Source organism: Anoplopoma fimbria, chromosome 21, assembly GCF_027596085.1.
Source record: "Anoplopoma fimbria isolate UVic2021 breed Golden Eagle Sablefish chromosome 21, Afim_UVic_2022, whole genome shotgun sequence".
In the NCBI taxonomy this organism is placed as follows: domain Eukaryota; kingdom Metazoa; phylum Chordata; class Actinopteri; order Perciformes; family Anoplopomatidae; genus Anoplopoma; species Anoplopoma fimbria.
In genome coordinates, this window is record NC_072469.1 from 17,377,646 (window position 1) to 17,438,593 (window position 60,948).

Below are 60,948 nucleotides of genomic sequence, written 5' to 3' on the forward strand. Positions count from 1 at the left end.
GGCCATTCAAGAATTTGGGGGAGATTCACAAGGAGTGACTGAGGCTGGAGTCAGTGCATCAAGAGCCACCACGCACAGACGTATCCAGGACTCGGGCTACAACTGTCGCATTCCTCGTGTCAAGCCACTCCTAAACCAGAGACAACGTCAGAAGTGTCTTACCTGGGCTAAGGAGAAAAAGGACTGGACTGTTACTCAGTGGTCCAAAGTGGTCCTCTTTTCAGATGAAAGTAAATTTTGCATTTCATTTGGAAATCAAGGTCCCAGAGTCTGGAGGAAGAGTGGAGAGGCACAGAATCCAAGATGCTTGAAGTCCAGTGTGAAGTTTCCACAGTCAGTGATGATTTGTGGAGCCATGTCATCTGCTGGTGTTGGTCCAAAGTCAACGCAGCCGTCTACCAGGAAATTTTAGAGCACTTCATGCTTCCTTCCGCTGACAAGCTTTATGGAGATGCTGATTTCATTTTCCAGCAGGACTTGGCACCTGCCCACACTGCCAAAAGTACCAATACCTGGTTTAATGACCATGGTATCACTGTGCTTGATTGGCCAGCAAACTCGCCTGACCTGATCCCCATAGAGAATCTGTTGGGTATTGTCAAGAGGAAGATGAGAGACACCAGACCCAACAATGCAGACGAGCTGAAGGCCGCTATCAAAGCAACCTGGGCTTCCATAACACCTCAGCAGTGCCTCAGGCTGATCGCCTCCATGCCACGCCGCATTGATGCAGTAATTCATGCAAAAGGAGCCCCGACCAAGTATTGAGTGCATATATATATGAACATACTTTTCAGTAGGCTGACATTTCTGTTTTAAAAATCCTTTGTATTATTGGTCTTATGTAATATTCTAATTTTCTGAGATTTTGGGTTTTCATTAGCTGTAAGCCATAATCATCAAAATTAAAAGAAATAAACGCTTGAAATATTTCACTCTGTGTGTAATGAATCTATATAATATATGAGTTTCACTTTTTGAATTGAATTATCGAAATAAACGAACTTTTCCATGATATTCAAATTTATTGAGATGCACCTGTAGTGGTCTTGATCGTGACTCTGAGATCGATTGCTTTGGTCTCCGCCCACTTACCTGCTCAGTTACCCTACATAACTGAGGAAACAGCGTCGCGTCACTCTTGTATTCTTTATCCCCATCTTTCAGGTATGTTGTGGATTGTGAACAGAGTTAACATGTCGGTAGGAATTTGATAACATGTCATAAGATTTAAGTGAATGTTGTTATTACATTTTGGGCACTTTAGAGCTGAGTTTTGCCGAGTTTCTGAAGTGTGAGTGTGTACGTGAGTTCCCGCGCTTTAGCTCTGTCTCAATGTTGGCCGCCATTTTTTAATTCACATGTACAGATAGTAATATTTAGTAGTAATACCTTATTTATTTTGTCTGTATAATACTTTTTTTGCACTTTAAATGTGTCCTGAAGAGTTTCATGTGAAAGTAATGAGATGAAGTTATTCTGTGCTTGATGATATAATGAGAAAAGCGAGAACTATCTCAGCTAATACTTTGAATACTGTTTTTACGTACATAAGGTATGCACTCTCTACTCTGCTGTGGATCTCTGTTGTATATTTATGTAAACATTATTACAGTAAAGTTCTTACTGAGGAAACAGCATCGCGTCACTCGTAATTATGTATCCCCATTTTTCAGGGGCCTAACACAGGCAACTTTCTCATGCAAAAAATAAATGCACTAATATCAAGGAAGTGTAAACATTTGATTCTCTGGTGACAGGCTGATGTCTCAAGCATTAAACCACCCCTGATACTGTTGATTATCCTGTAGCAGATATTTACATTCACATTGAAAGTTAGGTTTAACAGATAAATATAAAAACTCTTACCGTTAACTGTTATTCGAAGAGGATGACAAAAAGCTGTTGCCACAAATGGCCTGTTCTCCACCCTGAAGTAGTATGTGTCTGTGTATGTTGTGATTAAACTGGAAAACAAAGTGGTGCAGTTTTGCTGACTCAGGTCTCCAGTTAGATTCATTGGATAAGTATTATCCACCCTGCTACTGTTGAAAATCACATTATTTGGATTGTTGGCAAAGTCAACGGTATCTTTGATCCACACTCCGTAGGTTGTTCTTGTGCTGTTGAATCTATTTTCTGGTTTAGCACTGAAGTTACAGGGGATTTGCAAACAAGATCCACTCAGTGCTTCCATCTCTTGAGGTGCAGTAATTAATAGTTCTGTGTTCATCAGACAATCAGCCAACGCACCTGTGAAACAGACTCATGATTAACAGTCGTGCACACAGGTTTAAAAAAAACAACAAGAAAAACATGAGGAGAAATATACTTCACCAGTAATATTTAGCTTTTTTTCCCCTGAACAGTTTTTGTAATGATTCATTTTTCTAGATTTACAACAATTATCCCCCACGGGGCCGAACACTGGTGACTAAACTCGTCTATATCTCCAAATAACTAAGTCAGTCTTGTCTCAGTGAAAAATGATGTGCTTTGTGTCCAAGTTCAAATTGTAAAGGATTCAAGTGAAATACAAGTGACTGAACAAAAAGCTCACCTGAGAAGAAGAAGACACTCAGTAACATGTTGGCAGTCACCATTCTCACAGACTGGACTGCCATGACACTCGTCACCTGGATTCACTAACACAATGATGCAGTGGATTTTACAAAGCAGTCAACATGCTCTGTTCAACCACAAGTTACTGTGTGTTAAGAGATCACTGCTCACTCGTCTGCAAATGCGTCGACTCCAATAACAACCCTGGATGTTGTCTTACCAAAGAAGCCCACAATCAAGGAGAAGTGACAATTTGATCCTTTCGTTGGTGGTTTATAGTGAAATTAATGCAATTCATGAATTTCAACAGTTCAACAAACCGACTTCCCTTTTTAAGCTGTCGTAATTTAAAACCAACTGGATTTCCTTTGAATTAAAACTACAGTGCAGGTGCAGTCTTTTTTTTTCTCAGAGTTCTCTGTTTAACTGATTATATCCTGTGAGTCTAAATCTTTTATAATCTTACTTGATGTATCTTACAATTATCTTACATATATCCCAATATGTATTATAATAAGGACATTTAACAGCCAGTGACTTGAGTAAAGTGACTGTGTCACACTGAGCAGGACTGATGAAATATCCTCACAAACTTTTATTTGTGTTATTACAATTGTGTAATTAATCAAATGAAGATAACATTTTGTTGCAAAATGTATTACCTGTCTAGCTAAAACATTTCGTCATTCATACTGTCTGCTTCCTCTTCATCTTAAATATCTATTAAAATGTTAATGTACTTTAAAAAGTACATTAGATAAACACCAGCAGACAAAAGGTAAGGATTATCCTGTTTTATATTTAAAAAACATGAAAATGACCCATAAAGGAGCCCAGTGCGATTTACTGGAATCCATGGGAAGCAGTGTAAAATGATTTGCCAAGCAGTCAGGAAAACTATAAGTCACTAAACAGCATTACTAATACGGAAAAGGCTCAGATGGGCAGCTACTCTTGACAACTTATTGATATATGATCCACCCATGAGTCCTGACACACAGTGTTGATCTGTATCCCTGTGCCATTAAATATGAACACAGATATTCAAAAAGTAAAACACTAGTCAGTCCTCTTGATGCGTCTGCATTCATGATACAAGTATTCAATCAATTTGTTGGTGAATAATTCTATTTAAATCTATCATAATTGGATTAAATATGAATATTAAAATATAGAAAAATAAGTTTTTCTGCCATTTGATATTAAAATAATGGATTGTAGTAGACATCAACTTACATTGGAGTGAATGTTGTTTCTCTCAGTGTAGCCGTGCTGTCTGATCAGGTCAATGCAGAAGTTACAGGTCTGAGAACAAAGCAGGACTGTGAAAGGAAGGAGGAGTTAATGGAAGGTGGAACAAATGATCAATGCTGGTGTTCCTGTAAATGGCAAATAAAGCTTGATTCACACGCTTGTATTGTACTACAACCACTACTGTAATCTGAAAAAACAACAACGTCCATTCATTTACCAGTCAATGATTAAATGAAAGCATTTAGAGTCATGACAATGCATTTTATGAGATGGAACTGATTATTCAAAATGTTCAGAGCTTGCATGTAGCACAGTGTGGAGAAAAACTTTACATGCAAAGATTATTACATGCAAAAATTACTTTATGGGGATATTGTGGATGCATTATTGAATAGAGGTGAAATGTGATTATTAGAATTTGTTCTGTTATTGAAAAAGGTATTTAATAACAGTACACTGAATAGGCTAAATAGTGTCCCAATGTCTTTTTTCATTAGTATTGTTTTCAGTTTTCATTCACATATAGATACTTCACTTCCTGTCCTCATGTGTTTCCCGCCAGTGTGATTACCTACCCGCCCTGATCAGTTTCTCCTTTTCCAAAAAACAGCGAGAACCAACAAAAATGAATGTGAAATGATAAAAAGGTGTCAACTGTTTGTAAAATGAAGGTTATTCATAAGTCAATGCAACATTTTTTAAATCCTTAAAAGGAAGCTAAGAAACAGAATACAAGTTAAATCAGGAAATGGCACAACTGCAAATTTTAATTTATTCAATGCAACACATCAAACATGTACTGACTGTACAGTGTGAAACCAAAGTGACAAGGTTTATCATTTGTCTACCACAGAAGAGCCATGTGAAGAAAAAGGAAGTTAATTGGTTTGGCTTGCATCATGACACTATAAACACAATAATGAGACTTGTTTGGCTTGCACTACAGTGATAGTTTTGTAATGTGCACAATCAGTGATACTGTTTTTTGTAACTGCCAAGATATAGAAACTGGTATTTGTGGCATTGAAGCAAATAGCTCATGTAGCCCGTTTATTAAAGTCAAAAATTAAAAACCTTCACATCCAGAAACAATTACTGTATTTCATCTTTGGTTTAGCTGTAATAATAATATTACTCATAATATGTGAACAAATCACAAATCAGCAGCCACTTTTAACAGACCACATACTGATTAAATTTTCTTTTTTTTTTAATTTTCCACTTTAAATATATTGTAAAGAATGGAAGAACAGATTTTCTTGTAAGAATAACAATAACAGAATATTTGTTTATAAATTTGTGAGGCACCTTCATCTATTTCCTTCAGTTTATCTAATTTGTCTCTCACTCAACTCTAACTGCTGTAAGACAGTGATAATCATCCAAATAATCAGCTTTTAGTGGACACGGCAATGGAAAACCTAAATGCTACAGCAGTGGATTATTAGTGTGTTTCTAACAGGAATGCACTAATGAGGAATCTGTTCAGTCCAGATCTCAAGTGTACAGACAGTATGACTAGTTAACAAACTCATAATTATCTAAAGTACATTAAAGTCGTTTCCTACCTGTGTCCGTTGTAAAGTTGAACGTTTTGACTTCAACCACCTGAAAGGCATAAGAGGGCTGTCAGCTTCATTTTTCTGTGTAATAATAAAGTTCTTATAGTGCAATTTAGAAATCATCATTAAAATAAAGAAACAGGCAATCAATAATTTTACAATACAAAAAGGGTAAAAAGCTTAAAGCAAGTAATTTCACTGCTGAGATGATTTCACCCATTGTGTGAGACAACCACAATATTCCTGCTTGTAAAAGACACATTTCATGCTTTAAAAGTAATAAAAGAGTTTTGAGTCTGAGAATTGAAACTAAATGTGCTTCACTCATTCTGGACACCTGGCTGCCACTTCTTCTACTCACTGAAGGTCTAGTTCAGACAGGTTTTACATTTAATGACAGTAATCTTTTTTCTGTTTCTTTCACTGATTTTTAAACAACATTTTCTAAAATCTTTAATGACAACCAGAGGTGGAAAGTAACGAATTACATTACTCGCGTTACTGTAATTGAGTAGCTTTTTTGTGTACTTGTACTTTTTTAACTACTTTTTAAAATGTGTAATTTTACTTTTACTTAAGTACATTTTCTTTGGAGTAATGTACTTCGGTACATTTTACAGCACAAGCGTTACTGAGTAAAAAAAAAAATCTTTATTAGAAAGAATAACAATAATCCATAATAAACCGTTGGAACACGCAAGACCGGTAACCCTAGCAACGCCTGTAAACAAACCTCGCAAAGCCCAATCCAGGGCTGAATCCGAATACTCGTACTTATAGTATGCATTTTGTAGTACGCCACAAATATAGCGCGTCCGAATGCTCAGTGTGCATTGTGTAGTACGGAAAACGTTTCGAATGCTCAGTGTGCATTGTGTAGTTTCTGGAGGAAAACGTTTCCGAATGCGAATACTACCGCCACAGTATACAACGGTAGGTCACTACGTTACCGAACGAAGAAGAGATGGCTGACCCGACTCTACCAACAGCGGCTTAGAAAGACGTCATAGAAAGCGGCGAAAAAAAGAGACATTAAAAAGAGTGAAAAAGTAAAGTAAGTAATTAAGTAAAAAGAGACATTTTTAATTTAATAGCAACGATGACAAGACGGAAAACAATTTTGTTGTGTGCAGTGAGCACTGTGTGCTGTGTCACAATGACAATGGGAATTTGCCAGGTGGGCTTTCGATTTCCCAGGTGGGCTTTTGCACATCACAGTAGAGGCAGAAAACACTGATTGTAAAAAAGTAACTTTTTACTTTTACTCAAAGTACATTTTAAATTATTTACTTTTTACTTTTACTTGAGTAGATTTTTTGACCGGTAAATTTACTCGTACTTGAGTACAATTTCAACAGAGTAACAGTACTTGTACTTGAGTAAAATATTTTAGTACTCTTTCCACCTCTGATGACAACTAACATTTACATAACTTAGAAACCCAATTAGGCAATCAGGTTCGGTGATATTGACAGACTCTCAAAATAAAAATAGTGTCATCTGCATAAAAATGAATATCTGTTTTCTGTATATGTATATATTGTGATCTGGAGGCACCATGTATATACAACAGTATGGCCCAGGTATAGAACCATGAGGAAAGCCTCAAATACACAGTACATCAGTTTAATAAAAAAATTAAGACTATGAGATTTCAAAAGTTAAAGAAAATTATTCTAAATAGAATAATACAGTATTAAATGCAAGAGCAAAAAAAACCCCAGCTAAAACTGAGAAATCACCTGAGTGATTCACAAGATAATCACAGCTTAAAATGAGAAGAATATATGTACAGAAATACGATCATTTTGAGTGGATAAATCTGGATGTAAAAATTGATTTAAGGAACTTACCAAATGGCAAAACCTGCACAGATGAGTACAATGATCCCTCCAACAACAGCGATCCATGGTGTAAAACTTTCAAGCTGTTTTACTCCTAAAGAAACAAAACATTATAAGTGACCAAGTCAACTTAAGAATACTCATCTTGACTTAATACAGTATCTTGCAAACGTATATGCAAAAATGCTGCGGCACTAATGTATGCAGATGTGATGTTAGCCAACAACAACTGCTCCTAATTCACACGATGCAATACAGTTCCATGTTTACCTTCTTCATCAAGATGGACCTCTGATGATGTTTCATCACCAAGCTCATTGATGGAAGTCGTTGCATTGAAACAAAATGTTTGTCCCTTGTTGCCATAAGATGTGTATTTTCAACTTCCCTTTAAAACTTTCAAAGTTTTTCAATGGCAATAATTCAATCTGAATAATGAATTAGAGTTGCTCCGATACCAGTAACGGAAATGCCTCCGATACAACCTAAAAAGAACGATTGCTGCATCCGAAATCGATGATGGAAGAAGCTAACGCGTGAGCCATCTCGCTTTTGGAGCAAGTTCTAGCAGAGAGTCTAACGTTAGCCAGAGCTAGCAACATTTTGCCCACCCCAATTCCCGCTTCTGTGCCCCGGCGGCTCAGTGTCCCATCATTGACCCCCAGTGGGAGAGTGAGGAGGGCGTCCCCATTGACGCCATCATCTTCGGTGGCAGGAGACCAGAAGGTTGGTGCTGCTCTCATTGAACTTCCAGAGTTTTCTCTCTCAATAGTCGCAGACTTTATTTGAAGGGCATTTCCATGTATGTTTTACCTTTCACATTAAGTTGTTAGTCTTCTGTGGTTTGACTGTCACAGAGGGAAGTCAGCCAAATTATTTTAAGTTCATCTGCAAGTCTCATTTACATTGTAACCACAAAAAGAAGCCTAGAAACACCCAAAATAAAACAGTGCTTGTGTTGTCTTCTTCTTTAACATATTACATGTTTGAGTCGTTACAGCTACACTTTATATTGCATATCAGCGTGAGAAGTCAAGCAACACACAAAAAGCTGTGCATTAAACGTGATACAATGTTGATGTTGTAGGAGTCCCTCTGGTGTACGAGTCTTTCAATTGGCAACACGGAGTCTTTATCGGAGCCTCCATGAGGTCTGAGGCCACGGCAGCTGCTGAACATAAAGGTACTGAAGCACACACCTGAGCTTCATGTGGTCTACATTTCTGTAAAATACATTTGTACTGATTTAAAGTTCTGATCTGGTTCACAATTTTTTTATAGTGACTGTTTTTTAGATATTATGTCATCACCTATGATATATCAGCCATTACAGGATTTTCCTACTGATGAGGTGTTTTAGGATGATAGCATAATAAGGATGTAACTAGTACTATCACTCAAGCCAATTCTTTATTCTTCAGGCAAGACGATCATGCACGACCCCTTCGCCATGCGGCCCTTCTTCGGTTACAACTTTGGCGACTACCTGGCTCGCATGCAGAGCCGAAAGGCGCCCACTCACCTGCCCAAGATCTTCCACGTCAACTGGATCTTTTTTTGTACAGAGTTCTGACAAAATAAGTTTTAACATATTTTTCTCATAAAAAGTTTAGGTTCATTTTAGCCCCATATCCTTAAATACACTGTTGACTGGGTCTCAGGAAATGCCCTTTTTATTTTGAATTGAACTTTATATGCAATTGAATTTATATCAGAAGTCCATTAAGTGCTCAGAACATTGTAGAAGTCTTTTCAGAGGGGTTACCTATGCATAATTCATTTTGTGGCTTTTGTAATGTTTGTGATTAAGTTGTATGATTTCAGTTGATGTTTACACACAATATGTCTCGAAGTGGATGGCGACACACCACCTGAAGCTGACACACCACCTGAAGCTGAACCTGGACAAAACCGAGCTACTCTTCCTCCCGGGGAAGGGTTGCCCGCACCGAGACCTGTCCATCACCATTGATGATGCCGTGGTGACGCCAACTCGGACTGTGAGGAATCTGGGTGTGACCCTGGACGACCAACTGTCGTTCTCAGCAAACATTGCATCGGTCACACGCTCCTGCAGATTCCTCCTCTACAACATCAGGAGGATTCGCCCCTTCCTCACTGAGGAGACGGCGCAGGTGCTCATCCAGGCTCTGGTCATCTCCCGCCTGGACTACTGCAACTCACTACTTGCTGGAGCCCCGGCGTCGGCCATCAGACCTCTGGAGCTTGTCCAGAAAGCTGCAGCACGTCTGGTGTTCAATCGCCCCAAGTTCTCGCACACAACTTCCCTTCTCCGTTCCCTACACTGGCTCCCTGTAAGAGCTCGCATCCAGTTTAAGACTCTGGTGCTAGCCTACAGGGCAGTGAAAGGAACACCTCCTTCCTATCTCCAGGCCTTGGTCAAGCCCTACACCCCTGCCCGACCACTTCGCTCTGCTGCCTCGGGCGATTGGTTGCCCCGTCGCTCAGAGGTCGATCCACCCGGTCACATTTTTCTGTCCTGGCCCCTCAGTGGTGGAATGAACTCCCCACTGACGTCAGGACAGCAGAGTCCCTGCCCATCCTTAGGCGCAGGCTGAAAACTCACCTCTTCAAGAAGTACTACCCGGAGCCTTCCTCGTAGCACTTATTGCACTCGTATTAGTTGCTGCACTTACTGTATTCGTATCAGTTCGCTGCACTTATTGAATTTGTATTTATTTACTGCACTTATCCTATTCGTAGTAGTTTGTAGCACTTACTATATTCGGATTAGTCTGTTGCAATTATTGTTTTCATAGTAATCTGCCTCTGCACTATACTTTTGCTCTGGCTTATGCTTTGAGATGCTTGTTTAAGAAAGGAGATGCACTTATGACTTCTGGTGACTAGTAGTTCTCTTGAATACCTATGTTGAATACACTTCCTGTAAGTCGCTTTGGATAAAAGCGTCTGCTAAATGACTGTAATGTAATGTAATGTAATGTAATATGTGAAATGTTGGACCAATAAATACGACTGAGATTAATAGGTATGTTTAGAAGTTGTATGCTATGGTTTTTATTTCAGTGCAATGATTAAATATCTACAAATGGGGAGAATGTGTCTCATGTTCATTTATGAAGCAATACAAATACAATTTGAATACAAAAGGGTATGCAAAAGATGTAAGAAATAGAATAGATCAGTAAATGAGATGAAACACACCTTGTAGAAAATGTAAAGAAAGAAACTAAATTACAGACATTTTAAAAGTAAATATAATATTATAGTACATTGTTAGGTGTGTACAGAGCTGTCTTTTAGAATAGTTCCATATTCAGAGCCTAAGGACCTATATTTCTCATCTCACAGGTGGCATCATATGTCGGGTCTAAAAAAAAGAATTTCATCATGATTACTGGCTAAACTTTCAGAGCTGCAGTGTGTGGAGGTTTTGAGTTCCCCTTTAAATAACTGAAGATTGCATTTTCTCCTGTCTCTTTCAAACCGACTGATGAAACTTCTTGAAAAAGTAAACAGACATCACTCATTATTTCTTCACTTTAGCGTAGAGATCCTCGGGGACGTCATCAGTCTGTGTTGCGTTTTTCGCGGTCTTGGACACTTTGACCTGTGTATACAGCGTGTCCTGATGCTCTCCACTGTCCTGCACCGAGGCTAAGGAGAGTTCAGGTCCACGCCTCGAGAAGTTAATCTCTCCGTAATGGATGTCCTCTTCTGGTACACTTGCTGTCTCTTCAACAGTCAGATTCTGCAAAAAGTAAATAAAGCGAACAGGAAGTGTTTTTAACCTTCAGCCGGAGCCTTCCAAGTACTTACAGAACTACACCAAGTTTTGTTTGTTCTCACCTGACTCTGTTGTGCAGTTTGATGTGTCGACTTTAAACGCCTTGAAGACATAAGGGTAGGTTTAATATGCAGTGTGCCAAATGGTATTTAAGACACCTTTAATAAGTGATACTTACCAAACACAGACAACCAGGCCGATGAGTACGATGAGCCCAATGGTTCCTCCAACAACAGCAGCCAATTCTTGAGGGTTATCTTTGCCTCCTGACAAGACAAAAAAAACAACAAATAAAAGTGACTAAATGTAGACAATGTGGACATGTTACAATAAAGATGGAAGAAGTCCCTTTAATAGTTACCTTCAATAGTAATATGGACCTCTGATGATCTTTCATTACCAAGCCCATTGATGGCCACACAGTAATAAACTCCTCCATCAGTGACATTAAAGCTGTAAACGTCTCCTTCAGATACATTGACGGGTCCATCTTTGCTGTTCTTGAACCAGGTGAAGCTGCTGATGGGAGGATTGGCTCTGCTGGAGCAGGTCAGGTTCACCCAGCTACCTGCTGACACCTGACCTAATGGACTGATGGACGCAGAGGTGTCCTTGGGAGCGTCTGAGGAAAATGTGAGATTAACGTTACTCATCCAAAGCAGCTCACATCCTGTGAATAGTCGTGTTCTGACTGGATCCAATAACAAACACTTACATGAAACATTGAGAGTCTTATTCTGCTCTGCCGTCAAGAAATCTTTTCCTCCATTCACAGGATAACTGGCAGAACAGTTGATGTTTAATCCATCATGTTTGTCTGACAGAGTGAAGTTCTTCTGGATTTTAGTTGTGAAGGTTCGATCTGTGTTTTCCTCTATAATGTTATGAGGGTCTAGGAGATTCCAGGTGAGTTTAGGAGGAGAGTGTGGACAGGGAGTGAGAGCTGAGCAGCTTATAGAGACAGACTCCTTCTCCTTCAGAACACCTGAAATCTCAATACTGGGACTTGGAGGAGAATCTGTGGTTTAAAAGCAAATACCCATTGTAAACTTAAAAACACAGCAACAATACTAAGAGTCTACAGCCATGCTAGCAGTAAACCTCTAGATTGACAGCAAAATATTGTACTTATTCTCCACTAACAGCATTTGGCTTGTGTATAAAAACAAACGTGTTTGTTCAGGGCTTCTTGTCATTTTTCTGATGTTTCTGAGTTGTTAGCATTTCCATCAAAGAGACATTTCCCCTCTTTACTTCTCACATGGTTTCATTTCAATAATTGTTTCAGACTCAAAAGGCAAAAAGTCTCCACTATTTCACAATAATGCAAAGATTAGAAAGAAATTCAAGATATGAACACAGATATGTGTAGCAGAAATTACTTTTTTCCTCCTTTCCTCTCCCATTAATCACCTCACGACCCCTCAGATTCATCTTGTGACCCTCTATAGAGTTAACATAAAATGTAAACTTTGACTAAGTAATGTAGATTTTGTCCATCACTGATGGTAAATGGTAAAACTAACTAAACTAAAGGGACTTCCCCTTTTTCAAGCGTTAAATGGAAAGGTCTGCATGTACAGGCAACTTTCTCATGAACACAAAATTGCACTAATATCAAGGAAGTGTAAACATTTCTTTCTCTGGTGACAGGCTGATGTCTCAAGCATTAAACCACCCCTGATACTGTTGATTATCCTGTAGCAGATATTTACATTCACATTGAAAGTTAGGTTTAACAGATAAATATAAAAACTCTTACCGTTAACTGTTATTTTAAGAGGATCACGATCAGCTGTTGCTACAAATGGACCGTTCTCCATCCTGAAGTAGTATGTGGCTGTGTATGTTGTGATTAAACTGGAAAACAAAGTGGTGCAGTCTTGCTGACTCAGGTCTCCAGTTAGATTCATTGGATAAGTATTATCCACCCTGCTACTGTTGAAAATCACATCATTTGGATTGTTGGCAAAGTCAACGGTATCTTTGATCCACACTCCGTAGGTTGTTCTTGTGCTGTTGAATCTATTTTCTGATTTAGCACTGAAGTTACAGGGGATTTGCAAACAAGATCCACTCAGTGCTTCCATCTCTTGAGGTGCAGTCATGAATAGTTCCGTAACCGACGGATCAGCATCCAAAGCACCTGTGAAACAGAATAATGATTAACAGTGGTGCACACATGTGTAAAAAAACAACAACAAAAACATGAGGAGAAATATACTTCATCAGGAATATCTAGCATTTGTGGACCTTTTTTTTCCCTGAACAGTTTTTGTAATGATTCATTTTTCTAGATTTACAACAATTATCATCCACGAGGCCGAACACTGGTGACTAAACTCGTCTATATCTCCAAATAACTAAGTCAGTCTTGTCTCAGTGACAAAAGAGCTCAGACAGAAAATACAGATTACAATATTCACATAAATTAATGGGGAAAATGATGTGCTTTGTGTCCAAGTTCAAATTGTAAAGGATTCAAGTGAAATACAAGTAACTGAAGAAAAAGCTCACCTGAGAGGAAGAAGACACTCAGTAACATGTTGGCAGTCACCATTCTCACAGACTGGACTGCCATGACACTCGTCACCTGGATTCACTAACACAATGATGCAGTGGATTTTACAAAGCAGTCAACATGCTCTGTTCAACCACAAGTTACTGTGTGTTAAGAGATCACTGCTCACTAGTCTGCAAATGCGTCGACTCCAATAACAACCCTGGATGTTGTCTTACCAAAGAAGCCCACAATCAAGGAGAAGTGACAATTTGATCCTTTCGTTGGTGGTTTATAGTGAAATTAATGCAATTCATGAATTTCAACAGTTCAACAAACCGACTTCCCTTTTTAAGCTGTCGTAATTTAAAACCAACTGGATTTCCTTTGAATTAAAACTACAGTGCAGGTGCAGTCTTTTTTTTCTCAGAGTTCTCTGTTTAACTGATTATATCCTGTGAGTCTAAATCTTTTATAATCTTTCATGATGTATCTTACAATTATCTTACATATATCCTAATATGTATTATAATAAGGACATTTAAAAGCCAGTGACTGGAGTAAAGTGACTGTGAGTCACACTGAGCAGGACTGATGAAATATCCTCACAAACTTTTATTTGTGTTATTACAATTGTGTAATTAATTAAATGAAGATAACATTTTGTTGCAAAATGTATTACCTGTCTAGCTAAAACATTTCGTCATTCATACTTTCTGCTTCCTCTTTAATCTCTTTAAAAAGTACATTAGATAAACACCAGCAGACAAAAGGTAAGGATTATCCTGTTTTATATTTAAACATGCAAATGACCCATAAAGGAGCCCAGTTTCACACAGATTATTGCTGAAACTTGATCTGTTATTGTTTCCCTTCATTTAGGAATAAAGAGGAGGCGATTTACTGGAATCCATGGGAAGCAGTGTAAAATTACTTGCCAAGCAGTCAGAAAACTATAAGTCACTAAACAGCATTACTAATACGGAAAAGGCTCAGATGGGCAGCTACTCTTGACAACTTATTGATATATGATCCACCCATGAGTCCTGACACACAGTGTTGATCTGTATCCCTGTGCCATTAAATATGAACACAGATATTCAAAAAGTGTAATGCTAGTCAGTCCTCTTGATGCTTCTGCATTTATGATACAAGTATTCAGTCAATTTGTTGGTGAATAATTCTACTTAAATCTATTATAACTGGATGAAATAGAAATATTAAAAGATAAGGAAAGAGGTTGTTCTACCATTTGCCATTTGATATTAAAATAATGGATTGTAGTAGACATCAACTTACATTGGAGTGAATGTTGTTTCTCTCAGTGTAGCCGTGCTGTCTGATAAGCTCAATGCAGAAGTTACAGGTCTGAGAACAAAGCAGGACTGTGAAAGGAAGGAGGAGTTAATGGAAGGTGGAACAAATGATCAATGCTGGTGTTCCTGTAAATGGCAAATAAAGCTTGATTCACATGCTTGTATTGTACTACAACCACTACTGTAATCTGAAAAAACAACAACGTCCATTCATTTACCAGTCAATGATTAAATGAAAGCATTTAAAGTCATGACAATGCATTTTATGAGATGGAACTGATTATTCAAAATGTTCAGAGCTTGCATGTAGCACAGTGTGGAGAAAAACTTTACATGCAAAGATTATTACATGCAAAAATTACTTTATGGGGATATTGTGGATGTATTATTGAATAGAGGTGAAATGTGATTATTAGAATTTGTTCTGTTATTGAAAAAGGTATTTAATAACAGTACACTGAATAGGCTAAATAGTGTCCCAATGTCTTTTTTCATTAGTATTGTTTTCAGTTTTCATTCACATATAGATACTTCACTTCCTGTCCTCATGTGTTTCCCGCCAGTGTGATTACCTACCCGCCCTGATCAGTTTCACCTGTGCCTACTTACCCTTCCTCGCTTGTGTCTTTACCGGTTGGGTGATACTTTCTGGGTAATTCTATTGTATCCATATTATCTTATTTATGGATTTTGACTTTGACTCTACATTGTGTTTTTGTACAGTTGTCTTACTTCATTGAACAGTCTCCCGTGAACTTTTACATGCACTTGCACTTTTTGTCCAAGTCGTGTGTTTTGGGTCCACGTCTGGCTGGTTGCCAGTGTAGCTGATAGATAAGCACACACATGCCAGTCTTTTCAGTGAATACTAATAAAAAACAAATGCATGGGGTTCATAATACTGGGATTCATTTCGACAATGCCTTGTCAAAAATAAAATATGTGTTGTTCGGATAGACTCAATTGCAATGAGCCTTGGACAGCAATGCCTCATCATCAGCCATTTTAATCTCAGGATGAACGACAGATTACTCTCCGGCATATTTAAGTTGCGTTCACAGTGATGCATGCCAGTAGGGTTCGTTTTGCTGGAGCCAGTGAGTGATGGCCCATCAGCGGAGAAAGGACTACTTGTCCTGGTGTTTTCACTCCTCGACAGATCGGACCGGGTTGAGAGGCCCGTACAACCGGCGTGTTGGATCCACCAAGAAGGTGACAGGGAGGAGCCACTGGACTAGACTGAGCTTAGACGTTTTAATAGGCTTTCAAAATGTGATTTAGTAAAAAAAAAATGTATTTATTTGTATTTATTCAGTCATTTAGCACTGTATCTCAGGTGTTGTATCTTTTGTTATTTAATAAATGACGATTCAAATTTAGTTATTACACTCTGTGGAATTCACGTTGTATTTCAATTTAACTGGTGTTTTAAGATGCAACCCGGCTATTTGCTGTTTTGTCAGTCACAACATTTGTGCTGTATTCATGTTTTTGTCTATTTACAATTGATAGTCATTTTATTGTTTCATACTAACCATTTCTGTAGTTTTTTTTCAGTGAAATTTCCTATTTAGTTGCTATCTGGGCTGCAACTCAATTACCAAATTTAAAGCCCCTGAAAGCTTGGCAATCAACCTTAATAATTTCTCCATATAACAGGCTACATATTTGTGAGGAGAAACAATCATCAATTAGCTTTAATCAAGAGTTTTGAACCTAAAACAGTTCATCAATCCAGTCATTTGGCTTCAGATTGTGATTCAAATGTTGCTCCTGATTGGTGACATCTCTTTTTCCAAAAAACAGCGAGAACCAACAAAAATGAATGTGAAATGATAAAAAGGTGTCAACTGTTTGTAAAATAAAGAGTATTCATAAGCCAATGCAACATTATTTTAATCCTTAAAAGGAAGCTAAGAAACCGAATAAAAGATAAATCAGAAAATGCCACAACTGCAACTTTTAATTTATTCAATGCAACACATCAAACATGTACTGACTGTACAGTGTGAAACCAAAGTGACAAGGTTTATCATTTGTCTACCACAGAAGAGCCATGTGAAGAAAAAGGAAGTCATTTGGTTTGGCTTGCATTATGACACTATAAAAACAATAATGAGACTTGTTTGGCTTGCTTGTACCAACCACAGTGATAGTTTTGTAATGTGCACAATCATTGTGTTACTGTTTTTTGTAACTGCCAAGACTTAAAAAATGGTATATGTGGCATTGAAACATACTCACTCGCCCATTTATTTTAACTCAAACATTTAATACACATACAGAAACAATTACTGTATTTCATCTTTGGTTTAGCTGTAATAATAATATTACTCATAATATGTGAACAAATCACAAATCAGCAGCCACTTTTTACAGACCACATACTGATTTTTTTTTTTAAATGTTCCACTTTAAATATATTGCAAAGAATGGAAGAACAGATTTTCTTGTAAGAATAACAATAACAGAATATTTGTTTATAAAAGTCATGTTCATACACTAATTTTCACAACATTTGAGCGTAGAGATCCTCTGGGCTGTCAGCAGTCTGTGTTAAGCTCTTTACTGTCTTGGACACTTTTACCTGTGCATACAGTGTGTCCTGCTCCTGTCCACTGTCATGCACCGAGGTCGAGGACTTTCCCGGTCTCAACTTGGAGAAGTCAATCTCTCCGTAATGGATGTCTCCTGCTTCTGTTTCTGTCGCTCTGGCTCGCTCTTGAGCAGCTGGCTCCTCAGCTGTTAGGCTCTGTGATAAATGGACCAAACAAGAAATGTTGTGAGGCACCTTCATCTATTTCCTTCAGTTTACCTCATTTGTCTCTCACTCAACTCTTACTGCTATAAGACAGTGATAATCATCCAAATAACCAGCTTTTAGTGGACACAGCAATGGAAAACCTAAATGCTACGGCAGTGGATTATTAGTGTGTTTCTAACAGGAATGCACTAATGAGGAATCTGTTCAGTCCAGATCTCAAGTGTACAGACAGTATGACTAGTTAACAAACTCATAACACATAATTATCTAAAGTACATTAAAGTTGTTTCCTACCTGTGTCCGTTGTAAAGTTGAACGTTTTGACTTCAACCACCTGAAAGACATAAGAGGGCTGTCAGCTTCATTTTTCTGTGTAATAATAAAGTTCTTATAGTGCAATTTAGAAATCATCATTAAAATAAAGAAACAGGCAATCAATAATTTTACAATACAAAAAGGGTAAAATGCTTAAAGCAAGTCATTTCACTGCTTAGATGATTTCAGACATTGTCTGACACAACCACAATATTCCTGCTTGTAAAACACATTTCATGCTTTAAAAGTAAATTAAAAGTGTGGTCTGAGTATTGAAACTAAATGTGCTTCACTCATTCTGGACACCTGGCTGCCACTTCTTGTACTAACTGAAGGTTTAGTTCAGACAGGTTTCACTTTAATGACACCTAACATTTACATAATTTAGAAACCCAATTCGTCAATCAGGTTCGGTGATATTGACAGACTCTCAAAATAAAAATAGTGTCATCTGCATAAAAATGAATATCTGTTTTCTGTATTGTGATCTTGAGGCACCATGTAGAAACAACAGTATGGCCCAGGTATAGAACCATGAGGAACGCCTCAAATACACCTTCGACTTTAGAAAATCAGTTTAATAAAAAAAATTATGAAAGCAAGACTATAAGATTTCAAAAGTTTAAGAAAATTATTCTAAATAAAATAATACAGTATTAAATGCAAGAGCAGTAAAAAACAGCTAATACTGACAAATCACCAGAGTGATTCACAAGATAATCACAGATTAAAATGAGAAGAATATATGTACAGAAATACGATCATTTTGAGTGGATAAATCTGGATGTAAAAATTGATTTAAGGAACTTACCAAATGGCAAAACCTGCACAGATGAGTACAATGATCCCTCCAACAACAGCGATCCATGGTGTAAAACTTTCAAGCTGTTTTACTCCTAAAGAAACAAAACATTATAAGTGACCAAGTCAAGTCAAGAATGCTCAGCTTGACTTCTTATGGTATTTTGCAAACGTATATCCAAAAATGCTGCGGCACTAATGTTTGCAGACGTGATGTTATCCAACAACAACTGCTCCTAATTCACACGATGCAATACAGTTCCATGTTTACCTTCTTTATTCAGATGGACCTCTGATGATTTTTCATCACCAAGCTCATTAATGGCCACACAGTAATATACTCCTCCATCAGTGACATTAAAGCTGTAAACGTCTCCTTCAGATACTTTGACGGGTCCATCTTTGCTGTTCTTGAACCAGGTGAAGCTGCTGACGGGAGGATTGGCTCTGCTGGAGCAGGTCAGGTTCACCCAGCTACCTGCTGACACCTGACCTGATGGACTGATGGACGCAGAGGTGTCCTTGGGAGCGTCTGAGGAAAATGTGAGATTAACGTTACTCATCCAAAGCAGCTGACATCCTGTGAATCGTCGTGTTCTGACTGGATCCAATAACAAACACTTACATGAAACACTGAGAGTCTTTCTCTGCTCTGCTGTCTTGACATCTTTTCCTTCATTCACAGGATAACTGGCAGAACAGGTGATGTTTAATCCATCATGTTTGTCTGACAGAGTGAAGTTCTTCTGGATTTTAGTTGTGAAGGTTCGATCTTTGTTTTCCTCTATAATGTTGTGAGGGTCTAGGAGATTCCAGGTGAGTTCAGGAGGAGAGTGTGGACAGGGAGTGAGAGCTGAGCAGCTTATAGAGACAGACTCCTTCTCCTTCAGAACACCTGAGATCTCAATTCTGGGACTTGGAGGAGAATCTGTGGTTTCAATACAAACATTTAACACTAAAGAATACAGTCCATTACAGTTACAGTGATCATCAACATCTGCAAACTAGACGCCCTTATTGTAAAAGTCAGCTTCAACCATGTGGAAGAAAAACTCATCATTGGACATTTAAACCAGTTCCAAATTCATGTGGATCTTTATAAATGTATGTAGATTTTGTCTTCTGCTGATGGTAAATAGGAAGGAAGGATGGAACGTTACCACATAACACTTCTCTTTTTGAAGATGTGGTCACATGAACATGCATACCAATTTTGAGGACACTTTGAATGCCCTGACTGATCACTGGCTGGTTTCTGTGAGACTGTCAATAGTCCTACAGTAGTTGAAGGTAAGGGCCAATGTGTTTGCAGTTAAAGCTACAACAACAAAAACAACTTTATAAACCCACTAATAGAACCAAAGCTCACTTACCTTGAACTGTTATTTGAAGACGATCACAAGAAGCTGTTGCCATGAATGGTTTGTTCTCAACTCTGAAGAAATATACGTCCGTGTACATTTGGATTAAACTAGAAAATAAAGTGGTGCAGTTTTTCTCACTCAGGTTTCCAGTAAATCTCATCGGATATGTGGTGACTGCCCCACTACTGTTGAAAATCACATTGTTTGGCGCCACGCTAAACCTAGAGTCTTTTTTAATCCACACTCCGAAGGTTGTTCTTGTGCTGTTGAAATCCTGAACGGGTTCAGCACTGAAGTTACATGGGATTAGCAAACAAGATCCACTCAGTGCTTCCATCTCCTGTGGTGCAGTAACGTATAGCTGCTTTAAACAATTAGCCCACGCACCTATAAAAGTAGTTTCATGATTACCGAAATGCGGAACAAATCTGAAGGAAGAAAACATTCATGAAAAATGAAGCAGCATTATGCTACATGTTGGTCTTTTTTTCTTGTCTTGTTAAAATATTCTATATACATTTTTTTCACTCAGGACGTGAACAAAAAGACTAACAAGTCTAATGATTCAAGCAACAAACAGCTCACCTGAAACAAAGAGGAGGCTCAGTAACATGTTGTTTGTCACCATGTTCACAGAAACTTGCTCCCTGGATTTACAAACACAATAACAGGATTACTCTCTTTTTAAGTTTTTAAAGCTTTCACTGTGTTTTAAAGCAGGGTTAGGTTTAGGGGGTAACCCCCTTTAAAACATGAAATCAGTTCAAGATAAAATATAAATAAAACACTGAGTTCAGTAAGATGTTTCCTTACCAAATGAGCCCACGGCTAGAAAAAAAAGGTCTTATGATTTTTTATTCCAATGAGGAAATTAGTTATCTTTAGCGGAACTTCAACTTACTGCCCAACCAGGCAAATGTAAAATGAAGGAAAGTGGACTTTCTGTCAAAGAAATGCAGTTCACTGTTGGTTTCACATGACCCCCATGACTAAAATAGTGCAGAAATACAGGCAGCTTTGTGAATGAGGAAGTCAGATATTACGACATCTTAAAATCTTTGTTGAAAATGACATGACACATTGTAAGCATTCATATATATACTTCACATAACTTACAAAAAAGAAAGATATATTTAAATAGGTTAAAGTATAAACTTGTAATTTACACACAAAGAAACCATGATGCTGACTTCTGCACACGTCACATTATATCAGCAGTCACCTACACAGTTAGATAGCAATCGTGAGTCTGTGTATCCCTGCTAAATGACAGAGTAGGAGATAACACTTTCTACTGAATGAAACATGTCATTTTTTATTTTAATTAACACACTTTACATGCATCCAATGGAAACACCAGCTAAGCAATACAAATGATTTACATGGTCCAGGCATGTTTTTGGTATCTTAAGACCAAAATATTAAATCTGGTGCCACGAATCATTTCAACATAAAACATAAGATAAAATATTAAAGAAGATGTTTTACTTTGGCACTATGATGATTTTAACAAAGATCCTGGGTGCAGAAAAAAAGCACATATAAACATTATTCACCATTCATCTTTAAAGAATGGAATACAGTTTAGTATTTAGACAAAATCTACACATCGTTGTAAGTGGCACACTAAGACTAATGAATACAGAATACACAATGCAGTTGTCGTTTCAAAACTTCTTCTTCCTCGTCAGGCTCATGACGGATGTAACTCAACCACGCTGTTAACATAGACTGCTTCTACAGCGCACTGCAGCGAAAAAGAGTTTTAGTTACTATACAGATGCAACATGTCATTTTGTGTTACAGATGTGTCAGTGTCACAGGGCCTCACATTAAAGAACGGCAGGTGGAGCAATCCACCACCTAAGTTAGGCGCTCAAAGAACATGTTAAAACTCACACACACACACGCACTCACACACACACACACTCACACACACACACACACACACACACACACACACACACACACACACACACACACACACACACACACACACACACACACACACACACACACACACACACACACACAATAATGTTCCACATTTCATCTTTAACGGTGATAACATGTCAGTGTTGTGTTCACAGCTTGTTGGACTGCCCCTTAATAAATGAATGCAGGTTTAAAGCTGTTTTGCTTCATTTTGTTTGAATTGCTATGAAGAAGATTTCATTCTGTAGGTATTTATCTCTGATGTTCTGTTTTTAAGGATGAATAAATGCAGCAACTTTACACAGCTTTTATGGCAAACAGTTTCGCAAAGAAACCCTCCAGCAGATACAGAGCATCATTAGCATTCACTTGGAGACGTGCTTCGTTGCATTGTGGTTATCTGCTGTTGGTGGAGACTCTGGTCTTTAAACATTATCGCCATTGAAGGATTATTCCTGTATTATTGTTGTAAATCAATCAAGGACATCTACAAATAAAACCATGCTAATTGATTCTTAAGAGTTAAGTTCAGAACTGTTTTAAGGTGGATTTTTTTTGCCTCTTCCTGAGACCTGCAGACAGTTAAGTTACCTGATAATAAAATACCTCTCTTCATCTGATATCTTACCTTCTGTGGTTTAGTGGAGTGTCTCGATCTAAACCAGCTGGAAGAAAAAAGAAGAATTAATGAATTATTTGGTAACACTTTATTTGTCTGTAATGCTTTATAAACATACTTTGTAATGCCTTTTCTTTAAGCACCACATTGTTATGTTTATACGCACTCATAAATATACAGAATGCTCATCATCAAAAAGCATTTAATGATGACATATAAGGTCTAGTATTTATTATATCTGGTCACTTACTGACATTGGCAAAGATCAAACTGCATACTAATTCCCATAGCTGTAATACATTATAATCTTTTTAGAAAACATTGTAATCATTGTTATAATGCATTATAATGTGGTTATAAGTTACTCTGTGGTTATTGTTTTGCTTTCAGTAAACATTTTGTTGGTTGTTATTTTGTAGAAATAATAATGTATTTCTTAACTTTTCTTTAAGCAAACAGTGCCCACTTAGAGTCACTTATAATCACATTATAATGCATTATTAAAAGATTATAATGTCTTAATTATAATACACTATGATCATTGCAAATATCAGTGACTGACTAGCAGGTATGAAGTATTATCCTCGACCGTTATAGGTCATTGTTAAAGGCTGTATAATGTGTATGATTATTGTTATCATTATTATGAAGATTGATGATATTTTATGCATTAATGCATTATTATTATTATTATGTTATAATGCATTATAGACACAGGGTTAGAGAGACAAAAGTGTAAAATTTTTAAAGGTTGTTTTGTAATGACAATGATCTTTCTCATACATTACAGCCACATTTAAAATGAGACCAACTGGTGTCTATCTGCAAACAATGGTATCGTAGAAAAGTTTGTCTCACCACTCAAAGACGACCAGCGTACTGACGAGCATTATGATTCCCAGGATCTTCACTATGACTTGAGCACCAACATGTTCAGACTGTTGATCACCTGCAACACAACAACATGGTCACCTTCTAAAAATGTTATGTCTCTAAAACACCTCAAATCATAATTACTGCAGTTACCTTCAAATACCAACTGACGTCCAGTCGAAAGCTGAATGTCCAGCTCATTTCTGCATCCACAATAATACAGTCTGCCTCGATCACTGCTGGTCACTTTAAAGCCATACATCTGTTCATCAGCTTTGATCTTCGCCAGTCTGCCATCATTGATCATGAACCAGACAAAAATGAAAACGGGAGGGTTTCCTCTGCAGGAGCAGGTCAGGCTCACCGAGCTGCCAACTGACACTGGATCAGTTGGACTGATGACCAATGAGGTGTCCATGGGAGGATCTGAAAGATATTGAACATGACATCTTCATCTCCGTCGCCATCTCCACCTTCCTTCTCCATCCGGCTCATGGTGCTTGGATCTCAATCACTCTGTTGACATAGTCTGCCTCTCCTGCATCCTGTGGGAATGAAACAACATGGAGAGAGGAGTGTTGGGGCTCTGCAGTGAACTTAAAGGAGCAGCTGAAAAAGCTTTAATCACTGCACAGCTCAAAGTGCTCTCTGCAAAATGGTTGCAATAAGTCATTTCTGTAGCAGCCCTGTTTCGGTTGTTTTACAAAGTGGATGATTTCTGGTTATAAGGTAAACTTTGTTACAGCAGATTAATGTGATGTACAAAAAAAAACCCTGTCTGCTGTTAGGATAGTAAAATACTTGTTTGAGAAAGAAGAATGTGTCTTTGTTGCATCTCTTCCTGCTGCCTACCTAGCCTACTAAAGATCTTAAGAAGGGCATGCTGGTGGTTGAGTGGTTCAGACACATACAATATAACGGTAACTGTAAGTGAGTTTAGCTCTCCTTACTGAAATGGGGCTGCATTGCATTCTGGTCTACCCTCACCTGATGGTGCAGACACTGGTGGCTATGGTGTTTGAGACTTGAACAAACAGTTTAAATGTTGATAATAATGTACCTACCACCTCCTGTAGCTTACCTTCACTGGTTTGGTTGAGCGTCTTGATCTAAACCAGCTGGATGAAAAAGAGATCAAATAAAGGTTGTTGTTGTTGTTTAGGATGTCATAACAGTGATCTGTTCCATAGACAAAATTTGACATTTCAAAAATAGACTATTTGGACCGTCTGTGAAAATGATTATATGACAGAAAAGTTTGTCTCACCACTCAAAGATGACCAACGTACTGACGAGCATTATGATTCCCAGGATCTTCACTATGACTTGAACACCAACTTGTTGATCACCTGCAACACAACAGCATGCTCAACTTCTGCTTAATGGGAATTTTATGATTAAATATCACAAACCATTATTTCTGATGTTACCTTCAAATATCAACTGCCGTCCAGGGGAGAGTTGGACACCATAAATATTTGAACATCCACAATAATGGAATCTGCCTCGTTCAGCGTTGGTCACTTTAAATCCATAAACCTTTGTATGGACATTGATCCGTTCCAGGTTGCCATCACTGGCAAGGACCCATGTAAAGCAATTAACAGGAGGGTTTCCCCTGCTGGAGCAAGTCAGATTCACCAAGCTGCCCACTGACACTGGATAAGTTGGACTGAAGACCACCTTAATGTCTTTTGGAGGGTCTGGAGGATTTGGCATATGGAGAGATTTTGCAGTGATGAGAAAAGATTTTAAAACTATGGTTAAGATTAGAATATTAAAAAACTTCTAGGTATCAGCTCGCAGCATCATCTTTGAGTTGGTAGCGACTAGTTGACATGTTTAAGAACCCCACAAACATGAAGTATTTAATTAATGAGAATAGGTCTCACATGGAACATCAAGCGTCACAGTCGGACCTGAGGTTGTAGTTGTGAGGGCTGATGTGTCTGTGTAGGAAGATAAATATTATTATTAATTATTTTTATTGCACAGATAACAGTTTATTATTAAGCTTAATTTAGCCAGGTTATCTCTCTTTTGCAAGAGAGACCTGAATACAGCAATTTACGCAAAGAAATCAAACAATCAAAAACATCTCAGTGAAGTTAAAAAGCGCCCAATCACTTGAGATATTCACGTTTTAGAAATCTTAGTTTTATGGCACAGATTAGACAAAGTAAAAATTCTGTATTTGGTCATGGGGTATCTGAATTTGGATAGTCTCTATATCTACTCTTCTGAAAAGTAGCTTTAACGTTGAGGTTATAAATTTACATGTTTTAGTATGAAACAGTTTTAAATAAAAATTATAGTTTTTATTTCCCCCTAAACTTTGCTCAGTTATCAGTCTGGGCCAAACTTCCAAGCTTTCATGGGAAGGGTCCTGTTAATATATAATGTGACATGGAAAGGGCGGTGGGGGAATGACTTAGTGGTTACCACATCTGACATAGATTGTAAAAACGTGGGTTCTCTCCGGGTTCTCCGGCTTCCTCCCACAGTCCAAAGACATGCAGCTAAGGTTCATTGAAGACTCTAAATTGCCCGTAGGTGTGGATGTGAGCGTGAATGGTTGTTTGTCTCTATATGTCAGCCCTGCGACAGACTGGCGACCTGTCCAGGGTGAACCCTGCCTTCACCCATTGACAGCTGAGATCGGCTCCAGCACCCCTGCGACCCTTAACTGGATAAGCAGGTTACGGAAAATGAATGAATGAATGAACATTTAAAACATACAAAGATATGGTGATGCATTTTTCTTGTAACAATGTCCAATTTCAAGACTTAATATTATAATGGTGATAATATAAAGGTGAAATACTTGTTTTAGGGGGGAACATCCTTGCATGACCATTTTCTGTAGGCATTTCAAATAGGAGTTGGGCTATAACAGGAAAAAAAATATATATTTTTCCACATCCAAAAGAATCCATCCAAAGGAATTTTGGCAAATAAATTAAATAAATATGTACAGTATGTTCCAGAGAAAAGACATGAACAACTCACCTGCGACAAATAAAACCTTCAACATTATGTTCTGTCAGGCTTATCAGTTCTCAGATGAAATTTGATTGACTTGTGTGGACACAAACACATGTAGGGCCTTTCAGTGAAAATATTCAGAAAAAGAACTGCAATTCACAATATTATCCCAATAATCATCAGAATATATCTTAAAATGGCCCTTAAACATAATGGAATAACTTTTATTATCAGAGATAGAACACACACGTATCTTTTTTAGTTAAATACAAACAATCAATCTTAAATTAGGTAATGATAAATCATAAGGTCCCCCTGCATAAATAAAGGAAGAATAATAATAATAAAAGAAATTCAGCATTATCAAGTTACATAACAATCTCATATAAAATCCTACATTGTCACTAGTACACATAACTTATACTTTGAAATGAAAATCCCACTTACCAATAAATTATTAATTAATATTTTGCTGCAGAAAGTTCTATATCACCCGTGAGAATCCTGCAGAGCAAACTTCCCTTGTGTACCAAGTTCTCAGCATTAACTGAGGGTTTGTTCATGACATTGCCCTACACCACTTCTCCCTGGCAGGCTGGTGGCTAAGCCACAAAGCTAAACCAAAGATTAGTCATCATATTCAGATGCCAACACCAATTTAACAAGTGGGAAACTTGACAGACAAGTGGCTCCCATGATGAATAGCATATACATTTAATTTTAGTGTTCCCGCAGTGAATGTGAAGTCCTCCTGAGGATGTTTGTGTGGATTTATATTTATTACAAAAATATTCTTGTCTTGTCATGTCAGTGCATAGAAAGTTAGGACTTGAACTGTGTGTACTCTATGAATACCCCAAACATATAACCATATTCTGTCAGGGAATGTGGGCTTTCCTCAGAATAAGATAACTAGTAATCTAAAACTCTTGTCAGTTTTAAATACGTCATATTTTCAGTTGTCGGTGTTGCCACATATTTGGACCATATTAAGTTCATGGAAACATAACAGTCAAGGCTTACAGAAAGATATGCTCTTATTACATTTTTGTACGTTAATTAATTCTTCTTTTTGGTCCATTCTGTTGTTTAAATTATACTGTTGCTTACGCAAAAGAGGAAGTGTTTTTTGTTTTTTTTGAGAGACACAGTGGTCTTTGTCATCAGCCTGAGTGCGGCTGTGGAGCAGTTGAGTTGGTTCTGTGTTATGCATATATGTGTGTGTGTGTGTGTGTGTGTGTGTGTGTGTGTGTGTGTGTGTGTGTGTGTGTGTGTGTGTGTGTGTGGTACAGAAGTACCAGCTGCTGCAGCCTGGAAGATGAACACACAAAAAATGCTGTGCCGGGGACAATGATCATTAAATTAAATCAAAAGGCTTATAAGACATTGCTCTATAAAAAGACTTCAGAACTTTTATTCAATAACAGAACACACACTTTAATAAAACACACATAATTGCCTTTTCAACAATTAATAACACCATGTTTGGTCTTGCAAAAAAACAGTTGTTCAGCTGAACTAATCATAACACACAACCTCTCATTGTGTTGCAGCTTCTTCTTGCGTCACTTGGAGCTCTATTTTCTTTTTTAATGCTCTTTATTTAATAGTTGTTGCTTATATTTACTTCCCAAAATAAAGAAGGAGTCCTATGTACAATCTATTTTCCCTTCTTGAATTTGCCCGGCGTGGCTCCTGTCTTCTGCTTCTTTTTCGCTGATCCTTTAAGCTCAGGTTCCTAAGTAAAGCAAAAGAAACACAACCAATGAGTCCAACATTCAGAAGATAACAAAACATGTGCAACACCAACTTGCTGTAAGAAAGGGAAAATTTGACAACATACACTGGCATAAAAGTAAAGCAGCCTGCTGAACACCTCTGATTATAGAGTAAGTCCCATCATCCCACCATTTTGGAAACACACACAGCTGCACTGTAGTTGTTCTCAATGTACCTTGCGTTTGGAGGACAGCGATCCAGTGATGGAGAAGAAAGAGTCCAGTCGTCCCTGTGTGCTGCCCTGTCGGCTCTTTAAAATCTTCTTACAGCCGTTACGCATCCTGTCCTCACTGCGTACACATACACAAATAAATCAATTAATGCATACAAATATTACATGTTATCCTAAGTACAATGTGATTTCTAGCTGAGCTTCAAATAATTTATTTTCTAAGAAATAAACAAAGCAATAGTCAGGGTTCACTGTAAAGAGTCCATCATAAGTAGACTTTAGTTTGGGCTCTTAACCTCATATCATATGTAAAGAGGCTGTGTGCTCAAGTGATGCTGGAGCTATAACACAGCCTCTAAATGGCCAGCAGCGCAGCCTAGTGGTCAGATGTTGTTCAACCAGTTTGTCTGGTCATATCATTGCAACAACCAATGATCATCAATGCAAAAAAACCTCCAAAAAGCAAGCAGAGAAGGTGAATACAGTATTGGGGAAGAGTTCTGAAATAAATGAGTCTGCTGGTGGTTCACCTGAATTGTTTCTCGTTACACATGAACTGAATCAGTCCCTCCTCATCCGGCTCACTCCACTTCAAGTCCACTGTGGAACAATCCACCACTTCTGCCTTCAGAAACAAACCCCTGGCCTCTTTGTACAGCCAGTCCTCTGGAGCAGGGTGCTTCTGCAGGATGGCACGCAAGACACAAACAAAGTATCAGAACCAAAACCTCCCTTGTTTATCTGCCTGAACATTTGGATTGTAGCACACGATCAACTTACGCTGGAGTCAATGTTTTCTAGGATCTCCTCAATGCTGCCATGTTGTTTGATCAGGTCGATGGCTCTCTTGGGCCCAATTCCCTTGATGGTGCCGCAGTAGTCGCAGCCCAGCAGAATACACAGGTCTATGAACTAGGACGGACCACGGAAAGATGGAGGAGTCAACGCAAGGAAGACAGAAATATCACTGCTGTACAGTTCGCAGTGTGCACAATCGGCATGATAAAAGCGGAGGATGTGGCGCTTGAATTTTACCCAAGATGAAAAAAGAAACAATTATATATAATGTGCTGCATCTCTCTCACAGTCAGAAAAAAACCCCTTTACCTGTTCATTGGTCAGGCCAATGTCCTGCAGGATGCGACTGTAGTGAAACTCTTGGATGGGAAGTTTCCTAAAACAAATAAATTCATTGATGTATTATAAAGTTCATAAAGGAATTCATGAATCACTGTTATATGAGTTGTAACACGGGGCGTATCGTCTCTTCTTCAGAGCCTTAAATATAAGCAAATATTTAAGACCAAAAACAGGAAGGACATAGTTAATGTTTAGGTTCTTAATGACTAGTGGTGAAACAAATTATAACTCAATCGTCAAAGCTGTTCCATATGAGTTTAGTTTTGACTTTAATAAAACAGAAGAGAAAATGTAGGGGGGGGGGGGGGGGTACTACCACTGGTTGTATGGCTGTAGTACTTGTACTAGTACTAGCAGTATGCAGTGTTTCTCCTGTCATATTCAGAGCTGGTAGGATAAACCAACATTATGTGAACTGTGATGGCAAGTAAAATGTAATTTGGCCCAAATTTGCACCCAAAACAATTATGGATAATGAAATTGCAGATTGAATTTTATCATTATCAAGTAAAGAAGTAGGATTAGTTCACAGGTAACATCGAAAGTTGCCCCAAAACCAAGAGATCAAGCCATCTATATTCTCAGAACATCTCTGCTACAGAGCCCAACAGTGGAAAGGGATGATGAAGTTACAGCATTACTTTGCTTCACTGGCGGTGAGGTGTCTGAGCAGGACATTTGTCCCAAAGGTCAGTCCATCCATGTCCTCCGTTGCTGTGGCAAAGACCTTCCCTGCTTTAACCAGAGCGGCACAGGTGGCCTCGGCCTCACATGGAGCCTACGAAACAAAACACATCACATTAAAAAAATATAGATATATTCACCCACTCACTCTTCTGTTGTAAATTATTTCTCTGACATGGAGAAATAAAAGACTTAGTTGCAAGGCAAAGCGTAGAGCAGGAGACATTTCAATGTACATTAACTTCCAGATATTATTGAGGGTGATGTCACTCCTGTTCAGGTATCAAAGGGACAACAAAAATACACCTATTTTTGCAAATATTCAGTTGCAATTCATGAAAGTGTCTTTCCTTGTGACGCAATTTTAGGAAAAAGGTTGCAGTTCATATTTTAACCCTACATTAAAATTGCGTATTTAAAGACTATTCTGACAATAAACACGGAAACTGGAAAAATGATGATGAAAATGCATAAAAAAGGGCCAAGAAAAAACATTACCATTGGAAAAAGTTGTCTGAATTAGTTAGTCAATAAAAATGTGGAATTATTCTTGAAGTAAGCAAGGGTAGCACAGTGACAGATCTAACCTCAATGTAGGGCACTCCCATCAGGGTCAGCAGCTTCTTGCACTCATCGTTGTGCTGCTTGGTGACTTTTACCAGACGCTTGGAGAATTTGTCAATATTCTCTTGTTCCCCTGGGTTGAGAGAACATTTTTGCAGACATTTTAATACATAACAAGAGCTAACATTTCTTACAATCGCTACCATGTGTTAACAGCTTATCATATAATAAATATCAAGACTGATCACTATGGTTTACAGGGTGTAGGCCGACATAAAAACACAGCACAATAAAGCCAGACATGCACCACTCATGACTATTGTGAAATCAAGTGTTAAAAAAATGAAGGTACCCAGTTCCTGAGCTTGAGCAAGCATCTTCTCAGCTTCTGCCCTCTTCTCCCCTCTCTTCTCCAGCTGGGGGTGACAAGAAGAGCAAAGACAGAGTAAGAGGAAGATAAAACAAGAGACAGATGATGTATCTTACAGAAAGTCATTGTTTCAATAGGTGGTTAAGAGCTAAATTTAAGTCTCTAAAATGTATTCAAACAGATGATTTATACATATGTGCAACTTTAAAATGTGTGTGTGTTTACGGACCTATCAAACAATAAATAACAGCATTACATTGTGACTTTAAGAAACTCAAAAATCCTTATGTAACAGTGTTGATTACATTGTGTGATATACAGGGGAACAAGATTAAGGCGGAAGTAAAAAATAAATAAACAGAGATTAGAGCCCATACTAACCTCTGCTGACTTGAGCTGTGGGGGCTTGCCGTCAAAGACGTACACAGGTTTGATGCCATGTTCCAGCATTCGGATCGTGCGGTAGAACATTCCCATCAGGTGGCTGAAAAAAAGAGCAAAAAAATATTTCAGCCTTCTGCCCAGACTTGAGCTACCTAATCTTGGAGCAATCAAGAGCTACTGTCTCTCTCATGTGTCTCCTACTATGGCTCTGCAGCATGAATTTTAAAGTGTCTGTATTGTGGGGGTCGCACCTCGTCGTCTCGCCATCCTCATTCTGCAGAACGTTACCGTCCTGTCGCACTGCAATCAGGAACTGGTAGAGACACATAGAGGCATCTATAGCAATTTTCCTGCCTGCAAAAGTTCAGAAAAGCAGTTAGCTTAATATCTGGCATGTTACCAACAGCTGGAGTTATCAAAACAATAGCATTAAGTGGAACTACTTAATGCAATCTAAACTGGTTTCTATGCAAGCCTTCAGTTGCTATATTATAAAGAAAAGTTAAGCATATGAGATTTGTTGCTTCACCCATAAGTTCAGCTTTACCTGCACAAAAAAATACAGTGTGGTCTTAATGGAACTCACTGCATAAGGTTATTCAGCTAACACAACTGGAGCAAATCGCTGGGTAATTATTGACTAATCTGGCCCCAGGCTCAGTTCATTACCTAGACCTACAATGTGACAATGCTAACATGTAATTCCATCCTTCCTCTTTGTTGTATTTCCACATCATAGAATACAGCATTAATACAATGTGCCCAAGGAAGTATTTTAAAGTTTTATCTCAATCATAATTATTATGCACGCCCCCTCCTAAACATGTAGAGACAGGGACCTGTAACAGTTACCAAAGTAGTTCTTGATGTCTTGCTCTTTGATGGCACCAGGGGCCTGGTCAGCAATCAGCTTAGTGAGTCCATGTATTCCCATTGTGTTCGGCTGAAGCTTAACCTGAAATCACCAAAGTCTGGAAAACAATGAAATAACTATTAATAATCATCATCATATATTATCACGATGAGAAGACTTCCTCGGGGTCCCAGTTACTGGTGCATAAGACTTGAAGTCATAATGCCAGTTTGTTATTTGAGTGTGGGTTAACAGTGAAAGATTAAATGGTCAGTTTTAAAGGAAAATTGAGTCGCTGTGACCAGAACGTGTCCTGGTAAGTGGCTCGGTGGGGGGGGGGGGCTAACACACAAACAACGTCTGATTCATTCATAGTTTACACACCATTAGCGTACTGCAACTGTACCGTCGCTACAAAGCACATGCTGAATAAGGTCACACGGTTTAATGGCGTTTAACTCACCAGTAGGCCGCTAAACTCGGGGTTGTGCACTTGTGTCAGCGTTTCTCGGGCGCAAGGAATTGCGTCTCTTTCGCGCGAAATCACACAGCAGACATCACCTATCAATCCGTCGATCACGGCCTCGTTAGAGCCGCGCATCGACGGTGCGGGTTCGATTCAACAGGTCTGGGTTCTAACGCGGAAGTCCTGGAAAGGCTTCCGATTGGTTCATAGAGGTTGAAGGAAATCCGGTCAATACAGAAACATAATAGAGTGTGTTATGCAGGGACGCAACCGGTTTAAATGTTGTATTTAGGTTAAAGCGTAACGTAAGGCACGTTAAAAGTAGATTGGCGCCTGAGAGGACATTGTATGGACTGTGAATAACCGGTAACGTCGGAGGTGTGTTTTCTGTTTCTCCGCCCACTCCGGAAAACTCCACGGAGTCGTCGTTATTTTTATTTTTTAAGGTGACGTGGAGTCGAACCTCTTCTACACTGTCTCGTGTGTCAATGCAAGTACTTGGTGTACCCGGATACGATCGCAATGAATGCATAATACGCTGGTGCATTGCATCGATGATGACCAAGATGTTTAGCTGCAGCGGTAAAGCTTTACACTGAGCACCAGCGTCGGCGCACACCGGAGTATAGAGGGGACTTTCTGGGCCTGGAGTCCGAGGAATTCGGCGGACAGACAGGTTTTGTTGGATCTGCAGCATTGGAACTGAAGGGACACATCAGTGATACTGGTAATGCAGATTTTTCTCACTTCATGCCCTCAGTCATTCGCTGTTTTAGTGAAAATGCAATATGCCTCTTTGGAAATGAGCTATAAGTTAACTCACCAGATGTTAGTAAAAAGAGTTTATAAAAGCAGGACTGGTTTGGCTGTTGTTACTGGTACAGCTGATATAGTTCTGTGTTAAATCCTTTTCATATACGTACAGGGTTCTGGGGAGAAACATAGGCATGGGGGGGCATAACAGAAGATTATTGACAAGTGGTTAGCTTCTTGAGACTTCCCCTTCTTGCTGAAACTCAACAGAGAGCATACCCAGTCCAATACCACTATGTGTGCCACTCTAGTCAGAAACCAACTAAATCCATATTGTATTGTGAGAAAAAACATGCAAACTATCTGGCAAGCACATGCACCATCCTACAGATGCACTCTCATTTAAACTAAACAACGTTCAAACTTTTCTTCAATGTTAACACTTCTGCTTATGGGGTTAACAGTTCTGCTTATGGGTCAACTTCTTATATTTCTTTTTTTATCCAGCCCAAAAGGGATGAGACCTGTTTTGTGAGGTTGAGGACAACATTTGTATTGATAAAGTATTGCTTTTAAATACACAGAAAGATTGATCATTAATTTAAAATAAGTTTACATACTTGCTGTTAATTCAGGGCTTTCCTAAAAAAAAAACAAAGAGGGAAAAATGGCGCTGTAGCATCTAACTCTATTATAGCATCATCATTTCACTTTCAAAATCTGTTGCTAATGAATGTCTTCATAAAGTATATTATGCTGTGGATAAAATATGTTTCCCATACTTTTAAAATTGAAAGCAACAACCTACTCGGAAAAACTGACCTGTAGAACATCTGTGGGCAATGTCAGCTTGTGCCTCAAAAACTCAGAACAGATGGATAAAAGATGACGGACCTCATTTAATTCTTTCATTCTGTTCAAATCCCTCCCCCCTGACTGATACAACTGAATAAATACATTGTAACTCGTGGCGTCTACACAGTGTCTTCTTTCTGTCTGAGTGTTTCTCAATTCTCTGCTGTGTTTTGTAAGAACGTTGAAGGAGTGACTTTGCATTTAATTCTCCACTTGTCACATAAATTATAGCATGAACATGACATCACTTCTTGACTTGAAATAAGCGGCATTCTGTAAGCCTTAGGAGAGACAGTCTGATTAAAATCACACCTGCTGTCCCTCACAAACTGATGAACTGTCCATCTTTGCTTCAGGGGTCATGCAGTGCGGAACAGGACACCTGCCAGGTGGCTGCCAGAGGACGATGGGCCTGCACTGCGTCTTGGTCCTGTGCTTGTTCTCAGGCTGGGCAGTGGGCTACAAGCAGGGGGACAACGTGACTCTCTATGTCAACAAAGTGGGCCCTTATCATAACCCCCAGGAGACATATCACTACTACACCCTGCCTGTTTGCAGGCCGGAGAAGGTCAGTCTTTGTTCTTTGTCACTGTTCTGAAATCCACAAAGAAATTTGAGATTATTGTGTTATTCTAAATGTAGACACTTAGGTAAGGATAACACATACGTCCAAGCATTTCTTGTGAAAGTGCATTATATCTGAAGCATACTGTATTTCCATCTGGCCCTAAAATGTAGATGTTGTCATAAGATTATATAAACAGGGTCCAATGAAAGGCATTTTTCCTGTGTCCATGTGTTTCATGTGAGCAGGACGTATCATTGAGAGGGACTTTATTTGAGAATTCTTTTGGGACTTCACTGAAGAGGCCTGGTTTGGGTTTTTGGGTTTATTAATTAATGACTCATTGCTTTGAAGAAAAGTCATTTAGTGCGGTTGGTAGCAGTGAGAATCACATTTACAACAGCAGTAACTTGTTACCCACTGTTATGGGATATGGCACTTCAACACCAAGCATGCAGGGATGTAGTGTGATCACAGCCAGCTGTGTTTTTGTTTTCAGATGGCCAGCTATAACTACCTCATAGCTGTATGTGCTGTTTGGAAATCACTTGCTCACCGAATTGTGACCAACTCATGCTATGTGCTGCTTTAAAAGACTCTGTTGCTCATATTGTAACACCTCTTTTTCAGGTGCACCACAAGTCCCTGAGTCTGGGAGAAGTGTTGGATGGTGACAGGATGGCAGAGTCCTTATATTACATCCGATTCAAAGAGAACGTGGAGAAAAAAACTCTTTGCAAGCTCACACTTTCTGAGAAACAGGTATTTATTTACACAAGACCAGAACAGTTTGAACTTAACACAGTGTACTACCAGATATCTTGGGTTAAGCTTCAATACTCTGGGCACTTGGTGGATTTAAACTGTTCACAATTCATTAGGAAGCTTGATTTTGAATTGAAATTACTGTATGACGATTGATCATTGGATTTTTCAAATCCTTCAAGCAGTTTTTGAGGATATTTCCTCAGTAAATGGTTGTCTTGAATGTGTTATTCTATTGTAATGTAGTTTAAAAACAATAAGGCCGTATCCCTTAAAACACACGGAGTGATGCTGGGTACGTTTTGTTTTTGTGTCAGGTGGACGAACTTCGTGAGGCCATCGAGGAGCTGTTCTACTTTGAATTTGTCCTGGATGACATTCCGATCTGGGGGTTTGTGGGATACATAGAGGAGAGCGGCTTCCTGCCTCACAGCCACAAGGTAAACCTCTTTGTGCTCAGAGGGTTTTGTGGACCATGTGTAGTACGTTGATGGAAACAAAGAGAAAGATAGAAAGAACTATGTAAGGTTTTATCGTCATGCAAAGTTCCTGTTTCAGCTTAACCACAATCACTGTTATTCATCTTTTCTCTCACCCCCTCGCCCTCTTTTTTATCAATTTTGTCTCTCTTGTGTTCTGTCTCTGTCCTTGTCCTCTTCTCTCACCTCCAACAGGTGGGTTTGTGGACTCACCTAGACTTCAACATCGAGTACAATGGCGACTCGGTGATCTTCGCCAATGTTTCGGTAAAAGATGTCAAACCTGTTCCCCTGGAGGAGGGGGCGGGTGCAGTAATCGGCGGAGTCGGGGTGGGTGGAGGCAGCCTGACGGTCACCCACACCTACAGCGTGCGCTGGTTCGAGTCCACTCTGCCTCACGCCCGGAGAGCCGAGCGACTCAGAGACTACTCGTTCTTCCCCAAAACACTGGAGATCCACTGGCTCTCCATTATTAACTCACTGGTGCTGGTGGTGCTGCTGCTGGGCTTCGTCATCATCATCCTCATGCGGGTCCTTAAGAATGACTTTGCCAGGTTAGTCAGGGAATTTAATCAAGGTTAAATCTGGGCTAATTTATGGGAAATTTAATATGAAAGTTTGTACTAAATAAAAATTTGTCAGTACAAACCAGTATCACTTTGGAATGTCTAATAAAATCTTACAGAACAAACTTAAAGGCTGTTAAAATATCTTAAATATAGTTTGCAGAGGTTTTACTTGTTTAACAATTCAATAACAGATAAGTCAACCAATAGAAAATCAATCTGCAGTAATTTTGACAATTGTCATCGTCATGACAAACATTTGCTGGTTCCAGCTTCTGAAATGTGAGTCTCTGCTGCTTTTCTCAATTTTATATGATTAATTAGATATTTTATTTAAAATTTTACTACTTCTCCAACATAACAAGCAATTTAGAAACATCACCCTGGGATCTGGGTATTTTTTAACAATTTGTACTGTATTTTTACCTAAAACAATCAATTGATTAGTTGCAAAAATATAAAAAAACATATAGTCAGAAGTTTATAGTATATGAAGTATAGTATATAATACTCTATTAATACTAGCTGAGATCAGGAAGTAAATATTCAGTTTTTTCAAACTTCCATTTAAAAAGTTTTAAACTTCTAAATGTATACATTTTGTCTTTTATTACTGCTATATTCTCTGTTGGGCATAATGCTTTGAATTATACATAAGTCTGAGTGCTGGTACAGGGTAGTTTAGGTGTCCTTTACTTGCAGACAGAAGACAGTTTTTCCCTCTGACATCTTCGTTCTTGCATATGTGTAGGGCTCCTTTAATAGAGTGTATAAGATTTTATAAGGTATCTTTCTTATTCGTAAGGACATCAATTTATTTTGAGATGTTTTGGGATATTTAGCATTTATTTGTGTCTTGTGATGATTCACCCAAGCCAAGATGGACCTTAACCAGAGATAAACTTTAATCTCGACCTAAACTGAAACTTGTGGGTGACTCCTGCTCTTAGGGTACATGATCATTTCGTGGGTGAAAGCATTTTTCATTCACCTGCAGGTACAATGTGGAGGAAGAAGGCGGCTGTGATGATCTGGACCAGGGAGACAACGGCTGGAAGATCATACACACTGATGTCTTCAGGTTTCCACCGTACAAAAGCCTGCTGTGTGCCGTGCTGGGAGTTGGAGCTCAGTTCCTTACCCTCGCCACAGGTGAGCATGATCGAATCAAATACACCCAAACACGGGATAAGCGAATGTAATTGTTTCTGTTTGAGAAATGAGCAGACTAGTTCTGAGTCTTTGTACTGACCAGCAGAGTGACATCAACTGGAAAGGTCATATGTACAGGCCTCACATGCAGGAGTCTGATCGCTCTAATGTCTTCTAATTGTGATAGGAATCATCTTAATGGCGTTGCTGGGAATGTTCAATGTACATCGCCATGGTTCCATCAACTCTACAGCTATCGTCCTGTACGCTCTGACCAGCTGTGTGTCCGGCTACGTGTCCTGTAGCTTCTACACACAGATCAACGGCCAGCGCTGGGTTTGGAACATCATCCTCACCTCGTCGCTCTTCTCCGGTGAGTGTGATGAGAAGGTGTTTGGGATCACTACACACTTTGGTTGTAAGAGCAGCAGGGGAGATAAGTTCATAGAGAACTTGTACTGAAGCGTGACATTTTTTCAAAATTAAACAACTTTTGCCTGTAATGGATTCAGATAATCTCCTCACTTCCAATAGCTTGATGTGTTTGTATCTATTTATCTCCATACCTCCAAGATAGTTTCTGCTTAATTTCCTCCTGTTACTCATCACCACTCTCGCATTTTTCCTCTCAGCAATTCCCCTTTATGCACTAAAACTGTCATTGATTGCAAAATTCTAAATTAGATAATCAAATTAGGTGGGAAAAATATGAAAACAAATTGACACTGATGCATTTCAACTAAGGTTTTGCCTTTGAAACTGTCTATTAGATATATGTAATGGTCTTTAAGGAGTGTTATTTTGCACCCTGTTGTGACAGGAAAATGTTGTAACTTCTTGCAGTGAAATAATTACAGAAATGTAACTAAGATTCAACTTTCAAACTAAAATCATTTTGAAACTGTAGTTAATAGATTTACAGTTTTTCATGATGAAACTTAATGAGACTTTTCCTCAAGAATAAGTTTCATTAATAACTGTCTGTCTTACATTTACAGCACTATGGTTCACACAGACATTTCTGTGACCTTTAACATTAAGAAGAGAAATTGGAATTATTTCACACAGGCATTATAGCTTTTAGAGATTTAAAGATTTTTATAGTGTCATTTCTAAAGAAACAAAGTGGATGGGTAAGGGCATCTCTAGTGTATTACGGCAGTTAATTAGTGTTCTGTACAATTTTGTAGTTTATAATGTATTCCTTTGTCTCCCATCATTCACACTTTGAAGTTGTTTTCAGGTTCAGAAATTGTTTGAAAAGAAAATATGTTCCCCTGTCACATAAAACTTGACTTATTTAGTCATGAAACATCTGTATCTCATTATATTTTCATAATTTAAAACAGGTATTTTTTAGCAACACTCTGAGGCACATTTTTAGCAAAAAACAATGCCTGTTCTTTATTCAGTTGGTCCTTCATTCCCACAGCTCCTCTGTTCCTGACATGGAGCGTTGTAAATTCCATCCATTGGTGGAGCGGCTCCACTCAGGCTCTGCCAGCCACCACCGTGCTCCTCATTCTGGGTGCGTGGGTGCTGGTGGGCTTCCCGCTCACCGTCATCGGCGGCATTGTGGGAAAGAACCGAGCCGGCAGCTTCCAGGCGCCCTGTCGCACCCGTAACATAGCCCGGCAGATCCCTACACAGCCCTGGTACAAACACACGGCTGTACACATGGCCATCGGTGGCTTCCTGCCATTCAGGTGAGATGTCTTCATGTGTGGGAAAAAGAGGAGCTTAAATCAAAGGGGAAATTCAATGGCATTATGTCCCTCCTCGTCATAGTAATAGAGCAGAGAAGTTAATGCATTATATATAAGATTAACACTAAAGATAAAGAGAGCTTCACTCCAAATGTTTATTCAACAGATAATTTGACTACTTCAGTATTTATGTATTCCAAATTAGATGTTTGTTTGCAATTAATATGATATCCCACAATGACATTTCATTTTTATGTGAAGAATTGAAATGTATTAAATTTAATAGTCAAAGAATCAAATTATCATTGAGGTTCTATATTTTATAATGTTTTCTGCCCATAGATAAGATAGATATTTTTTTATTTTCGTGTCATGCACAGAACGTGCCCAACCCTCATGGGTTTACAAGACACCAACAATACAGCTGCAGTGGATCCACATCTCAAGTCACATTTGATTACAAAACAACCGGTTTTGTGTGTTCTGTCACTGAGCTTTTGTATTACTTTTTATTATTTATGCCGAATGGTTTGGATAATGAGTGAAATCTAATACATGCAAATGTTTGTTATACTGTTGAGTCATCTTGACTGATGAGTAAGCACCCAAAAAATATTTTTATTAGGATTCATCCACCAAATGGGGGGAAAAAAAAGATTGAAAGTAAAGCCTTTTGAATGCCATTTTCTACACTCACTCCTTCTTTTTAATCACTGTTCTCTCCCAGTGCCATCTCAGTGGAGCTGTATTACATCTTTGCCACGGTTTGGGGCAGAGAGTACTACACCCTCTACGGCATCCTGCTGTGCGTCTTCGCCATCCTCCTCTCAGTGGGCGCCTGCATCTCTGTTGCGCTCACCTACTTCTTGCTGTCCGGCGAGGACTACCAGTGGTGGTGGCGGAGCGTCCTGAGCACTGGCTCCACCGGACTCTTCATTTTTGTCTACTCTGTTTTCTACTACCGGAACCGGTCCGCTATGAGCGGCCTGGTGCAGAGCACCGAGTTCTTCGGCTACTCTCTGCTCACAGCGATGGTCTTCTCACTAATGCTCGGCAGCGTGTCGTTCTGGGCCTCACTGGCTTTCATTCGCTACATCTACCGTAGCCTCAAGATGGACTAAATATGAAGCGTGTATACACAGACACAGAGATAAACAAACACTTCCTCATAGACCACATGGACAATCCTCATTATCCTCTCATACTTTCAGTCTTACAAAAAAACACACACACACACACACCTCCGAAGAGGATGGAGAAACAGGGGCCTTTACCATGATTTAGAGCTGTCACTGTTATAAGGGATTATTTGTTGGTTTGATGGACGGGACTTGTATTTAAGGAATTAATTGGGATTTTTCGGTACGAAAGGGACTATTTCATGCATTTAGAAGTGGCGGGGTGAAATGTATGATGAGATATGTCAGCGAATGGATGTAATCATTGTATGATGTAGTGTCATCCACAGCTGTGGTTCCTACTTCATGGTCCATACAGGTTTGGCAGGTCTTTATCTCCCACATTACACCAGTTAAACCGCTGACCCATACTGTAGTTTGGATTATTTATGCAGCAGTGCAAGTGTTATTTACTTATATAAAAAGTATGTTTTGCACTGGCCCTGTCACGCTCCACATGGACCTGCAGCGGATAAGAGTAATGATGTACTGTAGGTTGAAGAGCTTTTGAGAATGTCGGTGATGGTTGCAATATTGTTATTGTATTCTATGGTCACCATTGACTGATTTTGGTTCTGATGTAAATATAGTCTTTTCAATAAAATGCTTTTTAATACAATATCGCCAGCAAACTACTGTGGGCTGATTTTATTTTCTCTACGATTCTTTAATGGTTTATCAGTCGCATTTCTTGATAAACCAATTGAGCATAAATTACGTTAACTTCTAGTCAAGGGTGCGTTACTGTCTCACTAGATTTGATACTTTCATAAAAAAAACCATTTCACCTTTAGCCAAATACCTCAGTTGCATCACAAGCACTTTCCATTAATTTAAAATAGTCATATGTACACTCTTGTTGACGTCTTGCCATTATAATAAAACACTTAGAACAAATTTGCCAGGCGAACCTGTATTTATAGAAAAATGAAATGTGTGCACATCAGATCTGTCAGTACTTTGCCTTAAAAAGGTTCCAAAAACAACGTAATACAATGAATTCATCCAACTTGGATCCATCTTGTATCACCAAGCGCAAAGAACACACACGAACATACATTAAATAGTTGCATATAAAAATAAAGCTTCAAAGTAAAAAAAGGGAAAACTAGTTTTGAACGGGAGTATGAACAAGGCTTATGTACACCCAGCCGTGCAAAGATTACCTCGATTAATTACAATCTACAGTCAGGAAACTTGATTAACAAACATGACTGCTGGGTAACTTTACAGAAACGCTAATAATCTTAGCAGCTCCACTTTGACTACTGGCTGCCGTTGTGTACAATGGGCGTGTTCAAGGACCCGTGGCTGTTGACAGGCTCCCCATCTTTGCTGTCGAAGCTCGTGTCCTGCCCAGTGTTATTTGCTGACGCGGCGCTGGCGGTGTGGAATACATTCGGGTTGTATTCGTAGTGGCTGACGCCAGGGGGCATGGACCAGCCAGCCACCTGGGGCCTGGAGGGCATTGCAGTCTGTGATGAGCTGGGGGACCAGGAGGGGTAGCCAGCAGATCCGGCAGCAGAACCCATAGCCGCCAGATAGAAGGCCATGTTTTGGGGAGTCGTCCTCTTGAATGCCGTCTCCATCATGTGCGGATTGTAATGCTCCTTGAGCTGAGGTCGGACTTCTCCCTGATACTGAAAGAAGTGGTAGCTCAAATGATTATACAATTCAGTAGCAGTAGCCAATTTGGTTACTAGAGCATATCGTTTGACCATGTTTCGTCACGCCTTTAAGGCCATAACCTGACTTTGGTTAGGCCTCCATTATGGACGACTTGTTCTATGTCCAAGCTGCTGTTTCTTTGTTTACAGTTAACAGGAAACTCGAGCAGGACAATGGTCTATTCCCATCTGCCTTTACCATTTGAGCAAATAATGAGCTACTTACAGGTGGCGCGTGTGAGGGGACGTTTGTGTACATGGTTCCACGTATGGGGCTGCCTTTGTTGTATCGCTCAGACACCCAGCTGGTGTCTTTCTGGTGCCTCCTTAGCTTCATCCTTCTGTTCTGAAACCAGGTCTTAACCTACAAATAAGATGCAGGAGATCTCAGCTGATTAGAAAGTGTCCTTGCATGTTGTTGTGGTTTGATAAAAATAACCTTAAATCCCCTCACCTGTTTGTAGGTCAGCCCCGTCAGTTCTGCCAGGTTCTTCATTTCAGCCGGGGTGAGGTACCTCTGAGCACTGAAGCGCTGGACAAGAGCATTCATCTGACCCTCTGAGAAGGCTGCACGGACCTTTCCCTTAGGGGTATTTACAGCAGCAGTGCATGGCTTCTTTGGGGCAGTTGAGGGTACATGTAGGGGGGAAGTGTTGTTGGTGCCCTCATTTCCAGTGACCGCAAAGGTCCTTGGCTCCTCCATGAGAGATCCGGAGACCTGCTCGCAGGCATCAGGGCCCCTGCCACTTGCCTCATCGTCAAGCTCTTTCTTTGCCCAGGAGGCAGGGTCTGTCTGTGGTAGACTTCCTTCTCTACTGCTGCCAGAACTCCATGAATCTAAGTGAGGAGGGGGGGCAAATGGTGACCAGGGTGATCAGGGTCAAGGACTGTTTTTACAGTTATTTTTTTTTTTAACCATATGTTTAACATTGAAACAAAAAAAGAGGGTATGGTAATGACCGATTAATATAAACTGGCCATTTCCATACGCTTAAATATTGCGTTTTAGTAATTCTCACATTCTATCGCGAGATGTCGCCATTTGGCTTTTCCCGGCGCGCTCAGTAAAATCAGTGGCGGGATCTTTTGTAAACTCGTGTCAAAACAAGATGGCACTGAATTGGACTTCATTGTCAATTCTGGCGGAAGAAATTGCCTCTTTTGGCAGCCAATGGAGTGATGTAAGCACTGACTCAAAACTTACAGTATATATATATATATATATATATAATTATTATAGTTACATGTGGTGCATGTTCAAATAACGCCACGAGTAAATGTACATACTTGGTGAGGTGTGCGCCTCCGAGTCGCTGGTTGAATCGCTCCCGGCCCGCCTGGCCTCATGTGTCCGTGCATCGTACGCAGCCCGCTGGGGTCCGGACAGGAGCAGACGGCCCGCCTGGGTGTCACCGAGGTAGACGACCCCGGGGCCCTGGTAGTGACCGTGGCCGCTCACGGCGTGCTGCTCCGGACTCCGAGGAGGAGAGTCCTCCCGGGTCCTCGGCGCGGTGGCGTAGTAGGCCTGTGTGACCCCGGCGGCGTTGTAGTTGCTCAAATCCGTGACTTCGGTGTCTCCCCAGGTGGTCATGTTCCCGTGGTTCTGCTCCGGCCCGGGTTGGTACACCAGGCCGTATGCGTAGGCGTGGTAGGACGGGTTGTAGTTGTAATTGATCTGCGTCTTCCAATCTGCCATTTCGTTTGTTGGTGATAAAAATGTAAAAAAAAAAGCTCAGGTATTAGAGCCCAAAATTGCTTAGATAATTGAGACCAGGACAGTCCCGTAGATGTAAAAAAGGCAGCTATAAGCTCGGAGCCACTCAGGTTCGACTGACTTCAAAAAATTGCGCGCAGTCTCCCAGCGGCTGTTTATAGCGAGCCTTGTGGGTGTGGGCAGGGATGTGAGCCAATCTCTTTAATTCACCTTCCATGGACGGCAGCAATCCCCTTTCATTGGCCACCTAGGTTGATTCTATGCTTTCTGAAGAAGCACTTCTGTAACACTTACTCTGAATGCCTAGAATTACTTTATCTTTGGTTAGTGTTGTCCCCATCCCACTGATCAGTCAAAGTGAATGTCACACAGTCCATCCCATGCGTTTTAGTGGATTGGACTGACTTTTGACATTTTGTGAGAATTGTTACGGGGTCATTTCTTGAAATGTAACATTGCTTTGTTGCAACTCACTTATAAGGCAGTTCAGGAAATTATGATATTTTTATGGCATCTTGAGCATTGGTATACAAAACAAGCGTCCCTGCCTGCATGAATACATTGTGCAGAATGAGATCTATAAGCAGAAAGTTTTGTACCAAGCATGTTTACAAAACATGACTTAGGTTAGCAAAACATTACTTAGTGATTAAAAAAAAACTATCCAAATAATGTAGTGAATAGCCTTCCCAAGCTGCCTTGTCAGCGCATAAGATGCATTTTAAACCATGGACATGACTCTTTTGACTTCCAAATGGCATAATTAATAATGTTTTCATGAGCAATAGTCCCAGATCAATAGACTAAATATAGTATCTTGGTCTTCAGCATGAATATTTTATGAACCACTAGTACTTCTTAGTCAGCATCAGTTTCAGACTGAAAAAATCTAAGGCATTTGAGCCACTTAATAAAATGTTTGAAAGTGCTGTCTGTGAAGTGTAATACATTTAGTCTCATTATTTAAAATATATATTTAACACTTTCATTTCTGCATTTGGAACATAAGTGTTCAAATACGGAGACTTTAGCTTCAAATCCAACACCCCCCCCCAATCTGAACAGTGGGTTGGACATGTTGATGCAAACCGCTTTAACCCCCATTTGCAATCCTTTTCACAAAGATGATGTAGGTTAACCGCGTATTACCGTCCAGGTGGTTGTTTGTGTTCCCCCTCCTTGGCTGTATTGACGTGGTAATGATTCAGTTAGGGATTGAATGACGTGAGCCTAATAGCACATTTGCATTTCTACTGATCTCTGCCTAGACAGGGTGTGACATACAGGTAGGGGGTTGATGGTGTAGGTGTGTATAGGAGGTGGGTGAACCGGTGTGCAGGGCATTAGCATTGGTATGTGGAACAGATCTGCCTTTGATGACCAAGCATACCGGACTGCATTTTGCATGTGTATTTAAGAGTCACTGCTACTCTGAAAAGGGGTGTACAAGCTAGAGTATGCATACATTTGAGCATAATCCTTTTAATCAATCATGGTTTGTCTGCATATCTTTTGTTTTGCTACTACATAAACCATGGTAGATTTTCTGTAATTAAACTTTACCAGTAAAAAAGGATTACCCGATAGACGTTATATCTACCAAACTAAAGCCGGATTTGAACTCTTTCTGCCCTCAAATTACATGATTCCTTCCTCAGTGTTCCCCTCTTGTATAGTGCAGATTAGTAACCAGCCTTGTGTTTTCAGTAACGGGTGTTTTGGGCGTGAAGTGCAAGACCACCAATATCTCTTTTGTTGTCTCTTATGTGAACACCTTCTCGCCCACAAGGCACTTTACATGCAATCCTTCTCAGTAGTTTAATCAGTGACTGTATGTGTTTTGATATTTCAGTGGTGGAAGAAGTACCTTTACCTATGTAAAAGTAGTAATACCACAAAATAAAAATACTTGATTACAACTAAAAGCCCTGGACATAAAAAACTGACTTAAGTTATGTAATATAAGATAAATGTTCCTAAATATCACTTTGGTAGCTACATTTTTAAAACTACTTTCTATAGTGTAGGAGAGTTTCATAATCTCATCATATATATTTTTTAATCACCATAGTCTTACTACTGTATTTGCTGTATATAGGGGCCGGTAATGAATTTTGAGTTAACAATATATCAGCTTATTTTTTACATAAACACATAGCATTTTTTTTTTTTACATAAACACATAGCAGATATTTTTGATCAGAATCCCTGTGAGAGATTTTACATATTAAAATAAACTCTTCCATGTTATCTGGTAAACAAGCCTTGTAGAGAGATTGTATCTAAATCACTTCAATTATGACATCAAGCTTAATCCTCCAAAATGGCCAAAATGAACATTGTAACCATCATGAAGGTAGGATTACCTATTGTAGACTATTGTAGTATCAATTTAAGATAGGTGCAACATTACTTATTAAACTGGCAATTGTATGAGTGTATGTTTTGTATGTAAAATCTGCAAAGTGAAAACTACTAAATGTAGCTGTATATCTCCCTCTAGTGTGTAACGTTAGTGGAGTATAAATATAAAGCAGCATACAATTAAATAACTAAAGTAGTATACAAGTGCCTCAAGTTCCATAAATATACCTAATTCCTTTCCACCATACTAAACACTGAATTAGAGCTGCACCATGCCCTCCTCACCGGTGGGGGGCGCTGTTTGTTTTTAACAGACTTTATGCGCGCTGACTGCGGCTGGTCCCTTTAACTCAGCTCACATGGAACTCCTGGCCGGTTCGGCCCCGCGTGCTGGCAGTTGAAGCCCTAACGGAGCAGACCGAGCGAGGGGCACGGACCTGACACACTCGTCTTTCGGCTTTGATAACCTCATACCACTCCGACTTGTTTAAAAGCGAATTTCCACGGCAAAACGCGGTAGCTATTGAATAGACAGCCCCACGAAGGCTCTGTTTACATATTTGACAGCCATACAGCATACTTGGGGACACCGTTGGTAACCACACCTCGAAGAGGACAACTTGTTCATTAGGAATATTAACTTAACGGTTAACGGTCGCAACAGTTTGACTGCAGGTTGTAGCGTTGGCTCTGAGTTATCGAAATGGCAGAGCAACTTGAGAACATCCTTTTGCAGCTGACTCAGCCTGACAACGCTGTCATTCAGCAGGTAACCACACATTAACTTTGTCAGTTTGAAAACTAACGGTTCACTAACGTCTATCGAACTATGCCAGCGAACCCAGTCAAGTCAACGTTCGGTAACGGGCGGTTAGCGACCGTTGACTGTAGAACAGTTGTTCATGAAAGTCAGAACCACTAACGTTAACCAACTGAAGCCTGTCAGTTAAGTTAACAAAAACTTTATTTAAAAAAAAGTTAGTGAGTCATTCGGCTGTTCTACGTGTTGGTGCCCTGTGAGTTCTACAGTAATGAAAAGCTATGTGTGGCAGACTGTCACAGTGAGACTTCTTTTGTCCCCTTTAGGCCACCGCCCAGCTGAAACAGGCTTTCAAAGACCCAGCCATTATTCCAGCCCTGTGTGCTGTCATGAGTGGCTCCCAAAACCCTCAGGTATTGTGTGTGTGTATAGGGGGGGAGAGCTAGTTTGATCCTATGGGATCAGTGTGTGTGTGAGTGTGATGCTTGTCAGCTCTTGTCCATGTGGTCTTTCATTTATATAAACTACCCGTACTAATTGTTTTTCCTGATTTGACCCTTTTAGATTCGCCAGTCAGCTGCAGTGATGCTGAGGTTGAGAGTAAAGAAACACTGGAAGAAGATTAGCCCTGAGGATAGAGAGAGGTTCGCTCATTTCTTTTCATAAAAAAAAAATGACAGACCATCCTGACATTTGAATTTAAGTTGAAATTGAGTTTTAATTGTGTTGTTTGCCTTAATTCTTGCAGCCTTAAGGCAGGGGTGTTGCAGGTCTTCATGCAGGAAACGGAGTAAGCTAATCAGTTAATACAATAATTACATTCATGTCTTAAATTACCCAGATTTCATGTCTTGTTAATGATACATACACACATAAAATGTTTTACGTCAAGTGTGTATGTCCATGTTTAGTCATACACATGTGAAAGGTTATGTCTGAATGAGCCTGAACTCTATGCATATGTCTATCTATCTGTTTTTTCAGGCACACAGTGCAGCACTCACTCTCCCAACTGTGCGCAGTGATGGTTAAACATGAGACACCAGACCGCTGGCCTGCCCTGCTCCAGCTACTCAATCAATCCACCAAGAGCAGCAACCCTCATGACAGACAGGTACAGTACTCACAGAACACCTAGGGATTTAGATAAGGATCATTTTATCTACTTATTTAACATTTTACTTTATTTTAATATTTTAAAATGATGGCTAAAGACCTTGAGTCTAATTCCTAAGATGTGTTTTTTTCAGTCTTTGGTTATTTTGTATGACATGATCTTTGTCAATAACAGACATTAAAAATCAATGCTCTTCTTCCCTAACAGGTTGGCCTCCTGCTGCTGAATAAGGTGATGGAGTCCAATCCTGAGCCTTTCAAGCCTCACTACTGCCAGCTGCTACAGCTGTTTAGTACTGTGCTGCAGGATCACAACAACCCAACGGCCTTGTACTACTGCATCCTCACCCTCACAGCCATAACTGCATACACTGGCACAGAAGAGATGGTGAGGCAGTGTCAGAGTTTTAACTTTGACACTTGGCAGAACAGTTTTCAAATAGTTTAAAAACAATTTAAACCAAGAAAGATTGGATAGATTTATACACTTTTTAATGAATAAGTGACATTTTGCTTACCTACAGAACCAGATGCGTGCTATCATCCCGAGTCTGATTGTCGCTCTGCAACACCTCATCAAGGCAGATCAGGTAAATTGTTTTATGTTGAAGACATTTAACAAGTATTGCTGTTGTCAGTTAAGTGTATTTAAGGGTTTGGATAAATCTGGCCTGTCAAATTATTTTGCTTGTTTGTGTCTTCACAGGGCCAAGCCAGTGAGGCCATGGAGGTGTTCAATGAGCTCATGGAGAGTGAGGTGTCCATCATTGTCCCTCATGTTGCCGATATTGTCCGCTTCTGCTTGGAGGTGGGAACTTAATGTCTGAATTCTGTCTTTCCTTTCCACTGTTGTGTTATGATTTTCATTTAATTTTCAGAACTAACAAATAATGTTTATAATCAGAGTGCTGAGAATTATAATAACATGCATTCAATATCAATGTTTGTGTCAGGTGGGCAGTGACACCACACTGAGTGACTCTCTGCGGGTGAAAGCACTTTCTTGTATTGCCTTCCTCATCAAGCTGAAGAGCAAGGTAAAGTCAACCATCAGCTAATATAAAAAAATTACCTAGAACTGTCTGTCAGTCTGTAATGAATAACAAAGATCAAGAACGGGACAACAGGTATCTGTAGTCACGGTGTACCTCTATCTTTCTGTATTTATTCTTCTTCAGAGGAGATAAGGAACAGATGTGTTGTTAATGTTTTTGATGGACTGTTACCAAAGGTTGAGTTTTATATGCACAGATACTATTTCTATGTATTATTTTTAATGCAAACAAAAGATGGATCAGAAGATTTATACTCTTTGCTTTTCTGACTAATTACATGCAGTTTCAGCTAGCTTGACCACAAACGGGTGTATGGCTCAGTTATATTATAATGATAAATCAAATGAATCTTTTTCATTTACACTACTTGGGTAGACGGTGCTGAAGCAGAAGCTGCTGAACCCCATCCTGCAGTCCATTTTCCCTGTGCTGATTGCAGCTCCCCCACCTGGTGAGCAGGACCCAGAGGATGAGGAGGATGACAGTGGAGATGGAGCAGACAATGACAATCCCAAACACTGTGCTGCTCAGGTGTGGAGAAGTACATTGATATACATTGTGTTCTTCTGTTGTGTAAGAAAATGTACAGTTTTAATAGATTAACTGTGGAGTTTCAAGGAAGATACATTTTGATGAATTGTTTTTGTTGTTTTTCCAGATTATTGACACTATGGCACTCCATATGCCCCCAGAAAAACTGTTTCAACAACTGGTAAGTCATCTTGATGTCGCTGTAAAAAATAACAGATATGCAACATTATTTTTCAAATATATTTAGTTTGGGTCTTGATCAATCTTTAAAACTGCTTTGTGCATTTAAATTACCTGTAATAAATACGAGCCCTGACTCAGGTTAATGCTTTTTGACAATGTATTACGTTGTGTTTAAGATGCCCCTCACCCAGACCTGCCTTGCCAGTGAAAACCCCTATGAGAGGAAAGGGGGACTCATGTGTCTTGCTGTGCTAGCTGAAGGATGTGCTGACCACATACGCACCAAGTATGTCCAGGTGTCATCTGAAAAGTTTCCTATATATACAAAGATTTAGGTATATTCACCCATATCTGTATCTGTGTTAGGATGCTGTCATCAATACTGCAGACAGTGTGCCAGAGCCTTTCAGACAGTAATCAGGTGGTGCGCAGTGCCAGCCTTTTTGCCCTGGGACAGTTCTCTGAACATTTACAGGTCAGTAAACACAGCAACATGAACAATGGTACATACATTGTTTTCCCCTTTGCCTACACTACACTTTTGCTTTTTAGATTTTTTTGAGATTATACTTTTTATGAAAAGTGTTTGTAAATGGATTAAGTTAATGTTATTATTTGCAAATATTTTGTAACAGTTGAATGTAAATTACAGTACAATATCGCATCTTATGGCATTTACTCAATTTGGAACAGGGTATTGCTTACACAGTGTAGTTTTACTATTTTATAAGCTCCTGAGTAAACTACATTTTTACAGAATACAATGATTCTTTATATTATTATGGTCAAAATACTTATTTCAAACAGATTCTGTCTTTGTATCTTTTGTTCTTATGTTTTCCACCTATTATTATTTCCAGCCTGAAGTGAGCAAATACTGTGCAGAGTTGATGCCTTTGCTGCTGGGCTACCTTTCTTCCTTGAACCAAGCCAAGGTCGGCCATGTCACTAAGGCCTTTTATGCCCTAGAGAACTTCATGGAGAACCTTGGTAAGATGAAAAAGGGTTATGCAATGACTGACACAGTATTGCCTACACACCTTTGCCCCATGGAAGAGGAAATATGAAATTTCCACAGACTTGGAAACTTTCCTCACATAATTAATTAACTACAGAAATTTATCCAAACTTGTGTTATATTGTTTAGTTATTAATTTGATTTGGTATTAAAAATGTTCCATTATACATTTAACAGGATTTACGTGATTTAACCAAAGCTTTTGTCATTTCAAACAGGATCTTCATGCTTTATCTCCTCCTTTTCCCCCAACAGGAGCAGATATTGAGCCCTACCTGCCAACCCTGATGGACACAATGTTGTCTGCTCTTAACAACGCTGAAAACCTAAAGATAAAAGAGCTTGCCGTGTCTGCCATAGGGGCCATAGGTAAGCATCTATCAAAGATTCATCAGATTGATATGCAACCCTAAAGATTAATCCTAACACCTTCTTAAACCAAACAATACAACAGGTAATTTCTTGTTGAAATAAAATGTTAATGCTTGATTCAAAGTGACCCAAGCCTCATTGTGAATCACTTTCCTCTCAGCCAATGCTGCCAAGGAGCTGCTGGTTCCCTACTTCCCTCCAGTTATTGAAAGCCTGAAGGGTTTCCTGACTACCACCACAGATGAAATGAGGTCTCTGCAAACTCAGTCCTTGGGTAGGTAAACCACAGGGGCCTAAAAATTAAAAGGAACAAGTTGGGATGTTTGTATATTTATAACAAAAAACCTTTTCCGACTTAACCATGGTGGCATCTTGTTATACAAACATCTTGTGAAATTGTAGTTTTTTTGTTTGTTTTACTCCATTATGGCAACACAATTGTCATCTCACCCAACAAAGAACTCAACAGCTTAAATGAATGATTGTTGATCATCTTCTGCTGTTGCTGTTAGATACGCTCTCTGTGCTGGCCCGTACCATCGGCAAAGATGTCTTCAGTCCTCTTGCTGCAGAGTGTGTTCAGCTTGGCCTCAACCTCACTGACACCATTGATGATCCTGACTTGAGACGCTGCACGTATGTAACTTTGTGTGTGTGAATATTTTGGAGTATTTTATTTTTGTTCTCCACTTAATGTACCGCTCCACACTAACAGTCTGTTAGTTTTAAGTAGTCATTCCCAAAGAATGGGTCTGGACCAGGACATTTTATAATTCCTTTTATCTAACACTTATATCTGCAGTACACCTTTGAGCCACATGAGGGAGCCTGAATCTTTGTAGAGTTATGATAATTGGAGCCTACTTATAACATTGAATCTAACATGAAAGACTAGCGTACAGTACTGTTTGTACCTTCAGTTTGAAAGATTTTTCTGATGGTAGGAAAAATACTGTTAACCCTGCCTAAATGCATTTATTGGGTCTCATTCATAAAGTATTTAACATGTCTATTTGTTTCAATAACACATGCACAAAACAAAGTTTTGATTTATCAAATGTGTATCTCTTCCAAATGTCTGGCTTACCTATTCAAGATTACATAAGGTGATGTGGAAATGGCAGTGAAAATGGTCATTGAATTCATATATTCAATACACTGTCAACTCAAAACAGCCCAGAATATTAGCAGCCAACATTGTTGGATCCTTAATTGTATGTAATAGAAGATAGGTGGATGCATTATGTGGCAGTATTGATATTTTACCTACCATGATTCTCATCCCCCTGTTATTTCAGTTAAGATGAATGTTAAACATTAAACATATATTCATTTACATATATGAAATAAAATTTGCTCTTGTCATAATTTATAGATGAGGCCTTTTGCAAATTGGTTTGTGGTTGTTTGGCATTTTTAAAAAGTCCCCAGAAAAAAGTTTGGGGATAACTGGTTTAAAGCATAAACTGAAGAGGAAAAAAATTAATAAAAGTACATTTCTGTAAAGACTTGAGTATACACAACATAATTGTTATTATTTAAAGACAAAAAAATAAATTGAACAACTGGATAAATCCATAAAAACTGTGTTTTTCCCCACCTTCAGGTACAGTCTATACTCCGCTGTATCCACAGTCAGCCCGGACTGCCTGACTCCTCACCTCACTGCCATCACAACAGTCATGCTGCTCGCTCTCAAGTCCAATGAGGGCATTACGGTATAAAGCACACAAACAAAAATCTGAAAACCTCCAGGCTATTCATAATATAAATCATTTTACAGCATTCCACATTTTATCCTCCTCCGGCCTCTCTTCAGGCACACGTTGAGGAGGACAAGACCTTTGTCCTGCTGGATGATGACGACGATGACGACAACGAAGAATTAAAAGACACCGATGAGTTTCTTGAAGATGAGCCTGAGACAGATGTCCATGATGTTGCAGGGTAGGGCTCACACACATGTAAACACATACACGTGCATGTTTATTTACTACACCCGAGGCAAAAGACTGCTCTCGCTTCATCTGATATCATGTCTGTCCATCTTAAGGTTCAGTGTGGAAAACGCCTACATTGATGAGAAGGAGGATGCCTGTGATGCGTTGGGAGAGATTGCCTTCAGCACTGGGTAACAAAAATAATTAGATCTACTCTTAGTATTTAAATGACTCTTCTTTAATCTCTATTAGTCTGACTAATCAGAAACTTTACTACAACAACTCATTAGATTAATATGAGTGCAGTTATTTTGGAGGTAGTGTTAGTGAATAGTTTTTAATTTATTTTCTATCTAATTTTATGTGTTTATAACGTTGTTCTCAAAAAGCTTGTTGTACTAGCTTTGTCAGACATTTCATGTGTGCATACATGTGTATATTTTATTTTGTGTTGCTGTTGTTTCCCCTGACAGCGCTGCCTTCCAGCCCTTCCTGGAGTCCAGCTTCCAGCAGGTTTACGAGATGAGAGATGTAAGTATCTCTGGCTGGCGGAGTCGGCCCAAGCATCCGTCTCCGTCTAATGTGCTGTGAAGGGCACTTTGTGGTCTGTGTTTGTGCAAAGCATACATTGTGTCTCCGCGGGTCTGTGTCTGTTTATGAATGGAAGTGCCTGTAGGTAATTGATTATGAGAGTCTTGAACTAACGTGCCTGAAATTGTTCTCTTTACTCAGCTTAAAAATGTATCTAGTGTAGTTACTTGAAATCGATAATCTCTGAGGATCAACGTTAGATGAGTTCCACTTGTCACAATAGGGACTTGTTGTCTTGTGTAACAAACACTTCTGAATGGCAGGGGCTTGTTCTCTGTTCTCGCCCCATAAATCTCTCATTCTGTGTGCGTGTGTGTGTTACTTCCTTCCCTCCCCAGTTTCCCCATGAGGATGTCCGCAGGGCAGCATTTGGAGCCATGGGCCAGTTTTGTCGGGCTCAGCATCAAGTGTGGAAGGAGAATCACACTGAGGCCAACCACCAGGGTAAAGCCTCTCTTCTCAGGAACTCTACACTACTGTTATTATTTTTATTAGGAAAGACAGAAATGGTCAGTGCTGCTTTCTGCTGCACTGGGGATTATTAATTACCAATCAGGGGAGAAAATACAATTGTTCCTTCAGCATACCATATACTGTGAGATTAGACACCATTGCAAACAGTAAAGTAGAGACAAGCCAATTTAGTTTTTACAAGACTGTCGAACAGGTATCAATGCAGTTGCCTTAAGCTGGTTGTAACTTAATTCCTCCTCATTCCTGTACATCTTGTGTCCCTCCGCCAGCCCTACTGAAGTTGCTGGATGTGGTGCTTCCGTGCTTTGTGGAAACCGTGCGAACAGAGCATGAGCGCCAAGTTGTGATGGGCGTCCTGGAAACCATGAACAATGTCATAAAATCCTGCAAGGAGGAGGCTTTCAAAAACCCTTCACGCCTCAAGGATATTAGCCATGTCATCCGTGATGTGCTTAAGAAAAAGGTGAGAAGAAGGGAAACTGATGAGGAAGGGAAGATGGCTTTATTTTATAAAGCTTAGTTCACTTAAAATATTTCACATTGATGATAGCCTAGGTGTTGTGCTAATAACCCTCTGTCATGTTTTCTCTCTGTTCAGACTGTTTGTCAGGACGGTGGTGGTGATGAAGCTGATGATGAAGACCAACAGGTTGGTTGGCCTCTTGCTGCATATCAAAGTCACGGTCATGGACATAAAAGTTAATCTACACATATCAGTTGTCTACTCTTGGGTGTCACCACATTAGAGCATATTTTCGTAAATCCAAATTCTTTGTATATGCTGATGAATATCAATCAGTTTATTCCTATGAAGGTGAATGGATATAATATAGCGCTATTAATGCAAGAGTTTCAATTTCTCCTGCGACTTTCTATTTTAAGATGTAAACCCCTTTAAAAAAGGTTCATGTCCCTGTCCATTTACTATTTTTGTTGATGTGCTTTCTGATCAGGCGGAGTATGATGCCATGCTCCAGGAGTTTGCCGGGGAAGGAATTCCCCTAGTGGCCTCCTCTGTGCCTGCAGACAACTTCGCCCCTTTCCTCAACGACCTGCTGCCTCTCCTCATGAGCAAAGCTGTGAGTTTGGACCTACTGACCAAGTACTGCAGTTCAACAGAAGTCTTATTCACTCAAACATATTACAACATTTTCTCAGCTCAACATTATCTCAGTCCTGTCTTAAAGTAGTACTTGACTTCTGACTCCTTACTTTCTGGATCATGAAGTTCTTTACATCTGTAATGCTCCTTCCTATTTACTACAGCAAAGACACTTTGACTGGAGTCCTTTCTAAATCAATCGTTATATCGGTTTATATGGTATTTTTGATCCTTTGATATATAGCCAATGATGTATTGCCACGCAGTAATTCCTTTTGATGTATCGCACTAAATAATTTCCTTTCTCCCTCAAAAGAAATCCACCTGCACGGTGGCAGACCGGTCCTTCTCTGTGGGAACGATCGGAGAAATCCTGCAGGCGCTTGTGAGCGTATCCGGGCCACGGTGTGGCGGGCAGACTGTCAAATCGTTTGCTTCCTGTTCTGGTAGCTGGAGTGAGGGACAGTGATCCTGAGGTCCGCAACAACAGCGTGTTCGGACTGGGATGTCTGGCCCAGGCAACTGGACAAATATGTGCATCGTATCCTTTCTGACCTGTGTGTGTGTGGATAAGTGTTGTTTATACTTGCATATAAACAAAACACATGCAGCTGTTCCTTAATGAAGCCTGTTCCAGAGACTATCCCATGATGCTGTCTGTGTTTTCCAACATGCTGACCAGAGAGTCGGACCTCAGGGTGATTGACAACCTGTGTGCCGCCCTCTGCAGGATGATCATGAGCAATGTGGAAGCTGTCCCTCTGGAGCAGGTATATCTACAGCTTGCATCCATCCAGACAAGATAGTATTTTTAGCCACCACAAGTCATCTTTGCTGACAACACAAATTCATTACGAACTCAAATGACATCTGACATGGTGTGCTCTCTAACAGGTTGTGCCTGCTCTGGTGGAACGTCTCCCCCTCAAAGAGGACCTGGAGGAGAACAAGACGGTGTTCAGCTGCCTGGCTATGCTCTACACTCACAGTCCTGCTCTGGTACTTTCCTAAAAAACGACGAAAATGAAATGTGATTCCTACCTGTCTGAAAACAGTATCGGCCATTTTGTTTGAACAAGGCTTATTTATGGTGACATTATACAGGTGTGCAATTTGTCTTTCAAGGCTTCAACACTGTTTTCTAAGTAAAACAAACAGTCAGTGTTGATGTTACGTTATAGGTGCTAGAGATGCTTTTCAGATGTTTAGAATGACCCCTACATATGCTTTATATGGACCACAATCAGGCCAATCTTTCAATCATATTTTTTATTACATGTTTTATAAAGTATTACTGCATCACAATATGCAGGCATACAGCATATTTCAACTCTCTAGATCACACAATCATAAGACACAAGCAAACATTTTAATTAGAAAATCAGTCTTAACTACCAGGGAATGCTTCGACGTTGATTCTGAAACTTGAGATTTCTTATCAGACCTTGGAAAGATTTTGGAAAACAGTGTTTGGTATACCGATAGTGAACATTGTTGCCATATTTCTTAAAATCTTTTTTTTCCATTTCAGGTTGTGAAGCTTATGAAGCCCATAGTTGCAGCTTCCAGTCATGTCATTGGCAACAAGGATGTTGATGAAGGTGAAGATTTGTTTGGGAACAGCATTTTCTGTGGCTTGTTTTCTTAGATCACACTTAACGAGGCCCCAGCCTATACTAGACTAAATGTTGGAACTGTGTAGTGTTCAAGTTATTTGTGCTAAAAAAAAGGGAAAACATAGTACAGCTGGCATCCTCAGTCAGTCACTTACCAAACATTCTGTTCTAATACTGCCTTTTTATAATTCCATCATCAATGTTTTCTTGTCATCCCTAACCTTATTACATTACATTACTTTGTCTCTCCTCCACAGAAACCCAGCACACTTTGGCCAAGCTGATGAAAGCATTTGCCCAGCACAACTCTGCAGACTTCCAAGCAGCTGTGACCTCACTTCCTGGAGAGCAGCAGGCCAAACTTAGTGCGGTCATCTCTGCCTCATAGCCCACACGTGTCCTTCCACTCTTGTGTGAAAGCCAGCTAAAACTATACATTTTTATACTGTAGGTGGAAAAATGGGACAGGTATTTCTGTCTGCTTCCCAAAAGGATCTAAATACAGTCAACCATTCTACTAGTTATTATCCCATTTGACAGTTATGCCTCTGAGTAGTAACTTTTAATTTATTGTTTATTGTTTTATTATTCTAAGAGTTACAGTTTCCCATCCTGTGTTGTTACCATTGTATTTTGTTTCCCTGTTCTTCCTGTAAAGTTCTACTATTAATTACTACTGTATCCTCTCTGCCACTGTTTGGACAAGCTTCTGGCTTTGCTATCTGAGTGTGAAGCAATGAATTTGATCCCCTGATAAATGTAATTATATTGTTGAAATCTCCTGGTGTAAATCATTGGACTTTAAACTTTTTGATTGCCATGCGGTCTCTCCCAGCGTTGCCTCACTCAGAGATTTAGCTTCTGCTTACTAAGCTCTTTCTCTAATGGACCAACACTGCAGCTGTGTGAACTTGCAGAAATACAGCCGTGAGAACCCCCAGAGGTCACTGACTAACTGAGCACACTGAGCTAATAGGCCGCAAACAGAAAACAGCACTCACTTTACCCTCAATGCACTCTGTTAGTGCTTGTAGCAGCTTAGCCTGTGCCTGTATGCAGCAGTAACCAGTCCGTCTCTATCGGTGCTATGTCTGGTCAGCCCTATTAGAAACTATTCAATATTACCCTCCAACACATATTTGACAAATGCAAGATATTTTTTTTACAAATGCTACAAAATTTAACATAATGTTACAATGCTGCCAAGTTCCGCCGTGAAGTTAATGTCAAGTCATTCAACCTGACCTCACTGTAGAAAGAGAAACTGACGACACTTTGAATACTCTAAATAAATGCAAACTCGCATCCTGGAATCAAAATGGATTTAAAGAAGGTGCTTTGCCGTGGACTAGTTGGACATTTGTGTTTGCCTAAACAGGTAGCTTGATGATTCACATTAAATGCACTCTGTTTTTGGATGATGGCGATGTAGCTCCTCAGATCTCCCGGTGTTCCTGGTCATCAGTAGAGTCAGGCTGCTTGTTTTCCACGTCCAAGGCCATAGTCATCTGCACCGGTGTCAGTCCGTCCTCCCCTGACGGACACACACAGAGGCTTTTTAAAAAAAAATACATGTGCCACTTAATCCACATAGATATATCCGTATGCGCTAATGACGAGAGGGATAAATACCACACATTCGTAACAGCTGTCATACCAACCTTATGAATGTGTACAAACAACACAACTGAGAAGATACAATAAGTTCTATGTTTATTATTAGGAACTCTTTATCTGCGGTTTGGCCTGTTTTTATACTGTTGACATCAGCTTACTCTGTCACGTAACAACCAGCCTTTTCTGTACGATGTCATTCCATAAAGCATAGAGAAAAAGCACATACATAAATAAATCCTCCATTATTAGATGAACTATGAGCTAACACAGATATTGAAAAAGAAAAAGAATTCAGAAACCCTTTCAGCTGACAGAAACGGCAACATAAGATACAATAAAAATTGTAGAAAGGTGTCAAATTGCACGAGTTCAATACGGGTATAGATTTAAACTTCCTCCAGACAGACCTGTGCATCTGTGTTTCCAGGGCAGGATGTCCATTCCTGTGCGACAGAAGGAGCGGTCGGTGTGGGCCTCAGTGCTGTACAGGACCTCCTGGAGCTGTTTGTCTCCAGGCTTCTGGGCTTTCACTCTCACCTACAAGAAGAAAACCAAAATGGTTGTTATTTCACTATCCTCAAGCCTCGAGCATCCTTTTGTTTGCTTCCATTTACATGAAGAACATCTGTCATCTTGGAGACAAACCTCCAGGATGGTGATCTCCTTCTCCTTCAGCTTCCCTGCTTTGTTCTTAACCTGGGTCTTCTTGGTGTCCACCCACACCACCCTCTCCTTCACCTCTGACCTGGACACACACATACACAAACATGTTATTAAACTTGAACTTGCTTTTCTAAGCCCCCCCTCACACTGAGCGCAGACTCACTCTTGGATGCCCAGGTCGGCCAGTGTCGTGTCCAGGAAGGGGAATGGTTGGTGTGCCGGGTCTGGCTCCATCTGGACGGGCAGTGTCACCGACATGGGGATGTCCCACTCCAGCTCTACACGCACCATCTTCCTACGAGGCCCGGGGGGCTCCCTGCTTGCTGGGCTGTCCGGTCCTCCGTTGGCCTGCTCCGCATTGACCTCTCCCTCCTCCAAAGAGCCCTTTGTATCGTCTGCTGCCAGCTTGACTCTCTGATCAGTAACTCAAACTAAAAGAACTAGACGTTTCCCCCTCGCTCGCCGCTTGTATGATCTGTGCCGTATCTCCGTGACTGATGCTCGATTTCTGCACCGTGTTGTTGCAGATACCGGCTGGTCCGCTCTCCTCCTGCTGATTCAGACCTCTGCCTCTTCTGATGATGAAGGCTTCTGGAAAGTGTGAGTGTGTGTCTAATCCATACAGACTTGTGCGCTTCCCTTCTAGCTGATATAAGCAGCCGGTGTGAATGTGTGTTATGTGCCACTCAGATGTTAGGTTTATTAGACTGTCAGGGTGGTGATGGACGGGCGGTGGTGTTTGCAGTGCCAGGTGTCTTTGTGGATTATCAGGCTGACCTGGGTGATGTCAGTGTGTAAGTTGAGCATGTTTTGACTGTAAACGGAGAAAGTATGTGGCCGAGAGCGCTTCCAGTTTGTGGAGAAATAATAGAGAACTGAATGTTACATGAACTAGAATTGATATTTATGTGTAATTCATAAATTTGGGTACATAACGCATAACAACGTGCCCAAGAGGTCACATCAGGCTGAGTGTGGACAACCAGTTTATTACTGTGTAATGAGGTGATTCTCTCCACCATACACACACACACACACACACACGCTCATGGTTTGTCTCCATTCTCTGATAGATACGGTGAACAGCGCGGCTCATTCACACCACAGCGTCACATTTTCAGCTTTTGAAAAATGTGTTCTTGTCCTAAACTTACACAAACATGTGTGATACGACGCTGTGGATCAGATGTGTGTGTGTGTGTGTGTTGTCCTGTACGGCAGGAATCTTTTCCCACTAAACCAGCACTCTGGACTCAGCATGTCACATTCCA

General features: G+C 39.7%; 9 protein-coding genes across 10 annotated transcripts in view; 3 read left to right on the top strand and 6 right to left on the bottom strand.

Annotated features, from left to right (window-relative positions):
- Window positions 1–3,875, bottom strand: part of LOC129110760 (myelin-associated glycoprotein-like) — an 8,013-nt gene extending 4,138 nt beyond the window's left edge. Inside the window, exons 1-3 of the mRNA XM_054622960.1 lie at window positions 3,799–3,875; window positions 2,561–2,645; window positions 1,870–2,253 (exon numbers count right to left, since the gene is read on the bottom strand). Of these exons, the coding sequence (XP_054478935.1) occupies window positions 1,870–2,253; window positions 2,561–2,624 (448 nt within the window). The 5' untranslated portion in view covers window positions 2,625–2,645; window positions 3,799–3,875. The remainder of the gene's footprint in view (window positions 1–1,869; window positions 2,254–2,560; window positions 2,646–3,798) is intronic.
- Window positions 3,876–6,952: 3,077 nt separating this feature from the next.
- LOC129111120 (phosphoenolpyruvate carboxykinase, cytosolic [GTP]-like) lies at window positions 6,953–8,795 on the top strand. Its single transcript, XM_054623411.1, has 4 exons — window positions 6,953–6,961; window positions 7,819–7,948; window positions 8,310–8,405; window positions 8,644–8,795. The coding sequence occupies exons 1-4, from the start codon at window positions 6,953–6,955 to the stop codon at window positions 8,793–8,795; spliced, it is 387 nt and encodes a 128-aa protein (XP_054479386.1).
- A 1,007-nt stretch (window positions 8,796–9,802) lies between these two features.
- Window positions 9,803–14,879, bottom strand: LOC129110757 (myelin-associated glycoprotein-like). Its single transcript, XM_054622955.1, has 8 exons — window positions 14,791–14,879; window positions 13,509–13,593; window positions 12,754–13,137; window positions 11,707–12,009; window positions 11,353–11,613; window positions 11,170–11,257; window positions 11,054–11,093; window positions 9,803–10,955 (listed from the first exon to the last, which is right to left on the bottom strand). The coding sequence occupies exons 2-8, from the start codon at window positions 13,570–13,572 to the stop codon at window positions 10,734–10,736; spliced, it is 1,362 nt and encodes a 453-aa protein (XP_054478930.1). The 5' UTR covers window positions 13,573–13,593; window positions 14,791–14,879; the 3' UTR covers window positions 9,803–10,733.
- A 1,859-nt stretch (window positions 14,880–16,738) lies between these two features.
- LOC129110759 (myeloid cell surface antigen CD33-like) lies at window positions 16,739–20,953 on the bottom strand. The gene is made up of 8 exons (XM_054622959.1): window positions 20,865–20,953; window positions 20,637–20,698; window positions 20,061–20,438; window positions 19,313–19,615; window positions 18,959–19,219; window positions 18,698–18,782; window positions 17,866–17,905; window positions 16,739–17,559 (listed from the first exon to the last, which is right to left on the bottom strand). The coding sequence occupies exons 2-8, from the start codon at window positions 20,677–20,679 to the stop codon at window positions 17,317–17,319; spliced, it is 1,353 nt and encodes a 450-aa protein (XP_054478934.1). The 5' UTR covers window positions 20,680–20,698; window positions 20,865–20,953; the 3' UTR covers window positions 16,739–17,316.
- A 6,906-nt stretch (window positions 20,954–27,859) lies between these two features.
- On the bottom strand, window positions 27,860–32,973 carry fen1 (flap structure-specific endonuclease 1). Of its 2 annotated transcripts, none has more exons than XM_054622503.1 (12): window positions 32,873–32,973; window positions 32,409–32,527; window positions 31,808–31,910; window positions 31,554–31,656; window positions 31,155–31,218; window positions 30,826–30,935; window positions 30,196–30,332; window positions 29,522–29,588; window positions 29,195–29,326; window positions 28,945–29,096; window positions 28,418–28,532; window positions 27,860–28,201 (listed from the first exon to the last, which is right to left on the bottom strand). In XM_054622503.1, the coding sequence occupies exons 2-12, from the start codon at window positions 32,488–32,490 to the stop codon at window positions 28,124–28,126; spliced, it is 1,143 nt and encodes a 380-aa protein (XP_054478478.1). In that variant the 5' UTR covers window positions 32,491–32,527; window positions 32,873–32,973; the 3' UTR covers window positions 27,860–28,123. The 2 variants fall into 2 exon arrangements, with proteins under 2 accessions (XP_054478478.1, XP_054478479.1); XM_054622504.1 differs by having other exon boundaries at window positions 32,794–32,884.
- A 117-nt stretch (window positions 32,974–33,090) lies between these two features.
- On the top strand, window positions 33,091–41,513 carry tm9sf1 (transmembrane 9 superfamily member 1). The gene is made up of 9 exons (XM_054622501.1): window positions 33,091–33,602; window positions 34,840–35,051; window positions 35,679–35,810; window positions 36,131–36,253; window positions 36,488–36,846; window positions 37,856–38,010; window positions 38,198–38,383; window positions 39,443–39,716; window positions 40,444–41,513. Exons 2-9 carry the CDS (start codon window positions 34,845–34,847, stop codon window positions 40,835–40,837), a joined length of 1,830 nt encoding a protein of 609 aa, XP_054478476.1. The 5' UTR covers window positions 33,091–33,602; window positions 34,840–34,844; the 3' UTR covers window positions 40,838–41,513.
- A 249-nt stretch (window positions 41,514–41,762) lies between these two features.
- On the bottom strand, window positions 41,763–44,427 carry nanog (nanog homeobox). The gene is made up of 4 exons (XM_054622502.1): window positions 43,849–44,427; window positions 43,016–43,398; window positions 42,788–42,925; window positions 41,763–42,534 (listed from the first exon to the last, which is right to left on the bottom strand). The coding sequence occupies exons 1-4, from the start codon at window positions 44,255–44,257 to the stop codon at window positions 42,160–42,162; spliced, it is 1,305 nt and encodes a 434-aa protein (XP_054478477.1). The 5' UTR covers window positions 44,258–44,427; the 3' UTR covers window positions 41,763–42,159.
- Window positions 44,428–46,994: 2,567 nt separating this feature from the next.
- ipo4 (importin 4) lies at window positions 46,995–58,178 on the top strand. Its single transcript, XM_054622500.1, is given in 31 exon segments — window positions 46,995–47,408; window positions 47,726–47,812; window positions 47,964–48,043; window positions 48,148–48,189; window positions 48,384–48,513; window positions 48,724–48,903; window positions 49,040–49,105; window positions 49,222–49,323; window positions 49,469–49,552; window positions 49,946–50,101; window positions 50,229–50,282; window positions 50,461–50,570; window positions 50,651–50,759; window positions 51,145–51,274; window positions 51,558–51,671; window positions 51,835–51,948; window positions 52,187–52,310; window positions 53,281–53,392; window positions 53,494–53,621; window positions 53,728–53,805; window positions 54,088–54,145; window positions 54,544–54,649; window positions 54,949–55,142; window positions 55,278–55,328; window positions 55,633–55,758; window positions 56,098–56,177; window positions 56,179–56,322; window positions 56,419–56,551; window positions 56,676–56,780; window positions 57,313–57,382; window positions 57,655–58,178. Coding segments are annotated over 31 exon segments (3,264 nt in total). The 5' UTR covers window positions 46,995–47,342; the 3' UTR covers window positions 57,786–58,178.
- A 655-nt stretch (window positions 58,179–58,833) lies between these two features.
- Window positions 58,834–59,968, bottom strand: si:ch211-196f5.2 (uncharacterized protein LOC556372 homolog). The gene is made up of 4 exons (XM_054623412.1): window positions 59,841–59,968; window positions 59,660–59,759; window positions 59,422–59,551; window positions 58,834–58,931 (listed from the first exon to the last, which is right to left on the bottom strand). Exons 1-4 carry the CDS (start codon window positions 59,966–59,968, stop codon window positions 58,834–58,836), a joined length of 456 nt encoding a protein of 151 aa, XP_054479387.1.
- Window positions 59,969–60,948: the final 980 nt, after the last annotated feature.

Excerpts from the sequence above, each read along its gene's own strand:
- si:ch211-196f5.2 (XM_054623412.1), bottom strand. The coding sequence starts at position 59,968 with ATGGTGCGTGTAGAGCTGGAGTGGGACATCCCCATGTCGGTGACACTG. Across the intron at positions 59,552-59,659 it reads AGGAGATCACCATCCTGGAG|GTGAGAGTGAAAGCCCAGAA; the intron begins GTTTGTCTCCAA and ends TTCTTCTTGTAG. Across the intron at positions 58,932-59,421 it reads CTGGAAACACAGATGCACAG|GGGAGGACGGACTGACACCG; the intron begins GTCTGTCTGGAG and ends TGTGTCCGTCAG.
- LOC129110757 (XM_054622955.1), bottom strand. The coding sequence starts at position 13,572 with ATGGCAGTCCAGTCTGTGAGAATGGTGACTGCCAACATGTTACTGAGT. Across the intron at positions 12,010-12,753 it reads TCTTAAAATAACAGTTAACG|ATTCTCCTCCAAGTCCCAGT; the intron begins GTAAGAGTTTTT and ends TTTAAACCACAG. Across the intron at positions 10,956-11,053 it reads AAACTGCACAACAGAGTCAG|AATCTGACTGTTGAAGAGAC; the intron begins GTGAGAACAAAC and ends TACTTTTTGCAG.
- nanog (XM_054622502.1), bottom strand. The coding sequence starts at position 44,257 with ATGGCAGATTGGAAGACGCAGATCAATTACAACTACAACCCGTCCTAC. Across the intron at positions 43,399-43,848 it reads GGAGGCGCACACCTCACCAA|ATTCATGGAGTTCTGGCAGC; the intron begins GTATGTACATTT and ends CTCCTCACTTAG. Across the intron at positions 42,535-42,787 it reads TCCCCTCACACGCGCCACCT|TATCAGGGAGAAGTCCGACC; the intron begins GTAAGTAGCTCA and ends CACTTCTTTCAG.
- LOC129110759 (XM_054622959.1), bottom strand. The coding sequence starts at position 20,679 with ATGGTGACAAACAACATGTTACTGAGCCTCCTCTTTGTTTCAG. Across the intron at positions 19,616-20,060 it reads TCTTCAAATAACAGTTCAAG|ATTCTCCTCCAAGTCCCAGA; the intron begins GTAAGTGAGCTT and ends TTGAAACCACAG. Across the intron at positions 18,783-18,958 it reads GGTCCATCTGAATAAAGAAG|GAGTAAAACAGCTTGAAAGT; the intron begins GTAAACATGGAA and ends TTGTTTCTTTAG.
- LOC129111120 (XM_054623411.1), top strand. Across the intron at positions 7,949-8,309 it reads CGGTGGCAGGAGACCAGAAG|GAGTCCCTCTGGTGTACGAG; the intron begins GTTGGTGCTGCT and ends TTGATGTTGTAG. Across the intron at positions 8,406-8,643 it reads GGCAGCTGCTGAACATAAAG|GCAAGACGATCATGCACGAC; the intron begins GTACTGAAGCAC and ends TTTATTCTTCAG.
- fen1 (XM_054622503.1), bottom strand. The coding sequence starts at position 32,490 with ATGGGAATACATGGACTCACTAAGCTGATTGCTGACCAGGCCCCTGGT. Across the intron at positions 31,911-32,408 it reads AGACATCAAGAACTACTTTG|GCAGGAAAATTGCTATAGAT; the intron begins GTAACTGTTACA and ends GAACTTTTGCAG. Across the intron at positions 29,097-29,194 it reads TAGAAAACATTGACTCCAGC|AAGCACCCTGCTCCAGAGGA; the intron begins GTAAGTTGATCG and ends GCCATCCTGCAG.
- tm9sf1 (XM_054622501.1), top strand. The coding sequence starts at position 34,845 with ATGCAGTGCGGAACAGGACACCTGCCAGGTGGCTGCCAGAGGACGATG. Across the intron at positions 38,011-38,197 it reads GTTCCTTACCCTCGCCACAG|GAATCATCTTAATGGCGTTG; the intron begins GTGAGCATGATC and ends TAATTGTGATAG. Across the intron at positions 38,384-39,442 it reads CACCTCGTCGCTCTTCTCCG|CTCCTCTGTTCCTGACATGG; the intron begins GTGAGTGTGATG and ends TCATTCCCACAG.